Genomic DNA, 72089 nt, shown 5'->3' with positions numbered 1-72089 from the left:
ACATAAACTTCTCAGACTTCAAACAATACTGCAAAGCTACAGTAATCAAAACAATATGCTATTGGCACAAAAACAGACATATGGATCAATGGAACAGAATAGACAGCCCAGAAATAAACCCACACACTTATGGACAATTAATATTCAACAAAGGAGGAAAGAATATACAATGGAGAAAAGACAGTCTCTTCAGCAAGTGGGGTTGGGAAAGTTAGATAGCTACATGTAAATCAATGAAGTTAGAACAGGATCTCATACCTTACACAAACTCAGAATGGTTTAAAAAATTTAAATATTAGACAAGGCACCATAAAACTCCTAAGTAAAACATTCTCTGATATAAATCCTACTAATATTTTTTGATTAGGTCAGTCTCCCAAGGCAATAGAAATAAAGGCAAAAATAAACAAATGGAACCCAGTCAAACTTATAAGCTTTGGCACAGCAAAGGAAACCATAAACAAAATGAAAGGACAGCCTACAGACTGGGAGAAAATATTTGTAAATGATGTGATCAACAAGGGCTTAATTCCCAAAATATACAAACAGCTCATACAATTCAATAATGAAAAAATCCAATTGAAAAATGGGCAGAATACAAAAATAGACAATTTTCTAATGAAGACATACAGATGGCCAAAAGACACATGAAAAGATGCTCATTGCCACTAATTGTTAGAGAAATGAAAATCAAAACTACAATGAGGTATCAGGTTACACCAGTCAGAATGGCCATCATTAAAAAGCCTACAAGTAATAAACACTGAAAAGGGTGTGGAAAAAAGGGAACCCTCTTACACTGTTGGTGGGAATGTAAATTGGTGCAGCCACTATGGAGAATGTATGTAGGTTCCTCAAAAAACTAAAAATAGAGTTTTATGATTCAGCAACCCCGCTCCTGGGCATAGACTCATAAAAAACTATAATCTGAAAACATACAGGCACCCCTATGTTCTTAGCAGCACTATTTACAATAGCCAAAACATGGAAACAAATTAAATGTTCATCAACAGATGAATGGATATAGAAGATGTATTACATATATATTATACAATGGAGTACTAGTGAGCCATAAAAAGAACAAAACAATGCCATTTGCAGTAACATGGATGCAACTAGAGATTATTACACTAAGTGAAGTAGATCAGAAATAAAGAGAAATACCATATATCACTTATACGTGAAACCTAAAATACAACAAATGAACATACCTATGAAACAGAAACAGAACTCACAGATACAGCAGGCTGTGGTTGTGAAGGGGGTGTGGGTAGGGGAAGAGAGGACTGGAGTTTGAGATTAGTAGATGCAAACTATTATGTATAGGATGGATGAACAATAAGGTCTACTGTGTATCACAGGGAACTATATTCTATGTCCTAGGATCCACCATAATGGAAAGGAATATGAAAAAGTATATACATATATATATATATATAAACTACATCTGAGTCACTTTACTGTACCGCAGGTATTAACATTGTAAATCAACTATATTTCAATAAAATAAAAAATATTTCAATAAAATAAAAAATATACATCTGGAGAAATAATGACATACTAGGAAGAAGCAAAAACAAATTTTAAGCTTTATCTCCCATAACTTGGAAGATAAAAATGCACCTCACCAAACTGTAGATGTGGCCAAGATGATATATAAGAAAAATATAAAAAGTGTGAGCTAATTTCTTTAACCTGCATATATTATGTTTCTACAAAAAATGAAATTAGATCAGGCAACTTATCAATTTGTAAGCAGCATGTTATAAATCCAGATATTTCTGGCTTTGAAAATTAAACTGTTCTTTCTCCTCAGCCTTCCAACCAGTTAAAGATTCTCAGATTAAGACACAGAATAGAAGCAAAGATTAAATCAATATTAGCATATAGCCTGGGGGCATGGAACAATTTCCTTTGGCCCTCAGACCATTTGTTAAGGTCTCTGAAAGCAATAGGTGGTCCCTAGAAGCGCGCCGGCTGCAACTGATCGCGCAGAAGCGTGGCCGTGAGGAGCTACCCCTCGCCAAAGGTCAGAGGTAGCGACCAAGAGCTGGGCTGCGAAGGTGCAGGAGCAGCCGAGAGGAGCTACCACATGCGAGGCCAGGGGCCGCGGCGGACAGGAGCTACCCCACGTCCAAGGAGCCGCGGCTGCGCAGGCGCAGGAGGGCCAATAGGAGCTACTCCACGTTCAAGGTTAGGAGGGGATGCCTTGAGGAGATACTCCTTATCCAAGGTAAGGAGCAGCGGCTGCGCTTTGCATGAGCAGCCATGAAGAGATACCCTACGTCCAAGGTAAGAGAAACCCAAGTAAGATGGTAGGTGTTCTGAGAGGGCATCAGGGGGCAGACACACTAAAACCATAATCACGGAAAACTGGCCAATCTGAACACAGGACCACAGCCTGTCTAACTCAATGAAACTAAGCCATGCTGTGTGGGGCCACCCAAGACGACGGGTCATGGTGGAGAGGTCTGACAGAATGTGGTCCACTGGAGAAGGGAATGGCAAACCATTCAGCATTCTTCCCTTGAGAACCCCATGAACAGTATGAAAAAGCAAAAAGACAGGACACTGAAAGATGAACTCCCCAGGTCGGTAGGTGCCCAATATGCTACTGGAGATCAGTGGAGAAATACCTCCAGAAAGAATGAAGGGATGGAGCCAAAGCAAAAACAATACCCAGTTGTGGATGGGATTGGTGATAGAAACAAGGTCCAATGCTATAAAGAGCAATATTGCATAGAAACCTGGAATGTTACGTCCATGAATCAAAGCAAAATGGAAGTCATCAGACAGGAGATGGCAAGACTGAATGTTGACATTCTAGGAACCAGCGAACTAAAATGGACTGGAATGGGTGAATTTAACTCAGATGACCATTATATCTTCTACTGTGGGCAGGAATCCCTTAGAGGAAATGGAGTAGCCATCATGGTCAACAAAAGAGTCTGAAATGCAGTACTTGGATACAATCTCAAAAATGACAGAATAATCTCTGTTCATTTCCAAGGCAAACCATTCAATATCATGGTAAGCCAAGCCTATGCCCCAACCAGTAATGCTGAAGAAGCTGAAGTTGAACGGTTCTATGAAGACCTACAAGACCTTTTACAACTAACACCTAAAAAAGACGTCCTTTTTATTATAGGGGACTGGAATGCAAAAGTAGGAAGTCAAGAAATACCTGGAGTAACAGGCAAATTTGGCCTTGGAGTACGGAATAAGCAAGGCAAAGGCTAATAGAGTTTTGCCAAGAGAACGCACTGGTCATAGCAAATACCCTCTTCCAAAAACACGAGAGAAGACTCTACACATGGACATCACCAGATGGTCAACACTGAAATCAGATTGATTATATTCTTCGCAGCCAAAGATGGAGAAGCTCTATACAGTCAGCAAAAACAAGACTGGGAGCTAACTGTGGCTCAGATCATGAACTCCTTATTACCAAATTCAGACTTAAACTGAAGAAAGTAGGGAAAACCACTAGACCATTCAGGTATGACCTAAATCAAATCCCTTATGACTATACAGTGGAAGTGAGAAATAGATTTAAGGGACTAGATCTGATAGAGTGCCTGATGAACTATGGACGGAGGTTCGTGACATTGTACAGGAGACAGGGATCAAGACCATCCCCAGGAAAAAGAAATGCAAAAAAGCAAAATGGCTGTCTGAGGAGGCCTTACAAAGAGCTGTGAAAAGAAGAGAAGTGAAAAGCAAAAGAGAAAAGGAAAGATATTCCCATTTGAATGCAGAGTTCCAAAGAATAGCAAGGAGAGATAAGAAAGCCTTCCTCAGGGATCAATGCAAAGAAATGGAGGAAACAACAGAATGGGAAAGACTAGAGATCACTTCAAGAAAATTAGAGATACCAAGGGAACATTTCATGCAAAGATGGGTTCAATAAAGGACAGAAATGGTATGGACCTAACAGAAGGAGAAGATATTAAGAAGAGGTGGCAAGAATACACAGAACTGTACAAAAAAGATCTTCATGATGCAGATAATCACGATGGTGTGATCACTCACCTAGAGCCAGACATCCTGGAATGTGAGGTCAGGTGGGCCTTAGAAAGCATCACTATGAACAAAGCTAGTGGAGGTGATGGAATTCCAGTTGAGCTATTTCAAATTCTGAAAGATGATGCTGTGAAAGTGCTGCACTCAATATGCCAGCAAATTTGGAAAACTCAGCAGTGGCCACAGGACTGGAAAAGATCAGTTTTCATTCCAGTCCCAAAGAAAGGCAATGCCAAAGAATGCTCAAACTACTGCACAATTGCACTCATCTCACATGCTAGTAAAGAAATGCTCAAAATTCTCCAAGCCAGGATTCAGCAATACGTGAACCATCAACTTCCAGATGTTCAAGCTGGTTTTAGAAAAGGCAGAGGAACCAGAGATCAAATTGACATCTTGCTGGATCATTGAAAAAGCAAGAGAGTTCCAAAAAAACATCTATTTCTGCTTTATTGACTATTCCAAAGCCTTCAACTGTGTGTATCACAATAAAGTGTGGAAAATTCTGAAGGAGATGGGAATACCAGACCACCTGACCTGCCTCTTGAGAAACCTATATGCAGGTCAGGAAACAACAGTTAGAACTGGACATGGAACAACAGACTGGTTCCAAATAGGAAAAGGAGTACATCAAGGCTGTACATTGTCACCCTGCTTATTCAACTTATATTCAGAGTACATCATGAGAAATGCTGGGCTGGAAGAAGCACAAGCTGGAATCAAGATTGCTGGGAGAAATATCAATAACCTCAGATATGCAGATGACACCACCCTTATGGCAGAAAGTGAAGAAGAACTAAAAAGCTTCTTGATGCAAGTGAAAGAGGAGAGTGAAAAAGTTGGCTTAAAGCTTAACATTCAGAAAATTAAGATCATGGCATCTGGTCCCATCACTTCATGGGAAATAGATGGGGAAACAGTGGAAGCAGTGTCAGACTTTATTTTGGGGGGCTCCAAGATCACTGCAGATGGTGATTGCAGCCATGATATTAAAAGATGCTTACTCCTTTGAAGGAAAGTTATGACCAACCTAGATAGCATATTAAAAAGCAGAGACATTACTTTGCCAACAAAGGTCTGTCTAGTCAAGGCTATGGTTTTTCCAGTGGTCATGTATGGATGTGAGAGTTGGACTGTGAAGAAAGCTGAGCGCCGAAGAATTGATGCTTTTGAACTATGGTGTTGGAGAAGACTCCTGAGAGTCCCTTTGACTGCAAGGAGATCCAACCAGTCCATCCTAAAGGAGATCAGTCCTGGGTGTTCATTGGAAGGGCTGATGCTGAAGTTGAAACTCCCGTACTTTGGCCACCTCATGCAAAGAGTTGACTCACTGGAAAAGACCCTGTTGCTGGGAGGGATTGGGGGTAGGAGGAGAAGGGGACGACAGAGGATGAGATGGCTGGATGGCATCACCGACTCGATGGACATGAGTTTGAGTAAACTCCAGGAGTTGGTGATGGACAGGGAGGCCTGGCGTGCTGAGATTCATGGGGTCGCAAAGAGTCGGACATGACTGAGCAACTGAACTGAACTGAACTGAGTAAATCTCATCCAGCCCTATAAAAAGGGCATATAAAGAAAGACTCTCTAGATAAAAAGAGCCTGTGGTTTTTAAATTGTTTTTTAAATAGCATATAAAAACACTGATAGGAATTTTATACAAATCTGGCAAGCTTAATTTTTAACAAATTCATTTTGAATCATACAAAAGAATCAGGTTATTTCTTTTCGGAAGATTATTTTATTATTTTTTGATAGATACTTTGGGTTTTGATCCTTAGAAGCAATTATTTTTAATCATAGAACAAAACATTTTCTACATAGGAAGACAGTCACATTGAAAAAGTTTACTGATGTAGTCCCACAGAAACTACTGTGTCCAAGATTAAGAGTAGGAAAAAATGCACATTCAAGAAAATTGTGACTGTTTTGGGACCCATGACATACACTGGGAGAAAAAAAAATAGAAGATCCAGATTTTTTTTGAGATATTTGATTAACAAAATACTGAATCCCAGGACTGAGAGAACTAGGCCTCCTGGAAATGTAAACCTCTGAGCCCCCAACTATCTTCAGCAGGGGAGAGTATGAGAAAGTTGCTTGGCTTCCATGACGGGCATTTGAGAGTAATTTTCAGAAATAGCCAAAGAAGATACTTGAGGGAAAAGTACATTGAAGAGGATAGACTAACAAACCAGGAAAGTGATTGACTGGGTAACCACCTCCTGGAAGCACAATTGGGAGCTATCTAAAACCACATCCTACCTCTAAAAAGGGTGTACCTGGCAACAATTGTCCAGTGAAAGTGAAGTCAGTCAGTGAAGTCAGTCATGTCCGACTCTTTGTGACCCCATGGACTGTAGCCTACCAGGCTCCTCTGTCCATGGGATTTTCCAGGCAAGAATACTGGAGTGGGTTGCCATTTCCTTCTCTAGGAGATCTTCCCAACCAGGGACTGAACCTGGGTCTCCCGCATTGTAGGCAGACGCTCTACCGTCTGAGCCACCAGGGAAATCCAATGGGATTGTCCAGTGGATTTCATAATTTATTACAGCCAGTGCGTACTATATACCTGTGTCTCATTCTTCCTTTCCTCTTTTCAAATAGGAGTGCTTGTCACAATTATTCTTTCACTATTCTATCAGTGTGTGTTGTGTTTAAGGGAAACAACTTGCCATTTTAGTTCATAGGTTTCCAGATCAAAAATGACCTCATGTGGATTGATGTTGATTATGAAATTCTGAACTTTGAGCCTAATTTCGTGTGACACAAGGCTTTTAATGACTCTGGGAAGAGGGTGAGATTTTGTTTTTGTTGTTTTATTTTGGCATTGCTGGTAGGGGAAGGGGAGGGTAGTTTGCAAATGAATTAATTTTGGCCAGAGTGTAGATTACAGTAGATTGAAATTTTGTATCCCATTTTTCATCTCTTTCCACATTCACCTTCTTGTCATGACCTAACCTGTAGCATAGTGTTCTTTCCTATGCCTTGATTTTGACCTTAGGCATATGTCTTGCGTTGTCCAATTGCTAGCAGAGGGTACTGACAGTATGCCTATTCTGAATCTTGACCTGAAGTGGAATTATTATTTTGTCTTATCCTTCTTTGTACATCTTCCATCTCCATGAAGAGTATCCCTGCTGCCCCTTCAGTCAGAATGAACTGAGTGAATCAAGCCAACCAGACCTACAGCTTGAAGCAGAGCCATGTAGTTGGGTCCAGTCTAGATTAGTTGATCTGCAGTTTACCTGCAGGTCTATGAGAAAAAAACCAGATTACTGTTGTTTTAACCACTCTTACCTTTCAGAATGGTTTGTTAAGCAGCTTTAGTGTGTCGATGTGTAACTGATATATAACGTGTAGCACTCAGAGGAGGAACAAAGAACCGCAGGAAAGAGTACATCTGCCAGTGCGGCCACCCACTTGCCAATGAGACTGCCCACATTAGTCTCTGATTCCTGCCTTGTTCATCCTAACCCTGCTAATACTTTTTTTTTTTTTTCCATATTCAGATGGCCTTGGTTAGCAGTGTTGTGTGCTACAGAGGTCTAAAATGAAGTAGACCAACAATGTTCCCTGGGTAAGAGGAAACTGCTTATCTTCTAGAAAGCATTCTAAATGAATGGTGATAGCTGATGTCTTTTCCTATGCAATGGGCTGAATGTTTGTGTTCCTACATCATTCATATACTAAGCCCTAATTTGCAAAGTTATGGTATTTGGAGTTGGGACTTTTGGCAAGTAGCAAGGTTTAGATGAGGTCATAAGGATGAAACCCTGATGATGAGATTAGTACCCTTATAAGAAGGGGGAGAGACCAGAGCCCTCTCAGTTTCCAATGTGTAAAAACACAGCAAAAAGGAAGACTTCTGCAAACCACAAAGAGGGTTCTTGCTAGTTACTAAATATGCTGGCACCTTGATCTTGGGCATCCCAACCTTTAGAACTTTGAGAAACAAATTATTGTTTAAGCCACCCAGTCTATAGTATTTTGTTATAACAGCCCAAGCAGGCAAAAACATTATATTATTTGAAAGTACTTAAAAATGAGGCATTAAAGGTATAATGTCAGCTGGATGGCTGAATAAGATGTCTCTCATTGTGTGCCCAACAGCAACAATTTGGCATCCATCTGTGGTCCAAAGTGCCTTTATGGAAGCTGTGGGATCCAGTATCATAGAAAAAGGATCTAGGAAAAGTCTAACTCAATTATGCATTGAGTAACAGGCATGCAAAACTTGGTCTTGACTCTGGACACCAAACTGGCCCACTAACTGGCTCCAGCATCTCTTGTCCATGGTCTGGAAGCCCCTGGAGAACACTGTCTTAGACAGCCATTGACAGATGAGAGAGGCTTTATGGAAGTCCAAGTTTTCAGGGTGAAAGTTTCAGCACACTATTGGAGCAATAAATACAAGTTTGGATGTATTGGATAGAGTAAGAGGAAGAGCTTTAAAGGAAGATAGACTCTACTGACTGCATCAGGGACTCTATCAAGAAAATCACCCACGAGTGGGTAGGAAGACTTACTCATGGATCATCCCCAGCAAACCAACGTGCAGTCTTAGCATTCTGCACACCACCACCACCACCACACACACACTATGGGCAGTTCTCTGAGTACACATCAACAATGGTGAGAGTGGGCCTAAGCAGACAATGGGTAGCATGAGCAGAAAACCAGCCAAAACTGTGGGCTAGAGAAATCACAAAATTTATCTCTGCCCTTGAGAAAACAAGGGAGTTCTGTCAATATGAAGCCTGGTGCCTTGCGGAATCCAGAGAAGGCATCCAAGTTTAAGAATTCTATCACAATGGGGAGTAAGATGTGTAAAGGAGGTGTATCCATAGAAGACCTGAGGAAAGCCTTAGAATCCCTAAAAGGGCTGATGGAAGGTTTTTTCCTCCCAAAGTCTGTTAATGAAAACTAGAGGAAGTGACAGCCCCTTCAAATGTGAAAATAGCAACACAAAAATTTAGGGAATATGAAAAAAATCAAAGAAACATGACAATACCAAAGAATCATGATACTCTTCCAGAAACCAACCACAAAGGCATGAAGACCTATAATTCATCTCATAAAGAAATAGTTGTTTTAAGAAAGTTCAATGAGCTACAAGAAAGAAAGACAATGGAATAAAATCAGGAAAACAATACATGAAAAAAATGAGAAATGTAACAAAGGTAAAAATCATTAAAAAAAAAGACCAGAACATTAAAGAATACAATGAATAAACTGAAAAGTACAATAGAGAGCATCAACAAAAAGAATGGATCAGAAGAAAAAATCTGAATTAGAAGACAGAACTTTTGAAATTATCCAGTCAGAGGAAAACAAAGGAAAAAGAATGAGAAAAAGTGAAGAAAGCTTACACGACCTACAGGATACCATCAGAAGAAATTATCTGTGAATAATTGAGAATCTCAGGAGAGAGAAAATGGTAGAAAATTTATTTAAAGAATGACTGAGAACTTCACAAATCTGGAGAGAGATTTTGATATCCAAGTTAATGAAGCATACAGGTCACCAAACAAACTCAACTTAAAGAGATCTTCTCCAGGACACATTACAGTAAAACTATCAAAGGCAAAGAAAGAATCTTAGAAATGGCAGGAGGACAAGAGAAAAGAAGCCTGTAATTTACAAGAAAAACCTCTGTAAGACTATAAATGGTTTTCTCAGCAGAAACCTTAAGGGCCAGGAAAGAGTGGCATGATATATTTAAAGTGCTTAAAGAATAAAAAGATTACCAACCAAGAGTACTCTATCCAGTAAAATTGTCCTTCAGAAATGAAGGACAGATAAAAGAACTTCCTTGACAAAAGCAGAGGTAGTGCCTCACTACTACTTTATAAGAAATAATGAAAGAATTTCTTCAAGTTGAAATGAAAGGATGCTAATGAGCAACATGAAAACATCACAAAATATGTATCATATGGTAAAGGTAAATATATAGTCAAAATCAGAATACTATATTATAATATAGCTACCATAATTTGTTACTGAATACACAATTTAAGAGGTAAATTATAAGTTCAAAAGCATAGAATAAGGAAATAAACAGATACTAGTTTTATATTCAATTAAAGTTAGGTTGTTATCAGAATAAAATATATTTTGTAACATTTTTAAATGTAAGTAACATGGTAACTACAAACAATAAGCCTGCAGTAGATACACAAAAGAGAAAGAGAAGAAAATCAAAGCATGCCATTATGGAAAGTCACCAGTTTACAAAGAGAGGGCAACAAGAGAGGGAGAAAAAAACCAGGGAACTATAAAACAGCCAGACACAATGTGACACCATTAGTAAGTCCTCACCTCTAATTATTTCTCCAAATGCAGGTTGACTATATTCTCCAATTAAAAGGTGTAGAGTGGCTGAGTGAACTTTTAAAAAGGTACAACTATATCTATCTACAAGAGATTCACTTCAGCCTTAAGGACATACAGGCTCAGAGGGATGGGAAAAGATACTCCATGTAAGTGAAAACAAACAAAGAAAGCAGAAGTAGCTATACTCACATTAGACAAAATAGACCAAGTCAAAAACTGTGATAGGAGACAAAAAGATCATTTTATAATGATAAAGAGGTCAATTCATAAATAGGATATAAGTCATAAATATATATATATACCAAACATCAGGGCACCTAAATATATTAAACAAATGCCAGCATATCTGAAAAGAAAAATAAACAATACTATAATAGTAGGGAACTTCAGTAGCCCATTTTCAACAACATGGATCATCTAGATAGAAAATTAATAAGGAAACATTAACTTGAACTATAGAGCAAATAGACCTGACAGACATATATAGAATATAGAACATCCAACAGCAGCAAAAGAAACAATCTTCTAAGTACACACATAACATTCTCCAGAATAGATCACATAGTAGATCACAAAGCAAGTTTCAGCAAATTTAAGAAGATTGAAATCATACCAAGCATCTTTCCTGGCCCAAATAGTATGAAACTAGAAAGCAGTTTAAAAAAAAGGAAAACTGGAAATTTTTTAAATATGTGAAATTCAAACAATACACTTCTGAATAATCAATGAGTCAAAGAAGTCAAAAAGGAAATCAAAAAATATTTTGAAACAAATGAAAATGTAAGTACAACATACTAAAACTTATGGGATTCAGCAAAAGCAGTTCTAAAGAGTACATTTTATAGCGGTCAATGCCTACATAAAGGAAAAAGAAAGAGCTCAAAATGACTCACTTTACAACTCAAGAAACTAGAAAAAAAACACTAAGCCCAAAGTTAGCAGAAGGAAGAAAATAACAAAAAATTAGAGCAGAGACAAATGAAGTAGGGACCAGAAAAGCAATAGGAAAAAACCCAACCAAGTTAAGAACTGTTTGAAAAGAAACAAAACTGACAAACTTTTAGCTCGATAAACTAGGAAAAGAAAAACCCAAGTAAATAAAACCAGAAATAGAAAAGGAGACATTATAGCTGACACCATGAGATACAAAGAATTGTAAGAGACTGTAAAAAACAATCATAAGCCAACAAATTGGATAACTAACCTAGAAGAAGTGCATAAGTTCCTAGAAACATGCAAGCTACCAAGACTAAATTATGGAAAAATAGAAAATCTGAACAGACCAATTAAAAATATGGAGATTGAATCAATAATCAAAAACTCCCAACAAAGAAAAGTCAAGAACTAAATGGCTTCACTGACACATTCTGCCAAACACTTGAAGAATTAATGCTAATTCTTCTCAAACTCTTCCAATAAACCTAAAAGGAGGGAACATTCCCAAACTCATTTTTACAAGGCCAGAATTACCCTGATATCTAAGTTAGATAAGGACAACACAATAAAAGAAAATTAGAGGTCAATATCTCTGATGAATACCAATACAAAAATTCTCAATAAAATAAATATTAGCAAACATAATTCAACAGCACATAAAAATATTAAAATAATCTACACCATGGTCAACAGGATTTATCCTTGGAGTTGGTTAATACATGCAAATTAATAAATGTGAATTATCTCTGGGCTTTCTATTCTGTTCCATTGATCTATATTTCTGTCTTTGTGCTAGTACCATACTGTCTTGATGACTGTGGCTTTGTAGTAGAGCCTGAAGTCAGGCAGGTTGATTCCTCCAGTTCCATTCCTCTTTCTCAAGATTGCTTTTGGCTATTCAAAGTTTTCTTGTATTTCCATACAAATTGTGAAACTATTTGTTCTAGTTCTGTGAAGAATACCTATAAGAAAGCTGTGGTACATATACACAATGGAATATTACTCAGCCATTAAAAAGAATTCATTTGAATCAGTTCTAATGAGATGGATGAAACTGGAGCCCATTATACAGAGTGAAGTAAGCCAGAAAGAAAAACACCAATACAGTATACTAACGCATATATATGGAATTTAGAAAGATAGTAATGATAGCCCTATATGCAAGACAGAAAAAGAGACACAGATGTATAGAACAGACTTTTGGACTCTATGGGAGAAGGCGAGGGTGGGATGATCTGAGAGAACAGCATCGAAACATGTATATTATCAAGTGTGAAACAGATCGCCAGTCCAGGTTGGATGCATGAGACAAGTGCTCGGGGCTGGTGCACTGGGATGACCCAGAGGGATGGGATGGGGAGGGAGGTTGGAGGGGGGTTCAGGATGGGGAACACATGTAAATCCATGGCTGATTCATGTCACTGTATGGCAAAAACCACTACAATATTGTAAAGTAATTAGCCTCCAACTAATAAAAATAATTGGGAAAAAAAAATAAATGTGAGACACCATTTTAACAGAATGAAAGATAAAATCTATGATCATTTCAATAGATGCAGAGAAGCATTTGAAAAATACAAATCCTTTTAGGATAAAACCTCAATAAGTTGGGTATAGAAGGAAAGTATCTCAACATGATAAATGTCATATATAAAAAACCCACAGCTAATATCAACAGTGGAAAGTTGAAAGTTTTTTGTCTAAAATCAGGAATAAGACAAGGACACCTACTCTCATCACTGCTATTCAACAAAGCAATGGAAATCCTAGCCAGAGTGAGCAGGCAAGAAATAGAAATGAAAGGCATCCAAATCAGAAAAGAATAGTAAAATAGTATGTTTGTAGATAGGATTTTATATAAAGAAAACCCTTAAAGAGTCCATTAAAAAACCTGTTGTAACTAATCAGCAAATTCAGTAAAGTTGCAGGAAACAAAACTCAACTTAAGAAATCAGCTGCGTTTCTATAAACTAACAATGAACTATCTGAAAAATAAACAATCCCATTCAAAATAGTATCAAAAACAATAAAGTACTTAGGAATAAATTTAACCAAGAAAGCGAAAGACCTGGACACTGAAAACTAAAAACTTTGATTAGAGATATTAAAGAAAACACAAATATATACCTCATTCATAGATTGGAAGAAACAATATGGTTAAAATGTCCCCTCAATCCAATGCCATCTACAAATTCAAAGCAATCTAGCAAAATTCCAATCCATTTTAAACTGATAAAAATAACCCCAAAATTTGTATGGAATCACAAAAGACTGTATAATCAAAGCAATCATGAGAAAGAACAATGCTGGAAGCTTCACATTCTTGATTTCGAACTACTAGAAATTTGTAGTAATCAAAACAATGTCTAGCATAAAAATAGACACACAGACCAATGGGATAGAATTGAGAGACCAGAAATAAATGCTCACTTGTAAGGTCAACTAATATTTGGTCACATATAAGGTCAACTCAGTGGGGAAAGGATGTGCTAGGTTGCTTCAGTCATGTGTGAATCTTTGAGACCCCATGGACTGTAGCTTGCCAGGCTCCTCTGTCAAATGAGATTCTCCAAGGAAGAACACCAAAGTGGGCTGCAATTTCCTAGTCTCTACAATAAATGGTTTTGAGAAAACTGGATAATCATATGTAGAGGAATAAAATTGGATCTCCATCTTATACCACTCACAAAAATTAATTCCAAATAGATTAAAGACTTAAACATAGGATCTGAAACCATGAAACTAGAAAAAAGCATAAGGGAAAGTTCCTTGACACTGATCCTGGCAACAATATGTTGGACATAACATCAAAAGCATAAGCAGCAAAAATAACTAAGTATAACTGCATAAAACTTAAAAACTCCTGCACAGCAAAAGAAACAATCATCATAATGAAAAGTCAACCTACAGAATGAGAGAAATATTTTGTAAATCAGATATATAAGTAGTTAATTATAAGCTATTAAGAACTCATACAATTCAAAAGAGAAAAAAAACCTGCTTAAAAATAGAGGAACTGAATTGACATTTTTCCAAAGACGACAATGGAAATGGCCAATAGCTACATAAAAAATGTTTACCATCATTAATCATCAGGGAAATGCAAATCAAATCCACAAGATATCACCTTACACCTGTTAGAATTGACATCATCAAAAAAAGAGGCACAGATGTAAGGGATCCCTTGTGCATCATTGGTGGGAAGGTAAATTGGTATAGCCAAAACAGAAAACACTGTGGAGGTTCCTCAAAAAATTAAAAATAGAACAACCATATGATCCAGCAATCCTACTACTTGGATATATACTTGTGGTATATGAAATGAAATTAGTATCTTAGAGATAGCTGTATTCCTATGTTCATTGCAGCATTATTTACAATAGCCAACATATGGAAACAACCTACGTGTCTGTCAACTGAGGAAAGCTTTAAAAAGATTTGGTATACACACACACACACACAGTGTAATGCTCAGCCATTAGAATAAAGGAAATCCTGCCATTTGGCACAACTTGGGTAGACCTTAAGGACATTATGCTCAGTGAAACAACTCGGATAGAGAAGGAAAATATCATGTGATCTCACTTATAGGTGTAACTAAAAAAGCTTAATTCAGGAACAGAAGCTCAAGTGGTGGTTGCCAAGGGCAGGGGGTGGAGGAAATGGGGAGATATTGGACAAACTGCCAATTATGAATAAGTTCTGGAGATCTTGGGTACAGCATGGTAACTATAGTTGACAATACTATATTATATAAATATAAAAATTGTGAATAGAAGAGATATTAAATGGTCTCATCACAAAAAAAGAAATGGAAATTATGTGAGGGGATAGAGGTGTTAACAAACCCTACTGTGGGAAATCATTTTGCAATAAATGAGTCAAATCTCATTGTATGCCTTTAACTTACACAAAGTTATATGTCAATAATATCTCAATAAAGTTGAAAAAAATGAGGCACTAAATAGGTAGACTTTATCATTATTTCTTTTTTTTTGTTTGTTTTTATTAGTTGGAGGCTAATTACTTTACAATATTGTAGTGGTTTTTGTCATACATTGACATGAATCAGCCATGGATTTACATGTATTCCCCATCCCGATCCCCCCTCCCACCTCCCTCTCTACCTGATCCCTCTGGGTCTTCCCAGTGCACCAGGCCCGAGCACTTGTCTCATGCTTCTGGGCATACACACCGAGGAAACGAGATCTGAAAGAGACACATGCACCCCAATGTTCACCGCAGCACTGTTTATAATAGCCAGGACATGGAAGCAACCTAGGTGCCCATCAGCAGACGAATGGATAAGGAAGCTGTGGTACATATACACCATGGAATATTACTCAGTCATTATCATTATTTCTTTTACCATGCTGTGCAATAAATCTGTTTGCTCAACCAGATACACTATCCACTATTTCCATGTTGCTCTCTGCACTGGGAGATGAACTATGTAGACTACCTAGAGGGATTCCCAACCCTCTGGCTTCTGATGGTTGGAATAAGGAATCCTGGCAGGAGATGAGAGGTGGGTAGGGGACCAAGACCAAGGTAGGTAGTTCTTCTGGATACTTCCATTGAGGCAATTTCCCCTAACTGAAGTCACTGGTCCTCTCTTGGCAGTGGCCCCAACAAGAACTTTTCCTGCTGAGTTTCAGTGAGAGCTCCCTCTCCTCAGGTTCCCAGAGATGTACCAGGTACCCCAGGCTTGTGATTTTCCTACACCCTGTCCTTTGTATGTTCACCCCAACTTAGCATGCTGGAACCTTGATGGAAACACTAGTAATCAGATCCACACAGTGTAAATCATATCTAGTTATCTTACCTAAAATAATCAGGAAACAATAGTGTATAAAGAAAACATTTGTTAAAAATTATGTCAAATTAACATTTACATATACATTGTTGTGATATAACTATTAATCTGATACACTTGCTGTCTCAGTTTTAATTTGTGGTATATAAAAGTCTTGTATTGATTCTCTGGTGGCTCAGACAGTAAAAAATCTGCCTGCAATGTGCAAGACCTGGGTTCGATACCTCGGTTGGGAAGATTCCCCGGATAAGGGACTAGCTACCCACTCCAGTATTCCTTCCTGGAGAATTCCATGGACGGAGGAGCCTGGTGGGATACAGTTCATGGGATCGCAAAGAGTTGAACATGACTGAACAATTAACACTTTCACTTCATAAAAATCAGGCACATTTAATTTGGACACATTTTAAATTATATGAAAACAATCAATACTTTGGCCACCTGATGTGAAGAGCCAACTCATTGGAAAAGACCCTGATGCTGGGAAAGATCAAAGACAATAGGGGAAGAGGGCGGCAGAGGATGAGATGGTTGGATGGCATCACTGACTTAATGGACATGAATTTGAGCAAACTCTGGGAAATAGTGGAGGACAGGGGACCGCCTGGTGTGCTGCAATCCAAGGGCTCACAGAGTCAGACACAACTTAGGGAATGAACAACGAAAATCAGATTATATATTTTAAAGAACTAATATTGCTATTGCTTATAGCACGCTCTGATTTTTTTTTTTTTTTAAACCTCTGGGGCACTTTTTCCTTTTATCATACAACTAAAGTATTTCTTATATAGAAAGTTAGTTATTAAAAAAAAAAAGAAAGTCATATTATCTGGGAATGTGTATAAGTTTAGAAAGTGTTGAATATATTAAAACACTAGCAGAATTTGTCCATCTGTTTGGGGGGTCACACATTTAGGTTTTCATTACTGATGATCCAACTCGAATTCTTTACAGCCCCATTCTCAGCCAACACTGGAAAAGTGTCGATGTATATTATCAGCAGAAACCTGTGCCTTAAATTAAAGCTATGGCAATCTGGCCACATTAGAGCATGAAGTAGGACGTGCACAACTGAAATGGATCCATCTAACATTTCAAGGGAAGAAACTGATATCCTCGTAGGGTGTTCTTACAAAATGCAAATTCACTGATGCGGAGACCTCAGCATAAAACCCCTTATTTTACTTGATGGCATTTTAACACCATCCTTTCCTAAAGAAAGGAATAAAGCAGGATGAAACTAAACCCATAACTTGAGAGAAAACATTTATAGAAAATATAGTGTATTTTAAGATCAACTAATGACTGCTGCCACTCAAATTATAGAAATTCTGCATGCTTCCACTTGAGAAAAAAAAAAAAAAAGCCCAAATATTTATGCTGAATAAACTGTGGTCTCTCTCTCATACACACACACAGTGGTTACAAGACATGAATAATTCTGTTCTTCATGTTGAAGTCTTTGGTTAAGTTTACTTCAGAGGCCGGGACTACAGTTCAAGCTCTGTAGCTGCCCTAATATGATATGCTTGGAGGCAAATCAAACGCTAATTTTAACAGGCCGAGACAGAAGGGAATAGTAGACCTGAAAACCTGAAAAGCAGAGGATGTGTTCCCTAATTAAGTCATATAAACCCTGCTCAGGCCCCAGCCCGACTGAGGCCCTCTGCCTCAGTTGGGGGACGGCTCTTTCTTCCTTTGGATTTAAGTAGGTGAATAATGAAACTGAAGCTGAAACAGACATAGTAAAAACTTTATCCAGCGGCTGAAGAATAAAGAAGCGAAAACAAAGTTCACAGATCAGCTTCTCACCCACTTGGCAAGAGTGATTTAAAGAGTAAAGATGAATGAGGCCAATGACAAGGAAGCAGATGCAGTAATCTACCCTGGAAAGAGCAGGGCTTTTTCAAGCATGTGGGGTGCCACCCCTTTCTATCCTTAATGTCCAGTCCAGTCCAGTCGTGGCCACTGGTGGATGTGTCTTTTAATATGCTAATTAGTAAAATCAGCATATAATGAGACTCAGGGTCTATTGGAGTTCAGATGCATTACCATCTTGGTCCCATCTGGGCTTTTTTGTTTTTAACTTCCTTATCTCTGCACCCTTATAAAAATTTATGTTAATTCCTGCCAACAGTGAGGGTTGGAGGGTTTGGTTTCTATCTCTGTACCTCATACTAGCATGAGGGGGGCAGGTACAACAGGAATGTGGCAAAAAAAAGAGCTGAGATAAGCTTTACAAAGCAGCCTGAGATCTAGGGTAGGGTTGTGTGGTCAAAGAATCCAACTTCCTAGCATCTGAAGAGTTAAGAGAAGCAAGTGTTTGAATGTCTTTGGACAAGTTGGACTCTGCAGAGGAGGAAGTGCCTTTGCTATTAGGAATAAGTCATTTGCTAGAAAGAAGTTGGCACCGTAAAGTTCCAATGTTCATTGCTTGTTGCTGTTGGTGTACCAAGCACAGTTCAGTTCATTTCAGTCACTCAGTCGTGTCCGACTATCTGCAACCCCATGGACTGCAGCATGCCAGGATTCCCTGTCCTTCACCAACTCCTGGAGCTTGTTCGAACTCATGTCCATCGAGTCGGTGACACCATTCAACCATTTTATCCTCTGTCGTCTCCTTCTCCTTCTACCTTCAACCTTTCCCAGCATCAGGTGGGATGCTGAGGATTGGTTGCAAGTGACCTCTTTAGTCAGACTCTCCATGAAGGAACTGGGAAAGTGAATAAAACCAGTTCATCTCATCCTCCATCTGTTGCCAGAGATGCTCCAAACCCTCACTGTTGGCAAGAATCACCACAGATCTTTAAAGGGTACAGAAATAAGGAAGTTAAAAACAATCTTTTCCAGTGAGTCAATTCTTCACATCAGGTGGCCAAAATATTGGAGCTTCAGCTTCAGCATCAGTCATTCCAATGAATATTCAGGACTGATTTCCTTTAGGATTGACTGGTTGGGTCTCCTTTCTGTCCACGGGACTCTCAAGAGTCTTCTCCAACACCACAGTTCAAAAGCATCAATTCTTCAATGCTCCGCTTTCTTTATGGTCCAACTCTCACATCCATACACAACTACTGAAAAAATCATAGCTCTGACTAGATGGACTTTGTTGGCAAAATAATGTCTCTGCCTTTCAATACAATGTCTAGTTTGGTCATAGCTTTTTTTCCAAGGAGCAAGACTGGAGGCCAATGGGATTTGATTATAGAATTTCCACAGGACTGGGGAAAGAGACTCTTGGAGGGCACAAACAAAATCTTGTGCGTACCAGGAGACAGGAGAAATTCCAGGAGTCTCCGGTGGAGGTGTGGGTCGACAGAGGCCTGCTACGGGTCAGGGGAACTGAATACAACAGTGAGAACCCAAGTCCTTTTGAAGGCAGTAACCATTACCATAATTACCCCTATCATAGTTTTGCCTCAGGTCAAACAGCAGGGTGGGAACACAGTCCTGCCCATCAACAGAAAACTGAATAAAGTTTTACTGAGCCAGGCCCTGCCCATCAGAACAAGACCCAGTTTCCCCCAGTCAGTCTCTCCCAACAGGAAGCTTCCATAAGACTCTTATCCTTATCCATCAGAGGGCAGACGGAATGAAAACCACAATCACAGAAAACTAACCAAACTGATCACATGGTCCACGGCCTTGTCTAACTCAGTGAAACTATGAGCCATGCCGTGTAGGGCCACCCAAGGCAGACAAGTCATGGTGGAGAGTTCTGACAAAACGTGGTCCACTGGAGAAGGGAACGGCAAACCACTTTAGTATTCTTGCCTTGAGAACCCCATGAACAGTATGAAAAAGCAAAAAGATATGACACTGAAAGATGAAGTCCCCGGGTTGGTAGGTGCCCAATATGGTACTGGAGAAGAGTTTAGACATAACTCCAGAAAGAAGGAAGAGATGGAGCCAAAGGGAAAACAATGTCCAGTTGTGGATGTGACTGGTGATGGAAGTAAAGTCCGATGCTATAAAGAACAATATTGCATAGGAACCTGGAATGTTAGGTCCATGAATCAAGCCAAATTGAAAGTGGTCAAACAGGAGATGGCAAGAGTGAACATCAACATTTTACGAATGAGTCAACTAAAATGGATGGGAGTGGGAAAATTTAACTCAGATGACCATTATATCTACTACTGTGGGCAAGAATCCCTTAGAAGAAATGGAGTAACCCTCATAGCCAACAACAGAGTCTGAAATGCAGTACTTGGGTACAGTCTCAAAAATGACAGAATGATCTCTGTTCATTTCCAAGACAAATCATTCAACATCATAGTAATCCAAGTCTATGCCCCATTGACTAATGCTGAAGAAGCCAAAGTTGAATGGTTCTGTGATGACCTACAAAACCTTCTAGAACCAAGCATAGTAGGAGATGAGAATTACAAGAAGAGAAGAAAAATTTAGGGAGAGGAAGTAAAGAAGTGACTTACCAGCCTAAGAACGTTTTTTCACTGAATTTCCTTCTTAGCAGCCCTGTCTCCTGTTATTCCTGCCGAAAGACTTCTGCCATTGACATCCAAAAGCCTTACTCCATCAATTTTCCTTACCTTTTTCTTATGTTACATAAAGAATTATGGTTAGTCTTAGTTTGTACTTAGGGTGCCTAAAAAAGGAGTTTAATAATACTCAGAAATAAGAACTAGCAAGGATGAGTCAAGATGGGAGTGGAGTAGAAAGACATGCAGTTCACCTCTCCCCACAAATGCATCAAGAATACATTTACATATAGAATAATTCTCACAGAACACCTACTGAACTCTAGCAGAGGACCTCAGACTCCTGAAAGGACAAGAAAGATCCCTGCATAACAGGATAGGATGAAACAAAGAAGGGGAAAGGAGGAGGAGAGGAGTAGGCTGGGACCTGCATCCATGGGGTAGGAAAAGCTGAAGGAGAGAAGTTCCTGCACCTGGGGAAGCCTCCTTACTGGTGAGAAAATAATCTAGGACAGAAGGGGAACTTTGGGGGCCAGGTCTATGGCAGGCAGGACAGAGTGAGACCTACACAGAGGTCTATGCCACGGTCCTGCACACCCCAGTCTGAGACATGTGTCTGCCAGTATGGACCAGGGCTGGATGTTGGACCATGGGGTTTGGAGAGCAGATCCAGGGAGAGGACTGCTATTACCTTGAGGAGAAGCTAAGGGAACAGGAGTGAAGAGCCCTGCAATCAGAAGGGCTCGTGGAGGAAGCCGGACAACCACAGAAGCAAAGTGCTGTTGTTGAGTGATGCACAAAGGATGTGGCTGCTATTGCACCCTCTCCCCCCACGTGATAGCCCCTGCCTCCACAGACACGAGGAAGGGCTCCCATCGAAGCAGGCTTGTGCACCCCTAGCCACCACCTCCTCTGCCCCCTCCTTCCCAGGTGGGCTCATGTGCTCCGGGGCAGTCTCACACCCCTGTGGGTGGCCCAGCCATAGAGGTGGGGCCAAAATCACATTAGGAGGGCACACAACTAAGGAAGAAGAGCTGGAATCTCTCCCGGTGGCTGTCTGAACCACAGATTTAACCCCCCACGACTGGCTTTGTAAGCTCAGTGCCTTCGGAACATCTGAGTGCTCCCACAGCTGAGTCAGCTCTAGCTGCAGCAGTTACAGACTTTGTGGACACATTTGCATGGTGACTGGGCCAGGCCAGAGTCTAAGCTATCTCCAGAGTGCCCAAATTGGGTCCAGATACATGATTTATTGCAATCCTGGGACCTGACTTCAGTGGATCTGTGCTGGTGGCCTGGTGAAAACTCCTGAAAGACACCAGGACCATTTGCTGGCATACTCATGGTTGAGGTGGGGCTGAGAGCAGTGCCAACAACAGTGTACTCTGAGAGCTCACACAGTGGGTAAAAGATGTCACACCAGAGCACACTCACCAATGAGCAGCTCCACAGGAGAAACATTCAGTGGCTTCCCTCCCAGCGGGAGTGCTCCAACCCTGCCTACCTCACACCACAGATTAGAAATACACTAAGTTACAGATCAGAGAGCCTCTACTCCAACAACTGCCCCAGGACAGGGCAGTGACAAGCACAGAGCAATAGCGGGCCCTGATCAATATCCAGTGAAGGCTCTGGTCACCGCATGAGTCACAACTCCAATGAAAGGGGTAATGGCCAGCACACACTGAGCAAAGATGTGACAGACACCTATGCTAAAACTAGCCCTCACACCAAAAAATATTAAACCCACGCAAGACACACAGAGATGTTTCTACACAAAGTGGCCCTCTAAGACCATCTGAGGGTCTGGCATTAGGATGAAGAGCCCTCAGAGCATTTAGCCTCGAAGGCCATCTGAACTTGAGTGCAGGAGCTCCACAGGGCTGAGAGAAACACAAACTCCATCCTTGGAAGGCGCACACAAGGTCTCATGTGCACCAGTACCTAGCACAAAGCGGTACTTTCATAGGAACCTCGGCTAGCTCTTCCAGGGGATCGTGGACTGTTTACTGGGAAAACAAAGGCTGGCTGGAGCTCACTGTGGGGGCAAGGACAATAGTAGAAGAGGACCCAGAGAATACTGTTCAGTGTGAGTTCTCCTGGAAGTCCCCATTTTGGCCCTAAGACCTGGCCACACCCAGCAGCCTGCAGGATCCAGGGATAGAAGACCTCAGGCTAAACAACCCACAAAACAGGAATTCAGCTCCACCCATCAGAAGACAGGCTGCCTAAAATCATAATGAGCTCACAGCCAAGGTCTTCCCTGGTGACTGAGATGATAAAGAATCTGCCTGCAATGAAGGAGATCCAGGGTCAGTCCCTGGGTCAGGAAGATACCGTGTGAAGGGAATGGCTTATCCACTCCAGTGATCTTGCCTGGAGAAGTGCATGGACAAAGGAGCCTGGTGGACTACAATCCACGGGGTCGCAGAGAGTTCGACAAGACTGAGCAATTAACACTGACACAGCCCTGGAAAGGGACAAAACACAGCTTCACTCACCGAGTGCAGACACTGAGTCCCTCGCACCTGGAAGTCTACACAAGCCCCTGGACCAACCTCATCCACCAAGAGGCAGACACCACAGGCAAGAGGCACTACGATCCCACAGCCTGGGGAAAAGAGACCGTAAACAGTGAAAATTAGATGAAACAATAAATCAGAGAAATACGGTACAGATGAAGGAACAAGACAAAAACCCACAACAAAACAAAGAGGATCTAGGCAAGTTACCTGGAAAAGAATTCAGACTAATGATATTAAAGGTAACCCAAAATCTCAGAAAAAAAGATAATGGAGACACAGACTGAGAAAATATAAGAAATGTTTAACAAAGATATGAAAATTTTAAAGAACAGACGAACAACGCAATAACTGAATTGAAAAATACACTGTGTACAGTCCCTCAGTCATGTCCCACTCTTTGTGACCCATGAACTGTAGCCCAACAGGCTCCTCTGTCCATGAGGATTCTTCAGGCAAGAATACTGGAGTGGGTTGCCATGCCCTCCTCCAGGGGATCTTCGCAACCGAGGGATCAAACTCAGATCCCCTGCATTGCAGGAGGATTCTTTACCATCTGAGCCATCAGTTTAGTCCAGTCACTCAGTCGTGTCCAACTCCTTGTGACCCCATGGACACACCAGGCCTCCCTGACCATCACCAACTCCCAGAGTTTACTCAAACTCGTGTCCACAGAGTCAGTGATGCCATCCAACCATCTCATCCTCTGTCATCCCCTTTTCCTCCCGCCTTCAATCTTTCCCAGAATCAGGGTCTATTCCACTGGGTCAGTTTTTCACATCAGGTGGCCAAACTATTGGAGTTTAGCTTCAGCATCAGTCTTTCCAATGAATATTCAGGACTAATTTCTTTTAGGATGGACTGGTTGGATCTCCTTGCAGTCCAAGGGACTCTCAGGAGTCTTCTCCAACACCACAATTCAAAAGCATCAATTCTTTGGCGCTCAGCTTTCTTTATAGTCCAACTCTCACATCCATATATGACTACTGGAAAAACCTAGATTTGATTCGACAGACCTTTGTTGGCAAAGAAATGTCTCTGCTTTTTAATATGCTGTCTAGGTTGGTCACAACTTTCCTTCCAAGGAGTAACCATCTTTTAATTTCATGGCTGCAGTCACCATCTGCAGTGATTTTGGAGCCCCAAAAAATTAAAATCTGTCACTGTTCCCACTGTTTCCCCATCTATTTGCCATGAAGTGATGGGACCAGATGCCATGATCTTAGTTTTCTGAATGTTAAGCTTTAAGCCAACCTCTTCACTCTCCTCTTTCACTTTCATCAAGAGGTTCTTTAGTTTGCCTTCACTTTCTGCCATAAGGGTGGTGTCATCTGCATATCTGAGGTTATTGATGGTTCTCCTGGCAATCTTGATTCCAGCTTGTGCTTCCTCCAGCCCAGCGTTTCTCATGATGTACTCTGCATATAAGTTAAAAAAGCATGGTGACAATATACAGCCTTGACATACTCCTTTCCCTATTTGGAACCAGTCTGTTGTTCCACGTCCAGTTCTAACTGTTGCTTCCTGACCTGCATACAGATTTCTCAGGAGGCAGGTCAGGTGGTCTGGTATTCCCATCTCTTTCAGAATTTTCCAGTGTTTGTTGTGGCCCACACAAAGGCTTTGGCATAGTCAATAAAGCAGATGTTTTTCTGGAATTCTCTTACTATTTGATGATCCAACAGATGTTGGCAATTTGATCTCTGGTTCCTCTGCCTTCTCTAAATCCAGCTTGAACATCTGGAAGTTCACGCTTCATGTACTTTTGAAGCCTGGCTTAGAGAATTTTGAGTATTATTTCACTAGCATGTGAGATGAGTGCAATTGTGCAGTAGTTTGAGCCCTCCCATCAAGCCACCAGGGGAGACCTGAAAAAAATTTAAAAATACACTAGACAGAGTCAGTAGCAAATAACTGAGGCAGAAGTATAAGTAAGTGAGGTGGAAGACAGAGTGGTTAAAATTACTGCCACAGAACAAAATAAAGAAGAAGGAATGAAAAGAAATGAGGACAGTCTCAGACACCTCTGAGACAACATTAAATGCATCAATATTTGCAGAACAGGGCTCCCAGAAGGAAAGGAGAAACAGAAAGGGTTGGGGAAAATATTTTTAAGCAATCATAGCTGAAAACTTCCCTAACATGGAAAACAGTCACCTATGTCTAAGAAGGGCAGAGACTCCCATACAGGATAAACTCAAGGAGGAACATGCCAAGGCATGGAGTAATAAAACTAACAAAAATTAAAATGCAAAGAAAAAATATCAAAAGCAACGAGGGAAAAGCAGCAAATAATATACCAGGGAATCCCCATAACCTTATCAGCTGATTTTTCAGCAGAAACTCTGCAGGCCAGAAGTGAGTGGCATGATATATTTAAAGTGACGAAAGGAAACCTACAACCAAGAATACTCAGCAAGGCTTTCATTCAGATTCAACACAAAATCAAAAGCTTTACAGACATACGAAAGCTCAGAATTCAGAAAGACAAAACCAGCCCAATAACAAGTGCTAAAAAGCCCTATAATAAATGCTAAAGGAACTTTTCCAGGCAAGAAAAGAGGAGGTTACAACTGGAAACAAGAAAATCCCAAATGGGAAAGCTTACCAGTAAAGGCAAACATATGGTAAAAGTAGGAAATCATTCACACACAAATATGATACCAAAACTAGCAACCGTGAGGAGAGTACAAATGCAGGAACAGGAATTGAATTTGAAATTAAGAGACCAGCAATTTAAAACAATTTTGTACATATACAGACTGCTGTATCAAAACATTATGAGAACTTCAAACCAAAACACTACAATAAATACAACACACAAACAGACAACCTAAACAACATTAAAGGTAATCATCAAACCACAAGAGAGCAAAAGAAGGGAAGAAAATTGACAAAAATCATAAACAATTAGAAAATGTCAATGGGAACATACATATTGATAATTACTTTAAATGTAAATGGATTGAATGCTCCAACCAAAAGATATAGACTGGCTGAATGGATACAAAAACAAGACTGATATATAGGCTGAAAAGAGGCCCTTTTCAGACCTAGGGACACATAATAGCCTGAAAGTGAGGGTATGCAAAAAGATATTCTGTGCAAATGCAAATCAAGAAAGCAGGAATAGCAATACTCATATCAGACAAAATAGACTTTAAAATACAGACTGGTACAAGAAACGAGGAAGGACACTACATAATGATCAAGGGTTCAATCAAAAAAATATAACAATAGTAAATACATATGCATCCAACATAGGAGTACCTCTATAATGCAAATACAAATAGCCATAGAAGGAGAAATAATAACAATAGTGGGAGATTCAACCCCACTTAGACCAATGGACAGATCATCCAAACAGAAATTCAGTATGGAAACAAGAGCCTTAAATGACACATTAGATTGAATGAACTTAATTGATAAGGGCATCCTATCTGAAAGCAGCAGAATATACTTTCTTCTCAACTGCATATGAAACATTCTCTAGGATAGATCACATTTTGTACCACAAATCAAGTCTTGGTAAATTTATGAAAATCAAAATCATATCAAGCATCTTTCCTGACCACAATGCTATGAGATTAGAAATCAATTAAAGGAAAAAAAACTGTAAAACAAAACACAACACATGGAGGCTAAACAATATGTTACTAAGCAATAAATCTACTAGACACAGCAAAAGTGGTTTTAAGAGAGGAGTTCATAGCAATACAATCCTAACTCGAGAAACAAGAAAAATCTCAAATAAGCAACCTAACCTTACAAATAAAGTGACTAGAGAAAGAAGAGCAAACAAAATCCAAAGTTAATAGAAGGAAATCATAAAGATTGGAATAGAAACAAATAGAGACAAAGAAATCAGGAAAGATCAATGAAACTAAAAGCTGGTTCTTTGATAAAAGAATGATAAAAATGGTAAACTTTTAGCTAGGCTTATCAGAAAAAAAAGGGAGAGGGTTCAAATCAATAAAATTAGAAATAAAAAATTACAATAGACACCACAGAAACGCAAGGATCATAAGACTACTGCAAGCAACTATATTCCCATAAAACGGACAATCTAGAAGAAATTGACAAAATTTTAGAAAGATACAACCTTCCAAGACTGAACAAAAAAGAAATAGAAAATCTGAACCAACCAATCACAACTACTGAAACTGAAACTGTGATTAGAAAACACTCAAAAGTCATGACTTTACAGGTGAATTCTATCAAGTATTTAAAGAATTCTAATTCTATCAAACATTTCCTTCTAAAAATCTTCCCCAAAAATTTCAGAGGAAGGGACACTCCCAAGTTCATTCTACAAGACCACAATGATACCACAAAAAAAGAAAATTACAGGCCGATGTCACTGAATAACACAAACACAAAAATCCTCAACAAAATACTAGCAAGCCAAATCCAACAATACATTACTAGGATTCTATGCCATTGATAAAAGTGGGATTTATCCCAGGAATTAAAGGATTCTTTGATACATGTGAAATCAATGTGACACACCACGATAACTGAAGAATAAAAACTATATGATCATCTCAATGAAAGCGAAAGTCACTCAGTCGTGTCTAACTCTTTGCGACGACATGGACTATAGCCTACCAGGTTCCTCTGTCCACAGGATTCTCCAGGCAAGAATGCTGGAGTAGCTAGCCATTCCTTCCCCAGGGAATCTTCCCGACCCAGGGATCAAACCAGACAGGCAGATTCTTTACCATCTGAGCTACCAGGGAAGCCCATCATCTCAATAGGCACAGGATAAAGCTTTTGATAAAATTCAATACCCACTTATGATAAAAAAAAAAATTTCTCGAGAAAGTAGGGATAAATGGACCCTACCTCAACATAATAAAAACCATATACAACAAACCCACAGCCACTTCATTCGAGGGGAAAAACTTTCCTCTAAGATTAGGAACAAGACGAAAATGTCCACTCTCACCACTTTTATTCAACATAGTTTTGCAAGTTCTAGCCATGGCGATTAGAGAAGAAGAAAAAATAAATCCAAATTGGAAAAGAAGTAAAGCTATCACTGTTTTCAGATGACATGATACTATATGTAGAAAATCCTAAAGCCATTACCAGAAAACTATTAGAGCTCATCAACTAATTTGGTGCAGCTTGCAGGATACAAAATTAATGCACAGAAATTGCTTGCATTCCTATACACTAACAATGAAAGATCAGAAAGAGAAATTAAGGAAACAATCCTATTTATCATTACATCCAAAAGAACAAAATACTTAGGAATAAACCTACCTAAGGAAGCAAAAAACTTGTACTCAGAGAACTATAAGATGCTGATGACAGAAATCAAAGATGACACACAGATAGAGAGAGATACCATGTTCTTGCGTTCAGTTCAGTCGCTCAGTCGTGTCCGACTCTTTGCAACCCCACGAACCGCAGCACGCCAGGTCTCCCTGTCCATCGAGACGGGAATACCAGACCACATGACCTGCCTCTTGGGAAACCTGTGTGCAGGTCAGGAAGCAACAGTTAGAACTGGACGTGGAACAACAGACTGGTTCCAAATGGGGAAAGGAGTACGTCAAGGCTGTATATTGTCACCCTGCATATTTAACTTATATGCAGAGTACATCATGAGAAATGCTGGGCTGGAAGAAGCACAAGCTGGAATCAAGATTGCTGGGAGAGAAATATCAATAACCTCAGATATGCAGATGACACCACCCTTATGGCAGAAAGTGAAGAAGAACTAAAGAGCCTCTTGATGAAAGTGAAAGAGGAGAGTGAAAAAGCTGGCTTAAAGCTCAACATTCAGAAAACTAAGATCATGACATCCAGTCCCATCACTTCATGGCAAATAGATGGGGAAACAATGGAAACGGTGGCTGGTTTTATTTTTTGGGCTCCAAAATCACTGCAGATGGTGACTGCAGCCATGAAATTAAAAGATGGTTACTCCTTGGAAGGAAAGTTATGACCAACCTAGACAGCATACTAAAAAGCAGAGACAATCCTTTGCCAACAAAGGTCCATCTAGTCAAGGCTATGGTTTTTCCACTGGTCATGTATGGATGCGAGAGTTGGACTATAAAGAAAGCTGAGTCCTGAAGAATTGCTGCTTTTGAACTGTGGTGTTGGAGAAGACTCTTGAGAGTCCCTTGGACTGCAAGGAGATCCAATCAGTCCATCCTAAAGAAGATCAGTCATGGGTGCTCATTGAAAGGACTGATGTTGAAGTTGAAACTCCAATACTTTGGTCACCTGATGCGAAGAGCTGACTCATTTGAAAAGACCCTGATGCTGGGAAAGATTGAGGGCAGGAGGAGAAGGGATGACAGAAGATGAGATGGTTAGATGGCATCACTGACTCAACGGACATCGGTTTGGGTGAACTCCGGGAGTTGGTGACGGACAGGGAGGCTCAAATTTGAAAATGACTATACTACCCAAAGCAATTTATATATTTAATGCAATCCCTAGCAAATTACCAATGGCATTTTCTGTTAATAGAACAAAAGTTTTTTACCATTTGTATAGAAATACAAAAGACCTTGAATAGCCAAAGCAATCTTGAGAAAGAAAAATGGAGTTGGAACATTCAACCTCCCTGACTGCAGACAATACCACAAAGCTAGAGTAATCAAAACAGTATGATACTGGCACAAAGACAGAAACATTGGTCAATGGACAGGACAGAAAATCCAGAGATAAATTCACTCACCTATTACAAAGAAGGAAAGAATATACAATGAAGAAAATTCTCTTCAATAAGTAATGCTGGGAAGACTGGACAGCTTCATGTAAATGAATGAAATTAGAACACTCCTTAACACCACACACAAATAAACTCAAAATTGATTAAAGACGTAAAACTAAGGCCAGATACTATAAAACTCTTAGAAAAACACGAGTGGAACACTCTGACACAAATCGAAGCAACATCTTTTTAGATCCACCTCCTAGAATAATAAAAATAAAAAACAAATTGAACCTAATTAAACTTAAGAGTTTTTGCACAGCAAAGGAAATGTAAACAAAACAAAAAGTCAGCCCTCAGAATGGGAGAAGTTATTTGCAAACAAAGCAACTGACAAGGGATTAATCTCCAAAATATACGAACAACTCATGCAGTTCAATATCAAACAATGCACTCAAAACACGAGTGGAAGATCAGATCTCTCTCCAAAGACATACAGATGGCCGAAAAACATGTGAAAAGATGCTCAACATCACTAATTATTAGATAAATGCAAATCAAAAACTACAAGGAGGTATCACCTCACATGGATCAAATTGGCCAGCAAAAAAATCTACAAACAATAAATACTGGAGATGGTGTGGAGAAAGGGGAACACTCCTACACTTGGTAGGAATTTAAATTGGTATAACCATTATGGAAAAAAGTATGGAGGTTTCTTAAAAAATATAGAACTACCATCTGATCCAGCAATCCCACTCCTGGGCACATATCTAAATAAAATCATAATTTGAAAAGACAGATGCGCTCAAATGTTCATTGCAACACTATTTACAATAGTCAAGACGTGGAAGCAACCTAAGTGGCTATTGAAAGAGGTAAGGATAAGTAAGATGTGTAAGATATGTACAATGGAATATTACTCAGCTATTAAGAACAAAAAATGCCATTTGCAGCACCTGTTGGACCTAGAGATTGCAATACTGAGTAAAGTCAGTCAGAGAAATACAAAAATCATATGATATCACTTATATGTAGAATCTAAAAATAACATTACAAATGAACTTATTTACAAAATAGAAATAGACTCAAAGATGTAGAAAACAAACTTATGGTTATGGGAGGGGAAGGTGGAGAGGGATAAACTGGGAGATGAGAATTAACATATACACACTACTATATATATAAAACTAATACCTCTCCTACTGTATAGCACACAGAACTCTATTCAATTCTATGTAATAACCCATATGGGAAAAGAACCTAAAATAAAGTGGATATATGTGTACATACAACTGAATCACTTTGCTGTACCCTGAAACTAACACAACATTGTAAATCAACTATACTTCAATAGAAAAATTAAAAAAAAAGAAAGTATTGGCAAAAAAAATATTGTTTAAAAGATCTAAAGTAAAACTTGTCTTTTTACTTTTCTTATGTTGTATCTGCCTTTCCCTATGTGCCTGTTCAATTATTTTTGCTACTCACTGATGGACCCCCTCCACAGTCCACAGTCCAAATCCAAGTAATTGACTTAGTTCATTAACTCGTACTGATATTAATTAATTACTAACAGAGCACTTCTGCAAAGCTTCTCCATGGATTACTGACAATATTGCAGATTCCACCTTTGTATCAAATACCAGTAAGTGATCTGAAGCAAGAGTTTTGGGTAAAACAGCTAAATTCAGGGGAAGATGAACATGGCACCTATCTTGAGTGAACTGTCCAATAACTGACCCTACCTGTAATACCTCTTCTATCCCTTCTACTGACCCATATTTCACAAATTCTTCAAAGAACAGCTCTTGTTTCTTTCTTTATGGAACTCTCTCAACTATTTCAGGTTTCGGCATACTGACTGCAGTAGCAAAGATGTGAGGTCTGACATCACACAGGTCTCACCATCATCACAGAATTCATACCTTAGCCAGGCGCTTTCCAACTTAAGTGTGTACAAGAATCTCCTAGAAAGCAAATTTCTGAACCCCAGTCCCAGAGATCTGACTCAACAGGTCTGGGTTCGGCCTTGAAATCTGCATTTTTAAACAAACTCCCAGGGGATGCTGATTGTGCTTGTCCATGGAACACACTTTGAAGACAACTGCCATACTTCACTCACCTTGTAGCTACAGCGTTCTGAACTTATTATTTAGTTTCTATTTGTAAAATGCTAATAGTATTTTCATCGGGCTGCCATAGGCAATTCATATGAATCAAAATAGATTCCATGTTTGGTTTATAGTAGCAATAAAAATTAACTGATCTACCTCGCCTTTCTCTCATCTTTCTTACACATGCAATTAAGAATGAAAATTCAATCTGTGATTTGATACTTCCTTAAAATTAATTCAACACTGATATAAGTTTAGATGGTGGGATATCACGGCTCTTCAGTTAGATTCCCGGTCACTCCAGAGAGGTTGCGTGGCCCCCACAGTGCTCTCTATACTGTATGCACTTTCAGCCCAATGGAGAGGAAGTGGGATGACAGGGTTAAAAGCAGACACATGCATGAGAGGACTCGGGACAGAATTGCAGCCCTGAAACTTAGAATCTATGGGACCTCGAATGAGTTATTTAGCCTCTTTCCTCCTCAGTTTCTTCCTCTGTAAAATGGGAATAATGAGTTTCCTCAAAAGTGTGTTGTATTAAATGAGGCAGCATATGTAAAGCACTTGAAAAGCACCTTTTTATGTCAGCTGAAAGTCTCAGAGATGATCTCATCAGCCTCCCTTTATCCATGGCACACAGTTACTTTGGTAAACACATTTTCTGAACACATCCTTTTTGCACATGATAAAATCTGGCCTTGGGGTATGCTCAAGAAAGAATACTTATGTGCAAAACTAGGAACTATTGAATCAGCTATTGTAGAAACATAATGAGTGAAGCATTAAAATATACCCAGAGAAATGTCATTTCCTTCATTGTTTTATCACTGTTTACTTGTTTCTCCTCCCGTTAAAATGTCACCTATTTGATCATAAGCATTTTACTTTTTCAATAAGCCAGGAAGGGTGTGGATATCACAACAGATAGAGCACAATTAGTAGTCAGACTTCTTTAAGTTCGATCTTCTTCAAGTTCCAAGAGTGGAAATAAAACAAAACTTGATAGTATCACTCACCATGAAGTATCATAGTAAAGACGATATTTGATGATGTATGTAAAAGCACTTGGCATAAAGTAGGTATTCAGTTAATAGTATTTAGTGTTCCTTTTTGAATCCCTGGCATCTACCACCATGAGTAATGTAGCCTTAGCACTTGAGAATGTTTTTGAAAAAAATCAATGTATAAATTCAGCAGTGTGGTTGCTGATGCTTCATTTTCAATGTTGATTAATTTCAGATAACAAATCAGCGTGTTCAATAGCACTAAGTCACCAAGTCATGGATCTCTCCACATCATCTCTAGAAAATTATGACTATCCATTAAACAAACAGACTAATTGCTCTGTGGGTTAGTTTAACCCCAGGACTCAATCATATGTGATAAGAAATTCTAACCACACTCTTGCCTCTCCAAGATATTTTCCTATTCTGTTTTGCTCATCTCCATGTAAGGCAATAAAAGTTACTTTATCACAACAGGATAAATCCCATCTAAAAGCAATGTCTGAGGGAATTCTAAAATAGCATGTTCTGGAATGAGCATAATTATTGGTTGTGATTCTTTGGACAAGTTATTGAAAACATTTCCAGGCCTCAGATTTCACATGGATCTAATAGGAACTATAATACTCACTAAACTGTCCTGTAATGAGATTTATATGTCTGTCTAGTCCTTTTCCTGGCTCTCTATTTTTATCCCTAGAGTTCACTGCTGAAGACGCCTTGATGATCCCAGTTCCTTCTGTTTAGATAGTCAAAATATTTATCAGTGTGGATTTCCTCTTATGTGAGGCCCCCCTTCAGACAGTCTCAAATCCAGCCTTGCTGGAAGGCAGTGTGAATGTGGCAAATGCAAAGTCACACAGTTCCTGCAATATAGTCCTGGGTCTAGGAAACAGCTGCCCAGCCAAGGCAATATTCATTCAGGTGTGGCCATGTGCCAAGGTGGTTAAAGAGTGGGCACACCTTTTCTACTCTCTTCCCCATCTGTCAGTTGGATACAGAGGACTCCAGGCCTCAGGAGATGGTAGAGCCATAATCCGGGGTCACTCTGGAAGGAAAAGCCTTTGGCCAAAAGTGAATAATTTCACCAGACTTTTTCATGCATGAGAAAGAAATTTCTATTGTGTTGAGCCACTACAACTGGGGGATTGATTTGTTAGAGCACCTAGCATTACCTTAAGAAATGTGGTAGAGAAATAGTTTTTCTTAAAACAGCTATGGGTCCTCTGTATATAAACAGAAGATGTTGTACTAAGAAAAAATAATAACTATTATATAAGTGAACGTTATACTACATTTCAAACCTTCAAGCTATATGGGATCTGCAGAGATGTTTAATTTGGCCTTCAGTTGTTAAAGACACGGAATTAGTTGCCAATGTTTTCTAAACAGATTTTACATAAAACTTGGAATGTTCAGCTTCTTTTGAAAACTGGGAGAATTTGACCACACTGTTCGAGTTCCTAAGCTGCACGAATTGACCACAAGTGAGGAGCTGGTGACCAATAGGTTCCCACCATCCCATTCCTTCAATCTTGTCAGCTATTCTTGTGTCTAAGCTTACATATTTCATCAGTCAGTCTAACCAGGAATACAGAAACCAAAACAAACACAGGGAACTAGTATTAATAACACAGCTGATGTTCTTAATTAATGAACACAGCTCCACAGAAGAGGAGAGAATCATAGTGATTGTGAAATAAACCAGAGGTTGACACAGCGAGAAGCTGCTTCTACCACATGGCTGGAGAGAAAAAGAAGACAGTGTTATAGAAGCCCAGGGGCTGTGACTACTCCACGTACTGGAATCCAAAGGAGATGCCACTGTTCCTGTGTTAATCACTGAGTCGTGTCTGACTCTTTGCAACCCCATGGACTGTAGCCCAACAGGGTCCTCTGTTCATGGAGATTCTCCAGGCAAGAATACTGGAGTGGGTTGCCATTTCCTTCTCCAGGGGATCTTCCTGACCCAGGGATTGAACCCCAATCTCCCACATTGCTGGCGGATTCTTTACCATCTGCTGCCTTGCCCTCTGGGTTCCTACTGTGACCTCACCCAGCAGAAAGTCAGCTGACTTCGGGCCTGGGGAAAACATTCACCCTTTGGGGTGAATCCTTCTGACACAGAGCAGGGCAAGGAATGGAAGGCACAGGTATTTGAAAGCAAACCAGCCTAGAACTGGGACCCACATCTGCTTTAGTCACGTATAATGTCTGCCTGGCCCCTGACAGGATTTCAGTGTCACGTCTTTAGAGCATTAGCATTGATGAAATCACTTTATTTGGTTTCCTGTTTTCTTTAAACAGTGAAACTTTATTTTCATTGGTAAACACCCACCCAAAACAAATCAACAAAAAATGTGGAAACTTCCATCTGAGTATGTGATAATTTCGACTTAGAGGTCCTAAAATTTAAACTGAACAAAAAAACCTGAGTTACTTACCAAGCTTAGATGGACTCAGAACACAAATCTTAACTACCCTCCAAGAATGAAGAAAATAGAATTCCTTTTATTCTCCTTATAGAAAGAACAAAAGCTGTTTTATTCTACCACAAAATCTATAATTGAATCTAAAAATACAAAGTATTATAAATTTAAGCTTTTAAATAGACATGTTCATTTACTACATGAAACTTTTATAATTTTATTTAAAAAATTTTATTTTGGGGTGTAGCTAATTAACAACGTTGTGATAGTTTCAGGTAGACAGCAAAGGGAGTCAGCCATACATATACATGTAACCATTCTCCCTCAAACTCCACTTCTGTTATTTGGTTTCTTAAACTGTGTTTTTGTATGTCATGAGAAAACCTTCCCTAACCTTCAGAGCTATGTCAGGGTAAGATCAATATGTACAATACTGCTGCTGCTAAGTTGCTCAGTCGTGTCCGACTCTGTGCGACTCCATAGACGGCAGCCAACCAGGCTCCCCCATCCCTGGGATTCTCTAGGCAAGAACACTGGAGTGGGTTGCCATCTTTCTCCAATGCATGAAAGTGAAAAGTGAAAGTGAAGTCGTTCAGTCATGTCCGACCCCTAGCGACCCCATGGATTGCAGCCTACTAGGCTCCTCCATCCATGGGATTTTCCAGGCAAGAGTACTGGAGTGGGGTGCCATAGCCTTCTCCATGTACACACAGACGATGTGTCAGGTCCTGTAATGTGTGACTGATTACAATAACAATATTTGCAAAGTATTGCTTCCCTCATTTTATTGAAGAGAAACCTGAATCTCAGGTCGTTTAAGGAAATATCCAAGGTCACATGGCTGACAAGTGACAGAACAGACTTTCCATCGAGATCAGCTAGACCTCTTTGGACACAGTTATTCCTGCTAGATAGTCTCTATCTCAGACTAATCTTAAGTTGCTTTTTTTTTTTTTGTGTGGAATTCTGGGTATATAGTTGTCCTGAATGCCTCATCACCACCTGCTTATCACTTGATGTGATTGCCTAGCATAACTCTTTGTCCATACAATAACGAATACATGGTTAGTTAAGAACCTTTCCTGATACAGCCAATCACATTTGTATTAAAAAAAAAAAAAAATAGTTCTGCTGGAACACTTGTTGAGGGAAATTTGGATTCCAGTTCAGGAAAAAATTATAGATTCCTTCCAACATGTATCAGTGTATTCTAACTGCCCAGACATATATAAAGATACTGAGAAGTTTAGGAAGGTTTCAAGAGAACATATTATTTTGGAGAACACACAGAGAAGATTTAGGGATGAAGAAGGTTCCATATTGGGACTGAGATGCAGGTAAAATAACAGTTTTAGTTACCTTAGAAATTAAGTATGTGATTCTTTTGCTTTTCCTCTCTCCTTTTTTATTATTTAAGTCACTACCCAAGACTGCTATTTCTGCAAATACTAGAGTACCTGGCTTTTCAAAGCATGTAAGTAATATTCAATTCATATAAAAGTCTAATTTTAGTTTCTTTTTATATTTATTTTTTCTGCTCTATTTCACATTGATGATGACTCTATTCCTTCTGAAATTCTTTACCCTCCTTTTTTCAGACACAACCTGCTTTTGGCCCTCCTCCATCTTAAGTACATTTGTCCTAATTCCTAAAGTGTCCTCTCTCATTCTGCTGGGAGTCAGGGCAGTGTAGTGGTTGCAAGCACAAGCTTTGGAGCCAGACCACCTGGACATGAACCTTCATTCTGCCATTACTAGCTCTCAGACTTTGGGCTGCTTACAAAAACTCCCCTCACTAGGCATTTGTGGTACAGAATATATTAATACATTAAGATTGAAAAGTTTGAAGGGAGGGGCAACATGGCAGAGTAGAAGGACCTTGAACTTACCTCCTCTCACGAGCACACCAAAATCACAAATAACCGCTGAATAACCATCAATAAAAAAGACTGCAGTCTACTAAAAAAGATAGTCTGTGTCCAAAGACACAAGGAAACTACAAAACAAATTACAAAACGGGAAAGGTCATGGTAAAGGCCAACATACAGTAAAAGTAGGAAATCATCCACACACAAATATGGTATTACGAATGCAGGATAGTTAAAGTACATTTGAAATTAAGAGACCAGCAACTTTAAACAATCACATCTATATACTATGCACTTTATATCATGTACTATACATAAAATATAGATTGTTATACCAAAACCTCATGGTAACTGCAAACCAAGAGTCTATAATACACACAAAAGTGGAAAAGAAATCCAAACACAACACTAAATACAGTCATCAAATCCAAGAGAACAAAAGAGAAAAGGAAAACAAAATAGCCCTCCAATGTACCTGCCTTAACACTTGTAATATGAGCATGCCTGCTTCCTTCTGCTCAGATCCTGAACAAGGTACTAAACTAGCTACTCAACCCTCCAACCAGTCGGGTCAGAATTCAAAGTACCTGGAGCAGCTCTGAGGTCCATAGACTCACATGTTATGATTCCTTCAAAATTAAACATAACAGCAACTGCCACTTAATTAACCATTTTGACTCCTCTATTAGACCCTGGACATGCATTCATTTTCATTTGCCTAGGAAGACCATCCGAGGATAAAGTTACTCAAGATCACACAAACCCAGCTTGGATGCTAGAACCCATGTTCTTTCTATGTCATTGCTTATGAATAGGGACCTCTCAACCTGGGTCTCTAGGTTAAAGTGTCTGATTCCTCCTTTTCAGGCTGTAACCCTGTTCTGAATATAGACAGTCTTGATTGAGTCTCTGACACCCATGTATGTCTTATTAGCCCCCTCTCTTCAATGATGGGACCTGACTTGTGGACTCAGTTACTAGCTGAAGTTCTGCTTCTTCAGGAATGAGTTTCTGGCAACAAGGTAATTGGTCACTGGTCAGACCAGTATTACTGTCCCCATCACCACCACAGAAGTTCTGGGGTGGAGCTAGGTCACCCAGGCAGATCTACTTTCAACGCCTTCTCCAGAATAAATGCTGATGAGAGATGTTTGAATGGTCACCTACCATGGGCCAACATTACATTAAGCACCTAAAATTTATTGTTGAACTTGAGTGGTACACATACACCCTGGACCCTGAAACTGTCAGGATGTAGGACTGACATCCAAGTCCATAACAGATCATGGCCAAATATGTTCACATAGTTGAAAAGCACTTGTGCAAAAGATAGACCAAGAAATAACAAATGTGAGCTGTACACAGACACACTCTGGATTCCTGTAGAACCTTGGATTGTCGGTCCTAGTTCACACTGTCAGTGGGAAACTCACCCAACATAGGTTTGTAAAATTATCAGTGGCGATAAGGAAGTTAGGAAAAGTAGCGATTGGTAAGGCTGAGTCACAAATAGTCACAGGTGGGAGCATTTCATCCTATAGGCGCTAGCAACACCATGCATTAGTTTTTTGCAATGTGCATGAAAATCACCTGTGGCTCTTGTTACACTGTAGATTCTAAGTCAGTACATCTGAGGTAGGGCCTGAGGCTCTGCATTTCTGAAAGCTTCCCTAACACGCTGATAGCCACTGATTCTCAGGCCACACTTTGCACAGCAAGCCCATAGGCCTCCTTGACACAGGTTTATTAATAAGAAGGAAAAACAAACATAGTTGACTTACTTAGATTGAAGTCACATGTAGGTGGTACTAGAATCTTCCAGCCAAGGTGCATGATCTTACCTGAAAAGTAATCACTTATAGAGAAAAAAAAGACTAACCCAGCGCTGAGTCTCAGAGTATGAGGGAGATGGAACCTCGGGTTGAGGGGTCTGAGATGCCATACAGATATCGAGAAAGGGAAAGGATGTGCAGCAGTCATAGAAACAACAACCGCGGTGTTCAACTGAATATCCGCATTTGGAAAAGCAGAGAAGGTAGTCTGGGGAACTCCAGGCCAAGGACACTAGACTTACTGGCACAGAAAAGGCAAACTCAAAGTCTAACTAAACAAGAAGCAATGAAAGAATCAGCACAGGCAACCCAACACCTCCCGAGGTGAGAGTAGGGTCACAAATGTCCAGAAGGCAACCAGGTCAATTCTCAGATGTGGGAAGTGAACTTACCTGCTTATCTTCAGCTTCCAGAAGGAACTGAGCAAGGAAGTCGGTGTCCTAGTCCCAGACGAAACAGCACATCCAGCAAAGAACACAGGAAGGCATGAAGTGCAGGAGCTGAAAAACTCAACTGTTACTCACATCAAATATGCTGAAAAGGCACGTCTTAAATTACGTCGTAAAGTTACGTCCTACTGAACCAATGAAAGGCCTGTATTCCTTCTTACCTGCGTGGGGCAGAATCAACACGTGTGAGTTAAGTGCCTCTAGCTGTGAAAATCCGCAAACAGTGGGAGGCCCAAGGCACACCGGTAAAGCCCAAGTCTCAAAGGGAGCTTCCCAGAGCAGCAGTATAGGCATCACCTGGGAAGCCACTAGGAAATGCGGTCTCAGCCCCACCCCTATCCTATCAATCAGAAACTGTGGGGGTGGCGCCTTGCTGCCCCTGTTCCAGCAAGCCCTCCTGGTGATTCCCATGCACGCTCACTGCCATACAGTCTATTGAAAACGTGTGTGTGATTAGTTGCTCAGTCTGGCTCTGTGACCCAATGGACTGTAGTCTGTCTAGCTCCTCTGTCCATGGAATTATCCAGGCCCGAATACCGGAGTGGGTTGCCAGTTCCTCCTGCAGGGGATCTTCCCCACCTAGGGACAGAATCTGCATCTCCTGCATTGCAGACAGATTCTTTACAGCTGAGCCACCCAGCAAGCTCAAGAACTACTGAAGACTAAAGCCTGCCTACAGGGAGAAGAAAACTCAGTAGAAATTTGATGATGGGCATTAACATTTTTGCTTCTTAAGGTTTTTATTTCCCAAACACATAAATGTGTCTACTGGTAAGGACACAATTAGGAATTTTCAATAATCCAAATGTCTCTGTCTCCAGCATGGTATGGGAGACCCACTACCTTAGGTAGCTAGCTCTCTGGTCAGGGTGGTCATTTAATATAAATGTATTTAAGAAAGACTCCGGAAAAAATGCTAAAAATCCTGAGCCCTAAATATGTCTCCATAAAGTCACACAGTACAATAATAATGGGAATAGGAAAAAATAAAATTGAAAAGTTTAATTTTCATGTCTAATCTGAACAAGGATCTATATACTAACCAGATTCTATAAAAAACGTTCACACCTCCTAAATTCAGAATTACAAAGGGTATGCTTGCTTTGGGATGCTTTTGGCTCAATGTAACAGAAAAATCGCCTTGGGGTAGACTTATAGAGAAGGGGCATGTGTGTGTTTGTAAATGAGCAAGCCCAGAGCTAACTGCTGTTCTTCACAGATTTTTGGACTGTGTAGGAGAAGGAAGGCCTGGGTGGGATGATTTGAGAGAATAGCATTGAAACATGTATATTATCATATGTGAAATAGATCGCCGGTCCAGGTTGGATGCATGAGACAGGGTGCTCAGGGCTGGTGCCCTGGGATGACCCTGAGGGATGGGATGGGGAGGGAGGTGGGAGGGAGGGTCAGGATGGGGAACACATGTACACCCATGGCGGATTCATGTGAATGTATGGCAGAAACCACCACAATATTGTGAAGTAATTAGCCTCCAATAAAATAAATTAAAACAAAAAAACAAAAAAACTGTGCTGTTCTTCAGGATATGTCCCGAGTTTTTCCAGTGGTTCAGGGAGGCCACATGGACCAGGTTCTGTCTGTCTACTTGGCTGCCCACATTCAGATTCCACTCTCAGTTTCCCCCACTGTGGCAGGTTTGCTAACTGTGGTAATCTGGACTTTGCGCCTATTCACATGGCTTTGGATGGGGGATGTGGGGGTGACGGGGAGAGGTCAGGGAGTGAAAAAAAAAGCTGCTGAATTCCTGAGAAGAGATTCCTCTCCCAGAGCCCCAAGTAAGTTTCTCCTACTCTCTCATTGACCCATAATGTCTTAGTCTTCCCCATTCCTAAAAAGGGTGAAATTATATGACTAGTTAGCCTGATTTGCTAGGAGAGGGGGAATAAGACATAGGAAAATAACTGCTACAATGCCAAACTTTTTTGGATGTAATGATTAAAAATGATGAAATGAGAGTATTTGATTAATAAAATAAATTTCATTGTTATGGAAATTACTTCATAATCATGTGATTCAAGTTATGTGTTAGGAATTATGTGGCTGCCATGTTGGAGACATTGCCATTTAAATTACTATTAAATAATTTATTTCATTAAAATAATATATTTTTATATAATTGATTTATGGCCAAAATTATTTTTATATGGCCTTTGACAAGATGATTTTAGTCTCTGGACTGCAGGGGATATTGAAAAAACACTAATCAACTACCACTCCATGACAAACATTAAAAATGGAGACCAACTTATAAAAAATAACAGCAAAGATTTATTGTGTGAATATCTGTTCTGTTATGGAAAAATGTTCTTAAAGTAACTAATACACACATCCATCTTTCCATGTGCCTCAACTAGAAGAGATATTTCTCACAATTATTCAAATTAGAAGGCAAGTAAAATTAGAATGGAGTGGAAAGCCAATTGAATTCTATTGAGGTATGTTCATAATCATATCACCAAAAAACACAAGTATGCCTTAAGTTGCCTAGGAACTAATGTTTAAAATTGAAATATATAAGAAGACCAGCAATATTTATTAAGTCCTAGAAAAACTGTGTAGACCTTTAAACTCCTCCAAGATGAATGCATCATGTTTCAAAGATCACCTGGATTTATAGATTAATTTTGCAGGTCAATGAGGTTGTCTATAATTTTTACAGAATTATCTTTAATGAATGTGAGAAATGCAGCAGGAAGAACATATTTAATTTTAGTAGTCTTAGATATTCTCTTAAAAGTTAAAATTAAGTTGCATTGAACATTCTAATGCCACCAGAAGGAAAATGGATAGAAGAACTAGAAATGAGGAATAATGATGAATAATGCTATTTTATGTCAAAGGAATATCCAACCAAGTCACGAAGGTATAGTCATGTTTAATGTCTACATTAATCACCTGGAACTGGAAGTAAACAATATGTTAATGAAATTTGTAGATGATACTAAATTGAAGAGTGCTGTTAGCATGCATAATGACAAGAGAAATGATTTTGAAAGAATGGAGCAAAAATGACCTTTTACTTAAAAATCAGATGAAAATAATAGGTATAATTTTTTTAAAGAGTCATTCTATGGAAAGAAAAGCAAGTCATACATGATATTCAGAAAGAATGTAACATCTTACAGATTTTACTATGGTAATAATGTAAGGCATTTAAAAACTAATATAATATTTGAGGGCTAGCTATGTTAAATTTTCATTTTACAATGAGAGGAAAACACTGTTCTATAAAGTTCTGATGAGACAAATATTTAAATATTGAAAACAATTGGGTGTTTGTCAACACATCCAAATTTAGGAAAATGGGATTAAACACATCTGAAATGAAGTGGGCAACAAAAATGACTAAGAAGTCAGGCTATTAAACTTCTAAGAAAAGATTAATCTTGTAGTCTGCATACCCAATAAAAGGAAGCACAAGGGACAGTATGTAATAACTTTCTTCACTAAGGAATTATATGGTAAACCCCATTCATGCAAAGGGCTTGGCATTCCTTTGTGTAACCCAGATTATCTGGTATTTCATTAAAACAACTATGATGTGATCTCTGACAGAATGGTAAATAAGCAGTTGTAGCAAGTTAAGCAACTATTTACTATGTAATCATTTCAGTTATTCCAGGGCCATATGAGTAAAGAAAGGTGACAAAATAAGAACCAGTAACAGGAGCAATAACTCCTGAAAGTCAAATAGTTATCCAGTGGCAGTCTTGACAATACTATTAATATCTTCTCAAGGAGAGCAGATGGAGTCTCCCCCCTTGGGTTTTAGGCATGGCTGCAAGGTCTCTGTGATGGAGATGATCCTTTGTTAGAGCCCAAAGCAAATAACAGCAGTTTGTTTTTCCACTTCTTCATTTGTTAAAAACTCATATGCTTATTTTACTCAGGAACTGTTTCAAAACTAATATGTCATTGGCATTTATTTTGTGTATGCTTTTGTTTTGTTTAATCTCAGAAATATAGATATCACAAGATGTCAAACAATTCTGTGCAATAGTTATACGAACAAGAGTCTAGTCGTCTACATATAGGTTATTCACCTTTCTCAGAAAATAATTAATTTTAACAACAACCAAAAAATGGGTTCTTATCCAATCTGGGAGCAACTTTGATAGTTTATGTGTGGGTCAAAATTAGGTGGTCAATAAAGGCAACAGTTCCAACAAGTAACTAAAGGGACTATTTCTGCCTCATTTATTCTTCATCATCCCCCTATTCACCCTAGCTGATTTGCCTGTGCACTATAGACAGAATTGGGAAAAACACGTTAACTCTAGGGTAAAATGGGGTTCAGTTGGATCAGCTCTAGAACAGTGTGTGTCTGTGTTCTGGAGTGGTATAAATGTGTTCTAAAATATTTACAAAGAAGGAAGGACAATACTCTATTAAAAAACTAGAAGTATCCAGAAAACTACTGAGTTACCGTATAACCTTCAGTATTTTTTGTGTTCAAGGCTAAATTCAAAGAATTGCAAGGCCTTTCATGATTTGTTTCCACTACTGCCATTCTCCTAGCACCCCCCCCCCCTCAAATCATCCACACTCAAACTGGATATTTCCCAGACATGTATGCACAAGTTGTTCCCTCTGATTAGAATGTTTTTCTTCCCTTTATCTGCCTAGAAAACTTCTGCCAGTCTTTCTAGATGCAGCTCAAATGCCACCCTGCTTTGGGAAGCCTCACAGTACCTTCCTTTCAACATCTTCCTGCTCACTGAGACAAAATTGGCCATTTCTGTTTTGTACCCACAATACAACCCATCTTTTGGTTGTTGTTAAAATTAATTATTTTCTGAGAAAGGTGAGTAACCTATATGTAGACGACTAGACATATGATAACATATGATATGATAACATATGATAACATATGTTATCACACTGATGACAAAAAGTAACCACAGTCGCAACACAATTGCAAGCATCATTTATTAGGTACTTAATCTGTGCCAACACTGAAGTAGTTTTCTTATCTCTACAGAAACATCTGAAGGTAGGTGTTTTTCTCTCCACGCATAAATGGAGACCTGAAATCATAGGACAGTTGATAGAACCCCACTCACTTGAAAATCTGTACATTTTATGTGATCCTCTTGCCTCTTTGGCGTGTCTCAATCCTTGCCCTTGTAACTGGCTTCCCTAGTGGCTCAGTGGTATAGAATCTGCCTGACAATGCAAAAGATGTGAGTCCAGTCCCTGGGTCAGGAAAATCCCCTGGAGAAGCAAATGGCAACCCACTCCAGCCTGGGACATATCATGGACAGAGGAGCCTGGCGGACTACAGTCCATGAAGTCACGAAAGAGTTGGACACAACTTAGGGACTTAACAACAACATAAGTGTATTCAGTCATTTTTTCTTTGTGAGCACACAGAAAAACATTATCTTTAAAAAGCATGCTTTGTAGCCTTACTGTGTGGTTTTAAATCCTGCTTCTGAGTCTTATTAGTTGAGTTACCTTGAGTGATTGATTTAGCACCTTCATGCCCCAGGTTCATCAACTACAAAGTAAGAAGACAACTCCTACTTCATGGGGTGGTTTTGAGGATTAAACAAGTTAATATGTATAATAAATATAATAGCATCTGCCTGTTATAAGTAATCATACCTCATTACAGTACTCCATACCTGTTAGCCGTGATTATTGGTTTATATACTTCTCTTTGATATAGATTGTGAATGCCTGAAAGGCAGGAATAATATCTCATTCATCTTTTCATATCCTCCACCTACCACAGTGTCTTGCAAATGCCAACAACTTGCAATGTAGAAATACAAAAGGAGATTTACATCAGTGGTAACTAAGTGTGTGGGGGAAGGGTCAGAGGAGCAGAGAGGAGAGAGTTATATATGACACCAATATACGATTGCTATGAGTCACTTTTTCCTGACAGGGGGAAAAAAAGAAAGAAGCTGTCAGCCGTGGTGGACTCCAGCAATCCATAATTGCACTCTTCCAGCTGGGAGGCTACGATATAGGCTGCCGAGCCAATTTCCCCTTGCAAAAGGTACTGAACAGATAGCGAAAACCCTCAAGAGCCAAGACGGCATGCTAAGGTGTCAGGAGCTGCTCACCAGCAGCTGCTACTGATCCCCCGTCCCCTTAGCCCACAGCTGCCAATTCTGCTGCTTCATGCTGTGCCTAGCGCTGCAATCCAGAATTTGTTCCCTCTGTTTGTAATGGTAAAAACTCCCACGCGGGAGGGATGTGCTTCTGTGATTAAGGGCTACCGACACACCTTTGTGCTCCGCTCCCCTGCTTGCTGTTGTTCTGACCCTTTCTATTCTGATAAATTCCCTAATTTCTGCCCGTTTGTCCAGGATTTCAAACTGTCCTCCTCCTCAGTCCCTCCCAAATGTCCAGTGTTCTTGATTCCTTGTGCCCCATCTTCTGTCCTCTTGCCTTATAGCTGACTCCTGAACACACTGACATAGGATATTTATCCCTGCTTCCTTTCATGCCGGGTGGAACTTCCCAGTCCTAATCCTGTGTCCAGCCTAGCAACACCGACGACCAGCCTCACGGTAAGGAAGCAAATTTGCACGTATTCTCAAGTAACAGACCCTTTATACACACACACATACACAAAACACTCTTACAAAATAAGCTATATAGAATAGTAGATAACAAAGTTGTGGGAATCAGAATTAGATCTCACTTAGAATCTCAGCTCTTCCATGCTTCCTCTATGACCATGGGCAAAATATTGACCTGTCTAAACCTAAGTTTCCTCCTCTGTATGAGACACACAGAGAATCTCACCTTGTAGGATTACAAAGTTAGGTATCTAATTAATATGTAAGTTAGAATTAATATTGTTATGATTAAAAATAGATCCCCAAAGTACCAGTTCAGAGATGTACCATGAATGAATATAAGGCTCAAAAAATTAAAAATCATCATTATTATCAAAATAGCTTATTTTAGATACAGGAATCACCTTAAATATCCAATCATATTCTTTACAAGATGGGGAAATTGTGAACTGGAGAGCAGGAGCCATATTTCTATCACTTACAAATTCCAAATGAAGATTTTTGGCCTAAATTTCACAATTGCAATTTTAATATCTTTATTCAATTTATTCATGTCTCCATTCATTCATCCACTTATCCACCTATTATCCTTCCATCAATCCATCCATTCTTTAGGAAATATTTACTATACAGTACCTGCTACATGCCAATCTTCTTCCTGAGACCTGGAAATTTGCAATCATAGTCCTTACCTTCATGGTGCTTTCATTCTTCTTCCTCACACTGCTTCCCCACCACTCTAAGCTTTTGTTTCTGTCATTAGATGCATCAGTGTATTTTCTGCATGTCGAGAGTAGCCCTTTTAGAAAGACATTAGCAGCAGCAACTCTTGAGAAAAGTTCTCACTGATAGAACCGGATGTCATAATAAATCACTTTCAACAAAAAGTCACTTAGAAGCCTTTAGATAAGTATATGTGCCATGTAAACATAGTGAACTCTCTTTTTCTTCTTGTCTTCTCTTGCCTTTGGTATCATCTCTTTCCTTAACACAATACAGTACCACAGACTAGGACCCTGAACAAATGTAGAAAACTGAAAAATATGTGAGTTTTAATGGATTGTAAACTTCAAAACAGCAGGGACTGTATTTTATATCATGTTTGGACCCCTAGCACTTTTGAAGTGCCCAATAAATGTATGCATAATAGCAATGAAGATTCAATGAATAGTTAGAAGCTCTTTTGCAAAATGGTTAATTAATGACTACTGTTAACAGCTGAAACTGTCAACCTTTTTCTTTTCACTTTTGCTTTTGTCTGGGATGAGTGTGCTTTGGGACTAGTCAGAGGTGGGGTAAGTACTGCCTGACTGGCAGCTGATAGTAATCGATGCAATTAAAGAGGAGTTGTCCCTTCAGCATTTACGCCTCAAAGTGTCCCATTTATGACAATGCAATGCTCACCCAGAAAGCTTTTTGACATCTTAAGAACTGTAGTTATTTGGAAGCTGAAAATATTCAAGGTAAAAAAGATGGGAACCTAGGGGGAAATTTTAACTATGTGGAAGCCATTCATAAGGTGATCCTTGCAATGTGGGAAAGATGGGAGCTGCTGGAATGATTCCTGAGCAGTCTTGTTTGATGTAGTAATGGTCGATGAAAGCTTTCTCCTTTGCTCATAAGATCCAACTCATTTATCTATGCTCTTGTTTGCTAAACAAACAACCCACAGATTTTCTTGGTCTCACAAATAATAAATTTATGAGTCAGATGCTCCTCTTAAGCTTCAACAGAATACTCACCCATCTAGCTCTCCTTGTCTCTTCGTCCACTCCCAGCCTCATCTTTCCAGTATATCTACCCAGTGCTTCAAGCCAACGATTTTGGCATCATCCTTCACTTATGTCTTATAGTCTACATCCATTACGTCACCAGGCCCTGCTGTTCCTACCCTCAAATATATGTGGAATCAGACTACTTCTCATCACCAACACGGCTACCACTTTAGCCCATTTATCTATTAATTTGATAGCTTCTGAACCAGTTTCCCTACATTGCCCATGCCTCCTTCAGTCTATAGTCAACAGAGGAGCTAGAGTGATTCTGTTTAAAGGGGAGTTAGTTCATTTCATTCATAAGCTAAATATTCATTTGTTGCTTCCCATCTCTTTCACAATCAGTACTTAAAACTGACAATGACCAGTGGGTCTCTACATAATATGACTCCCATCCCCTCTGTAAACTCATTTTCCACCACTTTCTCTTGCTCTTCCACACATGCCAAGCCCACTACTGCTGCTTTAGGAATTTCACACCTACTGTACCTTCTACCTACTCTTGCCTGGAAAATTCCATGGACAGAGGAGCCTGGTAGGCTGCAGTCCATAGGGTCACTAAGAGTCAGACACGACAGAGGGACTTCACTTTCATTTTTCACTTTCATGCATTGGAGAAGGAAATGGCACCCCACTGCATTATTCTTGCCTGAAGAATCCCAGGGACAGCGGAGCCTGGTGGGCTGCCGTCTATGGGGTCACACAGAGTCGGACACGACTGAAGTGACTTAGCAGTACCTTCTACCTGGAGTCGTCTTCCCCCAACTCCTCCTTTGCTCATCCTCTCATCTTCTTTGGGTCTTTACTCAAAATTATCATCTCAGTGAGACCTTCCCTATTAACAGTATCTAAATTGGTAATCTACCATGTGTACTTCCTATCTTCCCTCCTGTGCTTTTTTTTTTCATCTTTGTATGTGTTTTTGTATGTATATTTCATCTAATATCATTAGTGTTATCAGTATCTAATGTGCTATGCATTATGCTTACTATTTATTGTATGACCCCCTGATGAGACTGTAAAGGACTATGAGGGAAGAATGTTTGTGTTTTATTATTTTATTTCTAGTGCCCATAACTGTACCTGAAACAGAAGATAATCTGTGAATATTTGTCCCAAAATGGATGAATAACTTTACAGGAGGGGTGTGGTAGTTAATTTCTTTGATATCTCATTCAGTTCATGGCCTCCTGGTATCACTTTTGTGGCAAGTTGTGTTTTCCAACATTATCTCCTCTATCATATGTTCTTCTTTAATGTGGTCTTGCCACTGTCACATTAAGAGGTAGAGGTGGGCTCATAACCATTTCAGCTATTAGGGTTGAAGCCTCTTGGAAACGACCCTGATGCTGGGAAAGAGTGAGGGCAGGAGGAGAAGGGGGCAACAGAAGATGAGATGGTTGGATGGCATCACTGACTCAATGGACATGAGTTTGAGCAAATTCTGGGAGATGGTGAAGGACAGGGAAGCCTGTCATGCTGCAGTTTATGGGGTCACAAAGAGTTGGACACAAGTGAGGGACTGAACAACAAAAAAGCCAAGGGTCTGATGATCTAACCCTTCATCAAGACCTCAGAAAATTAACAGACATGTTAATACTTCATAGAACTTTTCAAACAGATGAAAATCTTTCTAAGGACTAAAAGGCATGACTTCCTATTGAAAAATAGGGCTCCTAAGAGTGTTAAGGGTATTGTTCCAGAGTAGCCTGCCAGGGAGCCTGCTTAGGTCACAGATCTTCAGAATCAGCGAGAACAAGAGCAGCGATCCCCAGTCTTTCTGGCACCAGTGAACCGTCTCATGGAACACAATTTTTCCATCAACTAGGGGGTGGGAGATGGTTTCAGGATGATTCAAGAGCATTACATTTATTGTGCACTTTATTTCTATTATTATTACATCAGGTACACCTCAGATTATTAGGTATTAGATCCCAGAGGTTGAGGATCCCTGAACTAAAGGGTCTGTACTCTAGGAGCTCAAGAAATTATACCCAAGTGGCCTCATCCACAACTGGACCCAGTTTAGATAATGAACTCCTGTACTACAAACTGATGCCATAACAAATGTTTAAAGGAAAGAGATGAGTGTATTTTGCATATACAGAAAATGTGAATTGACGTGGCTACAATGCAGATTGGAGCAGACTATTTTTTTAAGATGACTACAGCAATGTGTCCTGTCCCACGTAATAGTCTACAGACTGGTTTAGGCACTCTCCTATCAGGAAAGTGAAAGTGAAAGTTGCTCAATTGTGCCAACTCTGTGATCTCATGGTCTACATAGTCCATGCAATTCTCCAGGCCAGAATACTAGAGTGGGTAGCCTTTCCCTTCTCCAGGGTATCTTCCGAACCCAGGGATTGAACCCAGGTCTCCTGCATTGCAGGTGGATTCTTTACCAGCTGAGCCACAAGGAAAGCCCAAGAATACTGGAGTGGGTAGCCTATCCCTTCTCCGGGGGATCTTCCTGACCCAGGAATCAAACTGTGTCTCCTGCATTGCAGGCAGATTCTTTACCAACTGAACTATCAGAGAAGCCCCCTCCTATTAGGAGGCAAAGGTTAATTCCTCTTCCCTTGAGTCTGGGCAGGCTTGTGATCACCTGGACTAATAAACCTGGTGAGATGTTTGGTGTGTGACTTTCAAGTGAAAGTGTTTGTTGCTCAGTCATGTCTGACTCTTTGTGACATCATGGACTGTAGCCTGCCAGGCTTCTCTGTTGTTAAGGGAGTCGTTAGCTATTCCCTTCTCCAGGGGATCTTCCTGAGGGTTCAAATCCTGGTCTCCTGCACTGCAGGCAGATTCTTTACCATCTGAGCCACCAGGGAAGCCCTACTATGACTTTCTCAAGGTTGTGTCATAACAGTCAATGCAGCTTCTGCTGTGGAGCCCTGGCCTGGAGGCCCGAACTACTAGTGAGAAGTCTGACTACCCTTCAGCTGCCATACTGCATGGGGACCAAACCACGTGGGGAAGCTACAGCATTCCTGGTCTTTGAGTCACCTCACCCCAGGGGCCTGACATAGAGTGAATGAGCCTTCTGATTCTGGTGCCCAGCTGCCAAGTCACTCCTAGGTTCAAGTCTTCCCAGATATATCTAAAGTAGTGATAAGCTTTTGATTCTGTTTAAATCCCTGACTGCAGAACCTGTGAGAAACATAAGATGGTGTTTTAAACCACTGTGCTTTGGATGTGCCATTGTGCCGTGTTATGCCTCCTGAAACAAAACTCTCTGCAATGTGGCTTTGCAGCTCCTCCATCAAGAAGTGGAGTCTATTTTCATCTCTTAAACCTGAGCCAGGAAGGAAGTGGAAGTAGAGGTGTGCCGTTCTGAGCCTTAGCCTTGCTTCTGCTCGTGGATCCTTGCCTCTGTGTTAAGCTTGGGCCAGCCTGATACAAAACCAGCGACCAAGATTAGTTTATTAGCAAAATGATCAGCCTAGATCGCCAGAGCCACGTGCTTGACCTATAGTTAACCACAGATGCATGTGTGAGCCTAGCTAAGACCAGAAAAACCACCCAGCTTGTAGACTCATGAGAAAAATATGATTATCTTAAAAAATTATTTTTAAGCTGCTGAGAGATTTTGTTTGTTTGGTTGGTTGGTTTATTGGAGGTGGTGGGGTGATGTGGGCAGGGTAGGAAGGATTTTTACACAGTGATAGCTAAATGGTACAAGAGGAGAAAGACCTTCCAGATAACTGAGCTCACACATACTTTTGAGTGGGAAAAACTATGGTTGGAATGTTGGAAATGAGGATCACTATTTGTGGTCAACAAGCTATTCCCACTCCTTATACCTGTGCTTCTAAGTCCAGAGACCAAGAGAACATGCAGGAGGGACTATTTCCTCTTTATCATTCATTAATGGGAAAAAGTAATTCTTCTCATTCTGCCATTCTACTCCTTGTATCAAATCCAATGAACATACCTTGACTGACTTTATACCAGCCCACTTCCTCTGTAGGATCAGACTTAACACATATAATGACATAAAGTGCTATATAAACAAACAGTGTTACCATGCTTCCAAGCCTAGAAAGAGAAAAAAGGAGTAACTTTTAAAGTGCAGCTAAAGAATTCAAATTTTCTCAAAGCCAAATTGGAATGTGGAAAAAGATTTTAAAAATTCTAAATTTAGGTGCAATGGTTTTCATGTGTTTAGAATCTGGCAAACCAGCTTCTTCTCTGCCCTACTTTATAAAGGTTGCATAGAAGAGGGAGAAAGAAGTTCTGTTTAGCTACAGGTGAAGACTTTATGGTCCACACCCAAATAATAATACATGAATGTTTATATCATCCGTATGTCAAAAAGAAAAATTAAATAGATAATTTCAAAAGGATCTATTTTTAAATTATATTGCTTTCCTTGAAAGACTAAGCATGTAATTTTTTATATAGAAATAACCAGTTTCCCAATGTAGAAACATATCCCTTACAGAACACAACTTTCTATCCTTGGGATAAGAATGATGCAATGAGGAAAGTTAAATTTGTGAATTTTATGATCTAATGGAAGAAAGAGTAATGCAATATAAGGGAAATAATTTAATAAGAAAATGAACACCAAGAACCTGTAACTTGAAACTTGTATTTTTATGTTTCTTTGAAGTGATATTTTAGTAATAGCTTTATAAGAATACAAGTAACCTGAGATCAAATTGCTTTCCTTGATGCTGCACACACTATAGCTGGTTAATACTACCATTGCTGAGCAAGGGCATGAGATTCAGATTTATAACCTTATGTGAGTGACTGTTTCCTGGTTCTATCTTCTAAGCCCATGTCTTCTGGGGGAGGTTAGGTTACGAGTAGAAGGATAGAATTAGTTTTGTTGAATTAGTTTTGTTAAATTCTGGTTTCCTTTAGAACATTCAGGGGGAGACACTTGGTCTGGAACTCAGTGTTGGATGACTTCTGTAGATATTTAAGTCAGGAGGTATGTGAGATTGCCCTATGAGGCAGCAGAAAGTAAGAAGCCAGTGGAACTACAAGGAGCTCCAGTGTTTTAAAGGGATTGGAGGAGGAAGACCTAAAAGGAAATGAGACAGTGGTGGTTTAGTCATTAAGTCGTGTCCAACTCTTGTGACCCCATGGACTGTAGCCTACCAGGTTTCTCTGTCCATGGGATTTTCCAGGCAAGAATACTGGAGTGGGTTGCCATTTCCTTCTCTAGGGAATCTTCCAGACCCAGAAATCAAACCCAAGTCTCCTGCATTGCAGGCAGATTCTTTACCAACTGAGCTATAAGAGAAGCCCTAGTGAGACAGTAACAAGGATGAATTTATCTAAGTAGGTAAACACCAGAGAGACTAGTGAGATTTGAGACAGGTCCATAGGATTTGATGACTAGGAAACCACTGTAATTTAGCAGGGATAGTTCTGGTGGGATGGCTGGAATAGTAATTTTCAAAGGTCAGAGACATGAATATTGTTCGGGAAACGTAGCCATGGATGTAAAATAATGTTAGGAATGTTTATATAGGAAGGAAAAGGAAACAAAATATAGGGAGATAAAAATTGGTAGTGAGAGAAAAAATGTGGGACCAGTTGAAGAAGTGGAAAGTTGATAAGTCAGTTATTGGGATGTTTGTCCACTTCGTTCTTACTGCAGATATATCAACTTGTCATCCATGGCCTCATCCAGAGATTTGACAGAAATGTCCATCAGAATAGAGGAGAAAGGGTTCCCCAAACACGCCATTGAGGTCCTCCGCCCAGAGGTTTCACATTACTGAAATATCTTTGGGTATCTTGTTTCAACAATATTTTTGCTCTGAGAAATTTTCTGGGTCCATCTGGGTGACCTGTAGTAAACTCATATTTATGTTTCCTTTTTTTCATTTAAATTCCCCAACTCCATCCTCTGGATTTCTCCACAATTGGAAAGTTCCTTGGTATTTTCTGTGTTACTTTGCTTCCCCTCCCCACCATCTTTTTCTTTTAAACCAGAATCATTCCACTTCCACTTTCCACATATGGTCTTGTCTTATAAAAGTTCAGTTCTCTTCAGAGAGCTCATTTATTTCCTTAGTTTAAAATCTTAAGTTAACTAAGTTGACTTTATATAATAGACAAACATGAGACTGCAAATTTTGCTTCTCACTCCATCCCTAGTATATTTTACAGTGAATTATAAATCACTTTTACATCTAATGGTCATCCTGTCTTAGCCAACAAAGGCCACTATACATACAGAGATTCTATTTGGAAATGTTCCTCTCTCTTCCTGATTTCTTAGATTAGAATATCCCTCTTCTGTGTGTCTGTCTGTCTCTTAATTTTTAAAAACATTATCTGAGTTCTCAGAGTTCTACCACTAGTAGATTAATCTGATTTTTTGCCTTATTAAAATAGTTATAGTTCTTGCAGACAGTGGAACGTGGAGCTGGAGAGACAACAGGCAGGAACTTGAGAGCAGGTCTATAGTGAGGAGCTTGTGTTTAACATTTCTCCATAGTCACCTGAGTTGGATGCTCTCCTGACCTCTGTACAAACTGTTGGAAAAAACCTCTCTGAAACTGGTTTATCAAGTATAAGTCATCAAAAACTAAGCCTTGCCTAATCAGTTTTGAGCCCCTCTATAATAGGAGCCTTAACTTCATGATTTCAACACAATTTAAAATTACTCGGCTTACCTCATTCCCAAAGTTGGCCTCTTCACAGTTTTCCATGGAAACATTCTAATTCGACTAAAGGATTGCGGTAAGATTCTGTGACATTCTGGTTTACTTGCTTCTTTTGTGTTTTAATCAGTAAAGTTCACAGAATCTTTTATTGTTATTATATTTTTTCTTTTCTTTTTTTTCTTCCATGCTTAGCATGGCAAATATTTTTCTGGATTTTTTTTTTAACGTTTTTTCTCATTACGCATCTGAAGGATGCCATGATTTTTTATATATCTTGGAGTTTGTCCTGTACCAAATGAGTCCCCCGGCCCTTCTCGCTCTCACTTGTACAAGCTTAAAAATTTTAAGTCAGATTTATTTTATCAAGCACTGAAGTGAATGATATCATTTTCGCAGAAGCCTCTGAGAAGTATAATTGTGTCTGAGTTAAACTGGGAAAGTTGTCTGTATTGACTGAAAGGAGAAACTTGGAAAAGGCTAAAGTTTGGAAAGACTTCTGAATAATTAAGGAGCATGACTGCTAAGCCAAGCACCATATTCTTCGTTGTATAGTCTATAGAAATTGAGACTGGGAAACAGATGGAAGTGGAGGTATAGACTCAATACCACTGGGAATGTCAGATCAGAAATTATTTTTGGAAGTGTAAAAGGAGCTTTGTGTGTGGGTGGAGCTCAAGAGGTGGGATGCAAATCCTGGGAGGTACTAGACAAAGAATGAAAAACCAAGTCTTAGGTAGTTAGTAGGGCTTATCTGCGTTGTGGAGGAGCGATTTGATATTTCTCTAAGTACTGATTACACACATTTTCAAATCTCATAGCTGCTGAATTTTTAAATTTGAATGCAAAGCCAGATAACTTATAACTCTTCCATATAAGAACGGGGTGTCTTTATGTGATTTTCTTCACTTAACCCTTCTCTTCTCTTCCACCGTACTGTTCTAGAGGTATCACATGTATCTAGATTGAATTCTCACGTGGATTTTTAGCTTCTAGACATCACAGGGTAGATGGAACAGCTAAACGGGTAAGGCAAAATAATGAAAGGATTTACCAGACTTAAGGTCTAGAGGCAGAGATTGAACGCAGGAAAGCCTCGGTGCGTGCGTGCCTGACAGGACTTGCAGTGTTCATGCGATCTTGGGGAGGAACAAAGGGCTGGCAGGTGAAAGAGAGCAGCAAGCACTGTCGGGCCAGGTGTTCGGCATTAAAGCTCGGCTGCACCAGGGATCCCAGATGGCTTGAAAGAGAGGTGCGAATGAAATGACCCAGAGAAGGCAGGAGATGGGAGAGGAAGGCAATAAGCTACAGTCAGGGTCCTTGCAATTAGAGGGATTTCAATCGCTTGGCAGTTCTTTGAGTGATAATGAATGTTTGAATCATTCCTGAATAGTGGATAGATCTATTTACTTTTGAAGAAGTATTGTCTAGCCTCTTTTGTCTTCAGCTTTCTCTAACCTGCTCTCAATTGCTTTCATTTTGAATGAGCATGAATATATTTAAGGACTTTTAAAACCAGAATGAAAGGCAGAAATTTTTAAACATATGCTATCTAATCATATGTATTATCAAAATATGAGAATCTAAGATACTAAAAATAAGTTGTCCATATTGAAATATTTACATATAACCTATATATTATATATGTGATACTATGTATATTATATGTACATATATATATGTGATACTATGTATATTATATGTACATATATATATATATATATAAAATATATTGATGGGCCACATTTGTTTTACAGGGGAATAGTGGTGGGATTTTTCTTTTCTGTGGATGAAACATTCTAAATAATATCTAGTTTGCTTGTGTATGCATATGTATCTGTAGCAAACATTCTATTGCATATACATTTTATTTCTGCCTAATATTCTCCATCATTTTCAGAAGTAACATAAAATAATTTTGTGTATGTTTTAATTATAGGAACATATAAACTTCTATACATACATTTTGTAAATATAGTACTAATTCTACCAAGTGTTATTATCTTATCCTAACTTTTTTCTGTGTGTTTTGGTTTTGATATATGATTGACAAGCTTATTTGGAAATATATTCTTTAAAAAATTGAACTATTTTTTATGACATGGAGGCAAGATGAAAAACAAGTTTGCTCTAAAAATGCCAAAAATGATAAAGACTTTATCTACCTATAGACTTTGTGTATTTGAGAAGCTGAAGAAGAGGTTCACAATCTTGAAACATACGCAGGTAAAATCACTGGACATAAAATATTGAAGCTGTAAGAGAGAGGAAGGTCATATATCCCAATAAGGTTAATGTGAATATGTAGTTCAGTATTTATTTCATATGGTCAGAAATTATCACAAAGTACTAACTGCATTGCAAATAATTGTTGGGGGAAAATTTCTCCAAAGATGTCTTGCATCTCTGTGCATCTTGAGAGTGAGGTACTAACTGCTCTTTGTTCTGGACTACCTTTCAAAGATTTCTGTATAGCAAACATCCCTGGGGGGTAGAGATAGTGTCTTCCTCCAGAGCAGAGGGCAGACATGATACCTGTGTATTTACACATAAAGGATTCAGGATTGCCAAGTTCAGAGATCTTCTGAAATGCAAACTATTAGATGCATTGCTCTGTGGGAAATGAAGCTTGAGGAACCAGCGCAAGAAAATCCTGATACTTTGGCTATTGCTATCCATGTAAATAACAAAATTCTTTATTTCTGACTCAGGAGTCTCATGAGTCTGGGACAGCATTCATGACATTATGGCAAGCTAGTTTGTTACCTACAAAGAGAAGATCCTTTCGAGTTCCTTACAATGATTGTTAGTAGGAAAAATTGCAAGTACCTTGAAAGTACAGAAACCCTTTACTGCAAGACTGCTTCATCATCATGTGTGCGTTACAGTAATCCAATAGCAGGTGTATTAGTTTCATATGGTACAAAACTTACATACTTGTTACAATATAATGTGTCCTAAGTTTTCAGTAACTTTACAGTTCTAGAAAGTGTATATACTATATATATGCATATATATATGTATATGTATGTTTCTAATTCTTAGGAATGCTACAGAAGATTTAATGCAAAAATCTGCTAAAATATATATTTTAGGGATTTATATTATAATGCCTATAAAATTTGAAATGTTTTATTTAAGTGATGAAGGGTCTACTCCACATTAGTTGATCATTGAAAAGATGTGCGTTGTACAGTTTAGAATATTATAGTACTTTCAAGCAGATGTGATCCTGGTTATACAATGAAATAGATGAGTACGGTAGCCTGATCTCTTTTGATGAGCATCTTTTCCCTTTCTTCCCCGGTCATCACATTTCTCACAGTAGTTGTTATTCTTTTCCTCCAAACATAATGATACATGCTCAAGTTTTCCCCTTTAAGACAAATATGGCTTGATTTTTCCTTGAAACTTTATATTTTAAATGGGCTTTCTGAAAAGATCAAAAAACAAAAACAAACAAAAAAAACCTTTGGGGACCTTTTAATCAAGCCAGGGTAGTAAAATTCCAGGTAGTGAGAATGATACTTTCCAGCATATATCATGACTAACACCAGTCCTTATTGTCCTTACTCTATTCCAGTCCACAAAGATTGTTCCTCTGTCTCTTGGGCTTATGATCACATAAATTATGTTTAAAAAAAATAACTGGTAGATTTAAAAACCTATCTATGTGGAAACAGATGACTTGGCTACAAGTCTTACTCCAAGATTTAGTTAGCTGAATAAACTGAGGGAAGTTACTGAATTGCTGTGAACCTCTCTTCCCTGATGTATAAAGTAAGGAAACAATAAACAAACTTCCTTCTCATAGTTATGTTGAAAATCAAACTAAATGATATGCCTGAACATTTTTATAATGATTAAGTAATACACAAATATAACTTGTAAAAATGTAAATGTAAAAAATGAGCAAATAACTCTTGGGGCAGAGTTGAGTAACCTATGTATTTTAATTCTTGTCAAAGTCTCTATAAGTTTGTATCACTACATAAGTCTGCAGGTTTACCAGCATCACACATTTAATGCTATTATTTGAGCCAGTTCTGCACTATGGACATGTTGAAAATTCTTGTTTTAAGATTTAAGAAAAAGATGCCACTGTCTGATTATTCTTCATTGCTGGGCCTTGATGACGCTACTCTTAAAAACATGAGTTTAATTAAGTTACTTTTGAACAATAACCCTAGACATAGCCTAGTAAAAATTGCTAAGTTTGGGGATAAATAAACGATCAGACAGGAGAAAAAAGTCACCTGAAAAAATAAAAACATGGTGGCTGAATAGAGTTTAACTTCACAGTACTAAACTCCAGAATATAATCTGAGCTAAATCAAGTTTTCATAGGGGAAAGAAAAAAATGATCTAAGAATTGAATAGCAAGCCAGATAGTTAACAATTTGTGAGAAATATAGAAATGATACATTCTCTCACATAGAAGTGCTTAAAAAAGGAACATTATTAGTTACGACTAGATGTGAATAAATTAAACTCTACATTTAAAAAGCTAAAATTTGTATTTGAGTTAGAATATATTTCTATATAAGCAGCAAGTTAAATTAATAGCAGTGGAGGTGGAGTGCTTAAATAAGCCAGTACAAATCCATATAATTTAATGTCATCCAACTATAAAAAAATCATACGTAAAAATATTTAATAATACTGGTTGGAAAGTTCAGAAAATAATACTTAATGAAAAAAGTAGAAAACAAAACTAAAGATAGACATCATTCCATTTGTGTTAAATATATTAGGCATAAAGAAGGCAGGGAAAATATCAGTATGATGACAGTAGTAATTGGTAGGTGGCATGATTATACCTGATTGTAAATTTTATGTTACTTTCAAGGTAATGTTTAATAGCTAATATTCTATAATGGCCATGTTTTACTTTTATAATCAGAAATTAAGGAAAGGAGCATAAAAGAGCCATTGACAAATCCTGTACAAAGTAAGCATACAAAGAGTGGGTCTGAGATTGAGAAAAAGCAAGAGATGGAGGAGGACTTGCCAAGAAAGATGATGATTTGACGATAAAGCAAATAACGAAGTCTCAAATACTACAGTGCAATCAAATAAGATGGGGGATGAAGAAAGGCCACTGGGAATGTCTAATCGAAAGAGTCACGGGTAGATTTCTCAACAGCAGTCCCAGGCTTTTGCCAGGGCTGTTTGCCACACTTGGCTACTCTAGTTTGATGCATAACTGGAGGAAGAAATCATAATCCATTCTTTTGAGGAACTTGGCTTTGAAAAGGAGAATAACTGAATTTTCTAAAGAGTAATATAAAACTAAAGGTTTTTGTTGTTGTTGTCCTTTGCTTGCTTTTTAACATGTGAAAAATTAGGCAAGAATTGAATAATGTTACTAATAGTGTTTAAAAGCGAAGGGTTTGGAATTAGACGAACCAGACTTGAATTTGGGTTTAAGAAAGATTGTGCTATAGAGGGAACATGCAGTAGGTGCCATTCATGTTATGGGAATGTTATGGGAAATTTTAGTTAATTTGTTAATTTAAAATATAAATTTAAATGGGGAGTAATGAAGTATAACACATATTTTTAAAGTTGATTTTAACTTAATGTATAGAAGGACACATCTTTCAGCAAATTCTTCATATAGGTCAAAGCCTTTATTTAGTTCTTCAACAGCTTATTGGAATAAATGACACTCATAACACATCATTTATAATTTCCAGTTTTGAAGTCTTTAAAGTGAAGTTAAAATTTAAAGCCCTTAGGAAACAAAAGCTTTGTCAGATTTTTCCAGATTGTTTCTGTCCACATTGAATTAAATTACAATTTATAACTTAAATTTTTCAAGACTTTTCAAAGCATTAGGTTTAATTTTCATGAAAATTAATTGGAGTTTTTGTTGTTGTTGTTGATTTTTTCCACAAATACCTAGATGACTTCCATAATACTAATTTTTAAATGACAAGTGAAACTGAAGAAAATAACTTTGGGACAACCTCAAGTGACTCTTGGTAAGCCTACAGCTGAGTTGTAGGGCCCAGAATGCTCAGAGTTACGGGAGTGTGACTGGTTGCTGAGAGCACTGAGTGTGTTCACAAAGGAACAGAGTGCTGTTACCAGCAATGCAGGAGTCCTGGGTTCAATGCCTGGGTTGGGAAGATCCCCTGGAGAAGGGAATGGCTACCCAGTCCAGTATTCTGGCCCAGAGAATTCCATGAACCTTTCCATGGGGTTGCAAAGAGTTGGACATGATTGAGTTTCACTTTCACTTACCAGTAATTTGGGTAAGTGGGGGTAGGTTAAGAGAATCTACTGAACAGAAACCAAAGTTAACAAAGAATGGAACATCTTAATTCTAAAAATAAAGCTATACATTGAAATTTATATAACAGAGAAGATATGTTTCTTATCAAAAGTTCAACAGTTAAAGAATATTATAATTAATGGTAAGTCATACCTTAATGATACGCTATGTGAGACTTTCCTAAGTATAAAATGATTAACAACAACAAAACTGGTACCACATTAACCATATTAAAACATTATTTGTAATAAAAATTTATTTCACAAGAAATAAAATTTTGAATGCTTTCTTTGGCTGGAGGTTGAAGGGATATAATTTTAGCAGGAATCTTTAAAGAAGTGGTTGAGCATCCAGATGTTTGGTGATTCTTAGCTTTGAGAAACTGATGTTGAAATTTACTTTTTTGCTATTTTCATTTCTCTATGGACTTCCCTGGTGGTTGAGCTGGTAAAGAATCTGCCTGCAATGTGGGAGACCTGGGTTCAATCCCTGGGTTGGGAAGATCCCCTAGAGAAGGGAAAGGCTACCCACTCCAGTATTCTGGCCTGGAGAATTCTGTGGACTGTATGGGGTCTCAGAGAGTCAGACACGACTGAGTGACTTTCACTTTCATTTCTCTATTGTAAATTTCCATGAAGCAAACTGGACAGTATATCAACTTCTGTAAATTTCCGCTATGATGGAAATCAAGCTCATTTTGTTAAATTTGGCTGGTTTTACTTGCTGTAAGTGTTTAGGAAAATGAGGAGAGATGTATATCCCAGGAATGTGGGGTGAATACACACCCCATAGGACTGACTTCTGAGACATGTACACAAAGCAGATTTCTGAGTCAAGACATAGAGGTCAGTGACCAGAAGCACTTTCCAAAACAAGTGGTAGGCCAGAGAGGAAATTAAGCCATCAGCTGGGGAATAAAAAAAAAAAAAAAAAATGGTAGAGAGCCAGAGAAATTGAATGATTGGTTTGCCAAACTGGGAAATCTAGAGCAGGCAGCAGATTGCTGAGACAAAAAGAGCTCAGGCTGAGACAGATGGTGGTGGGGAGCTCAAGGGCCAGTTTCCAGTCTCGTGAACACTGAGCACCGTTACTACGTTTCTGTTTTCTGTGGTCTGTACTTCCTTTTTCTGGGATGGTCCCCCTGGGTCTGAAGGTGGAGTTCATGCTTTTTGCTACTTTCAGACAAGTCTTTCTCTTTTCTGAAGTGTCCCACATCATCACAGCACATTCCCTACCCCTCATTTTTACTGTCTGCTCTACCTCAGGACATTCTTTCTCAAATTTCAATAATTTATCTCAATTTATTATTTATTCTATCCAATAATACCATCTTCTTAGTTTAGACCATTTCAATATTTGAAGAAAGATGAGACTAGGGTGAAGCAAATGCAAAATTGAAAGAGATACCCAGTCTTAGGGTCATGCCAGCTTTTTTTCATTACCAATCATTTCAACCCCTTGATAAACTTAATATCCTTTCTAACTCAACTCTTCTGGTACCACATTCCAGTAACGCGGTACCAATTGATTCAACCCTGCCAATTGATTATTCCCACTAACTTAATTCGCCCCTTGTCCCCTTGATCCCTTCACTCTTTTTGTCACCAATGATGATAATGATGGTTCATGGAATCACTGCAGATGGTGATTGCAGCTATGAAATTAAAAGATGCTTACTCCTTGGAAGGAAAGTTATGACCAACCTAGATAGCATGTTAAAAAGCAGAGACATCACTTTGTCAACAAAGGTCTGTCTAGTCAAGGCTATGGTTTTTCCAGTAGTCACATATGGATATAAGAGTTGGACTATAAAGAAAGCTGAGTGCTGAAGAATTGATGCTTTTGAACTGTGGTATTGGAGAAGACTCTAGTCCCTTGGACTGCAAGGAGATCCAACCAGTCCATCCTAAAGATCAGTCCTGGGTGTTCATTGAAAGGACTGATGTTGAAGCTGAAGCTCCAATACTTTGGCCACCTGATGAGAAGAACTGACTCACTTGAAAAGACCCTGATGCTGGGAAAGATTGAGGGCAGGAGGAGAAGGGGATGACAGAGGATGAGATGGTTGGATGGCATCACCGACTCAATGGACATGAGTTTGGGTAGACTCCGGGAGTTGGTGATGGACAGGGAGGCCTGGCGTGCTGCGGTTCATGGGGTCGCAAAGAGTTGGACACAACTGAGTGACTGAACTGAACTGAACTGAACAGTACTACCCTTTCTGACTTCCTTGTACTCGCTTGGAACCAACACAGACCTGAATAAATTCAATTCTTTACCTACTTCACATTTGTCCCTGTGCAACTGAATGTGATTGGAGAAAAGCATACAATCATGGTGCATGCTTTTCTTTTTTTTAACATTACTGATTATTAGACTCGGGTAGGGTCTCCAGGTTGCTTCCTACATGACACATTCCTCTCTCCTCCCATCCCCTCAAACACCCACCCCATCCTTCCTCATCTAATACTAATTGTTGATTGTGCTTCACTGAGAATATTAAACATTGAGGAAAAAATATATCTGTATCTTATATAGAGAGATGGATGATAAATAACAGATAGATATCCCCCTGGCTAAAATGTGAGCTTCTTTAGGACAAAGAGCTTTGTCTGTTTTGTTCTTGGACATCCTATAGAACTTGACAAGTAATTCAAATAAATATTTATTAAATAAATGAAGAAGAGATATAAAAAGCAGTTTAGAATTATGCTTTACAGTATAATAAATTTTAATTTTATATGGTTAAATATTTTTAAAAAATTATTGAAATCCATAAAAATATATAAGAGCATATATTTTGACTGTGAATCTGACAAATAATTTTCTAAATTCAAAATTTCTAAATTTAAAAGCAAAGAGGAAAAATGACAAACAAAACAGATAAACTTGGTTACATAAAAATTTAAAATTTCTAAATGACATAAAATATTACAAATATACTTTTGTAAAAAACACATATGGTAAATATTATTTATCACAAGGAGAGCTATAAAGAATTAATATTCCTATCATGGAATCATAAAATAACTGAACAAACAGGGTACAAAAACATAAAGCTCATAAACTTAAAGAAAATGTTAGACTCTATTAATGTAAGAGGAACAGATTTCCACAATAGAAATCTTCTTTTAAATTACCAAAGTAAAAGAATAAGAGATTTAAATTATTAATAATTTTATAAAACTCATTAAAAATTAAAATAAACTATTAATAGATTTAATACAACTGAATTTAGAATAATAATAATTTTAAAACTAGGATTATAGCTAGCTGGAAACATTTTTCTCCTAAATTAATTTGAAAATATATACTAAAATTTTTTAACATAGTCTTATCTTTTTGATGAAATCATTTTATATCTGGGAATCATTTGCATTTCAAAAGAAAGTAACTGTTTGAAATACATAGAAGTCTTTATATGTATAAAATAATTTTATGATAGTAATTTTCCTAAAGCAAAAATTGGTGAGGAGGAAAAAAACTTACCTTAGAGAAAAAGGAGGAAAAAAATCCCCAAATTTGTGTGTGCATAGCCTGGAGAATTATGCAGCCATTAGAAATGCTATTTTTTAAAAAGAGGATTTAATAATATAGAAAACTAGTTACATAATATTTAAAAAAATTGTAGTCATTATGCCCTCAATTCAGAAACAAAATATGTGAAAGAAAAGACAGGAAGGAAGCACAGCAAAATGTATACAGCAGTTATGTCTAAGTTGTATCCAAGTGTTAAATGTGATTCTGATTTTTTAAAAACTGTTTATATATTTTTCAAAGTATCTCCAATGAGCACATTTTACTTTAATAATCAGAAAGAGCCTTTTCTTAAAAAAAATAAGGAAATGACTATAAATCTAATTTATAGAACATCATAAGCAAATCACCATGCCTTGGGCATGTCCTCTAAATAGTTGAGGAAAAATTTATTTATATATTAGTATATAAAGGGCCTCTTGATGAAAATGAAAGCAGAGAGTGAAAAAGTTGGCTTAAAGCTCAACATTCAGAGAACTAAGATCATGGCATCTGGTCCCATCACTTCATGGCAAATAGATGGGGAAACAGTGGAAACAGTGGCTGACTTTACTTTTCTGGACTCCAAAATCACTGCAGATGGTGATTGCAGCCATGAAATTAAAAGACGCTTACTCCTTGGAAGCAAAGTTATGACCAACCTAGACAGCATACTAAAAAGCAGATACATCACTTTGTTAACAAAGGTTCATCTAGTCAAGGCTATGGTTTTTCCAGTGGTCATGTATGGATGTGAGAGTTGGACTGTGAAGAAAGCTGAGCACTGAAGAACTGATGGTTTTGAACTGTGGTGTTGGAGAAGACTTTTGAGAGTCCCTTGGACTGCAAGGAGATCCAACCCGTCCATCCTAAAGGAGATCAGTCCTGGGTGTTCATTGGAGGGACTGATGCTGGAGCTGAAACTCCAATACTTTGGCCACCTCATGTGAAGAGCTGACTCATTTGAAAAGACCCTGATGCTGGGAGGGATTGGGGGCAGGAGGAGAAGGGGGCGACAGAGGATGAGATGGTTGGATGGCATCACTGACTCAATGGACATGAGTTTGAGTAAACTCCGGGAGTTGGTGATGGACAGGGAGGCTTGGCGTGCTGCGGTTCATGGGGTTGCAAAAAGTCGTACACGACTGAGTGACTGAACTGAACTGATATATTCATTCTCAGGTTAATCAATTCTGTTGACCTAGGTTTATTAAGTACAGTCTAGACCCTCTCACTGTATTATTTCTCTTTACTCCAAATTTACTTTACTTCTATTTCTAGACCCAGTCAGACAACTCCCTCTCCTACCTTTGTAATAAGTGATATGAGGAGATTGCTTGAGAAGCCTGCTGGCGACCTCTTCTTTCCGTGTACTCTTGAATCCCCTTTCTTCATGAATTAAGCTCTTTTACCTGTGGCTCATCTGGTTTCTCATTGCGAGTCCTGGATTTCTGCTTCTGTCTAATCCCTGTGTCATAGAAGCTTAAGAGCCCTTTCTGGACGGAGGCTGTGACAATTCAAGATAGACTTTCCCACTTCTATTCTGCCTGGGTTCTAAATGCTCCCTCTTACTACTACTTTAGATTGGTAATGATCCATTTCTAACCACTTAACATCTGAGCCACTGCAGTTTTCAGGCCTTTGCAAGTGAATGCCTGGTTAGCTTCATTTATGCCTCTGTCTCCCTCGGTTCCCCCAGGTAGCATGCCCCAACCTGTTCAACATCTCTTGGGTTCCTTCCTTTTCCCCTTCTCCTCCCTTCAGCCCTCCTTTTCTCTTTAGGGGACCCTTCTTTCATTCATTCTTGTTTCCAGACTATCTGTCGGATCTGGAGCCTCTAACCTCATCAGGCACCTCTCTTCTCAGGTACACCCTCCTCTCTGGGAATTGTTCCTTCACAATAACATTTACACAGATCACAGAAACATCTGGAAACAGCTACAATTTAATTCTGCTTTTCCTCAAATCAGAGGATGATATTTGTGACTTTGTGGCAGAAACGAGTTAGTTTGTGAGCACTTTTCTACATTAACGCTGAAGTTGTATGTTAATGTGAAATTATGTTCTAATCAGGTGTTTAAAGATTATTGGGAAAAAGTGATAATAGAATCATTGTTCCTGTTACTGATGTTGTTATATTTAAATCTCAAGTAAATTCTCATTTTCATACATTTAACAAGTTGCACGAATTAATTGCATGAATCTCTATGACTGAGATTAGTGTACCGTTTGTGTGAACGGAAATACTAATTTCTGAATTATGTCATGGACGATGAAACCCTAGTTCCTTGTATGTGTGGAACTTAACATCAGAAGCATAAACAATTTTTACTATACTTCCTTCAAACTTTATATTTGTTTTATTCCTCTACCAGTCCCAAATACATATTTATATTCTATATCCGGATCCTTTTGATATTTTTGCATGATGAAAGCAGCAATATTAGTAAGCTCTACCACTTTGTAGAGTTTAGCCAGCAGCACAATATCTAATATATTAACAACAATATACTACTTGTTATCAAAATTCGGCCAATATATCTTCTAGCTACTATTTCAACCATTTGGAATTTGTACTTATACCACACTTACACATATTTTTATACCAATGCTCATTTAGGAAGCAACCATACACTCTTAGAAAAATCATAAAAAGTTCACCAGTGCTTTTTTGTATAAGAAACTATAGTTTCTATCATCTAATTATGTATTTTAGTAGCAAACTCACACTTTACCTACTTCAGTTGTGCTTGCTATCTTTTATCTTTCCAAACCACCTATTCTCAATTGCCACAATCTCTTTCCAAAAAGGACTCTTAAATCCTCCATAATATAGAAACAGGGAAGAAGCAGGAATCTTCTTCTAATCTTGGTGCTATAAGAAGACAAGTCACACGCAAAGGAGCTCATTTCATGACACAAGAAGGAGACTTCAGAGTAGGCAAAAAGAGGATGCCAGAAGTCTTTTTAAAGCAATTTCCCTGGATCACTTAGTACAAGAGGAAACCAAGATCAGAGACTGTAGAGGAAAATAATTGTCAGGAGATAGGGGTCTAGATATCATTCTTTTCACCCTAGCACATTTTTGATGTTCCACAGCATCTTTTTTCTTTTTTTTAATTTATTTTTATACTGAAGGATAATTGCTTTACAGAATATTGTTGTTTTCTGTCAAGCCTCAACAGTGTCCTGTGGACTTTTAAAGATACCAATCTGCTTCTGAGACTGTGACTTCAGTTTGCTGATCATCAGGAGGCAGGAGTAGAAGTATGTTGAGTCAGAGATGGTGCTCAGAACTGCAGCCAGCTCCCAGTTTAACCGGTTGGGTAAATATAGTTCACTGGGTTCTAGAGGATCTACCCCAGCATTGGCTGCAATGAATCATAATACCTAGGTGTATGAAACCTCCTCAGACTCTTTGTGGAGCAAGATGAAAAACTCTCCCATTTAGGATACTCTAGAGTAACATTCGATGCTTGTAGGTGTTGGGCAAAGGGCTCCACATGGAGTTCAGGATTTTGCCTGTCCTACTCAGAGCACTGGGAAAACATCTTTCCAGATGGCTGGAGTCATAGGTGAAAGCCACAGAGTTAGTAATTTTCTGCCACCAGAGTTTCATATGGCTGAATAAGCTAGAGGAGTTCAAGAAAATGTCTGGCTAAGAAGAGCTCTCCGAGTTGAACTTGTATGAATGGTGGCTATAAAATGATCTTTAGTGTGACCGGAAAGTTGGTCTGAATCATGTTCCTATAATTACTTATGGTAAGATTGCAACTGTGGGTAAATGAATTATATGGCCTGAAAGCTATAGAAACGATAGAATGGGGTATTTTGAGTTGAGGTGTAGATTGCGTTAATAAAATAAAACATGGTAACTGGCAAAGTACCTCTGCCACACTGTCATTATGAAATGTAGCACCATAGGCACCTCTGTTGCATGCATGCTACTTATACAATGAAGCTGGCCTTCAGATGGGAATTATTATTCAAACAGCAGTGGTACGTTGATGTGAAGGTTGTTAAAAAATAGAGATCACTAGATGGCCAAGGTCCAGGATACTTGGTTTTGTCAGTTGATGTGGGAGGCAAACTGATCTTTTTCAGCTATATCCTGCTGGTGGTAGACAATATTCCCTTAAACAGCGCTTTCCTGTTCCACTATAACCAGGCTACACTGTTTCCCTGTCTTCTCCTGCCCTGGGCTGTTCTTGTCTCTTTAAAGGTCCAACCCAAACATCACCTCCATTTCTTCCTCTCTGCCTTGGTTCACCAAGCATCAATTTTTTGTTCCTGCTAAACCTCTGCCTTGTCTTTCAAATTCACTGCACACCATTGCTTTCTATTTCATAAGCTATGTTCTATAGGATGCATTTCTTTGCCCAAAAGGAAGGACTGCAGTAGCACCTCAGTAATAGGAAAAAAGCACCAGTGAGTTAAAGGATGGAGCTCAGGGCTATACTGCTGCACTCAGAGGTAAGAGCTGTTATTAGAAACTCTATTGACAATAGCAATACAGAAAATAAATGTAATGAATGAGAGTGAGTAAGAAACTCTGAGCTAGTTCAAAATTTACATCTATCTAGGGCGTTTCCCTCGGATAAGGCAATGGCACCCCACTCCAGTACTCTTGCCTGGAAGATCCCATGGACAGAGGAGCCTGGTAGGTTGCAGTCCATGGAGTCGCTAAGCTAAGAGTCGGACATGACTGAGTGACTTCACTTTCACTTTTCACTTTCATGCTTTGGAGAAGGCAGTGGCAACCCACTCCAGTGTTCTTGCCTGGAGAATCCCAGGGACGGTGGAGCCTGGTGGGCTGTCGTCTATGGGGTCGCACAGAATCGGACACGACTGAAGTGACTTAGCAGCAGCAGCGGGGTTTCCCTAGTGGCTCATTTGCAAAGAATCCACCTGCAATGCAGGAGATGAAGGAAATGTGGCTTGATCCCTGGGTCAGGAAGAGTCCCTGGAGTAGGAAATGGCAACCCATTCCGGTATTCCTCCAGTATTCATGGACAGAGGACCCTGGCAGGCTACAGTCCATAGGTCAACAGAGTCAGACACGACTGAACATAACACACGTCTATATATCAATCCATCATCTATCTAGCTATATTTCTATTTATATACATATTAAACCAGTTCAGAGTTTCTTGCTCACACTCTTATTCATTCATTTTCTTTTCCATACTGATAGATAGTTATAGGTACAGATGATATAAGTATACAGCTAGAGAGACTATTGTCTACCATACTGGGTTGAAAACTTAAGCATTATAATTTGTTCAATAAATAAAAATTCACCAGTTGTCTTTATAATGTGTGAATGACCAAAATTTTCCAAAATATGACTTATTCTACTGGGATTCTTCCACACAAAAATGTTTTTGCATTTCAAAATGCAACTTTATATATTTATTTTCATACCATTTATTTGAGCTTTTCACCAATGTATTGAATTATGGAGTATTCCAACTGGAGTCAATTTGGAAAAATCTGAGCACTTTGGTCAAGTTAATACCAAAGACATTCTTCCAGATAAATTTTGCCAGAAAGGATTTTGATTTTTTTTTCCTCCATTCAGGCTCAGATTAATCTAAGAAACATAATGTTGGCAAAGTAATGTTATTGATTTGGACTCAGAAATTATTCTTTCTTGTCTATAAGTTTTGCTTATTTATAATTTGAGTGTGTGTGTGTGTGTTAGTCACTTAGTAGTGTCTGACTCTGCAACCCCATGGACTGTAGCCCACCATGCTCCTCAGTCCATGGAATTCCTGAGGCAGGAACACTGGTATGGGTTGCCAATTCCTTCTCCAGGCGATCTTCCCAACCCAGGGATCAAATCCGCATCTCTTGCATTGCAGGCAGATTCTTTACCTACTGAGTCACCAGGGAAGCTGGAGTAATAAATGTCTATAATTTAATAAATTTAGACTGATAAATTTAATAAATATAGAATACCTCTACTTTAAGAATTATAAAGGGAGAGTACCAAGGATGCTAAAACAATATCTGGTGCTAAAGTTATATTGTTTCAGTGTTTCCTAGAGCATGAAAGATGAATGTGCGTATGTGTAGTGCTCATCAAAGTAACAGAGTAAAAAACCACTTCCAAACCAGGTTAGATAAAACAATCAAACTTCACACCAAGTCCAGGATGATTAAAAACTCACTGCCAACACCTTATGACCCCACATTCAGTATCTTATACATCCTGTAAAGCTGGTAAGCATCAGGCCATGCTGAGTAATATAAAAGATTTGCTGGAAAACACAGCTTTCTGAGAGATATCTGAAGATGGAAGCACAAAATCCCTGCTCCACTAGAGAGCACTAATGACCAGACTCCCATTGCTGAAACTTTGGCAGAGATAATTTAACTTTTTATCCATCTCCTCAATACACCTTAACCATTTCACTGAAAAAGCATGGGATTCTACTAATACATATTCTAATAGAATCTTTAATGGAGAAAATGCTTCATTGTTTTGTCTCATGATAGTATCTGGCCAAAAATATAGAAGTAGATTGCAAAATCATTCATATCACCTTGTTTTTTTTTTTTTTTTAAATTCCAACATAGCACCATAGGACTTCAAAGTTGCAAACAATGTCACCACTAGTAGGAGAAAAGTGGTAAGCATGACAGTGTGGGATATGATGTCATTTCACTGCTCAAAATGCTGACTTGATATCAGCCAGAGTTATTTAATGCTCCCTGAGGTTCACTGGCAATCTTACTGAGATCTCCTAGTTTTTAGACACCAAAGAAATCCAGAAAGCAATAGCCGGATTATTACACCATTATCAAAAAACTACAAAACCATTGGGTAGAAGTGATGCTGATGGGTATTAAATATATTACATTTCAGTAACACAGAGCTAAAATAAAATAACAGTTTAAAAGCTTCCAACTAAACTAATTTTTTAAACTTCAACTTGCATTTGTTTTATGCTGAATTTATTCCCAGGAAATACAGTTTTGCTTATTTTATTTCTTCAGGGATATCTTCTTCTTCTGTGCAAACTCAGCTTGTGATTTAAGAACAATAGGTTCTTTTTCAGTACGATCATCTCCCTGTGGCAGGGTGAGCTCCTGTGTGAGTTAATTCACCCATGAGCTCTGTGAATAAACAGCACACCCTAAGGGGCTCTATTCACCTGGATGAGCATAATGATTAGAGAATCTACATTAAGTTCAATGTTATTCCACATTTTTAAGCAAGTGCAGCAAAAAGTCAGCACTGTTTCTGCAACACTGACCATGTGTTCAGATCCACTGTTTTTCCTAGGCAAACATACCAGTTCCACCATCGTAGCAATGGAATGGCACGTACTTGTTTCTATAAAGTGACATCTTTTGGATAGTTCATGGCTTTTCGGCTATGCATATCTTTGATGGCCTGAAAAGTTCACAGGTGTTCTTCAGGTGGTCACAAAGATTTAAAACTCTTGATTTGCATAATTTTGTGAGGCTTTCTTGGTCAAGTGCATAGCCTAAGAGATCACCCTAGGCTACTTGCAGGAAGAGCAAAATGAAATATTTTTGAAAAATATATTTTTATCATGTCCTCAGAAAACTTGAGAAATGGTGTTCTGTTGAGAAGTCTTGTAAAAAAAAATTTGTTTGGTTGCCAGCTTATTCTGAGTCAGAATCCACAGATAATGATTGAGAACTCAAACTTCCTATAGATCAAATGAGTATTGGGTATAGAATTTATCAGACTCGGTTGTAAGCGTGCTGATTTGGGATCTCTTTGGTGTGGTCTCATTCTCTTGGCTGTGGGTCTCACGTGTTTCATAGTTGGCTCCATACTTCCTGCTTAAATCTATGCTCTTACCTATTTTTCCACTTTCATTGAGATACATCAGTCCATTCAATC

Source organism: Cervus canadensis, chromosome 19 (assembly GCF_019320065.1).
Source record: "Cervus canadensis isolate Bull #8, Minnesota chromosome 19, ASM1932006v1, whole genome shotgun sequence".
Lineage (NCBI taxonomy): Eukaryota > Metazoa > Chordata > Mammalia > Artiodactyla > Cervidae > Cervus > Cervus canadensis.
The sequence above is the reverse complement of the archived record's forward strand: the minus strand, read 5'-3'. Positions refer to the sequence as shown.